The 72089-nt window shown below is 36.6% G+C and overlaps 1 protein-coding gene across 1 annotated transcript; it reads left to right on the top strand.

Moving 5' to 3' along the window:
- Nucleotides 1–45447: 45447 nt before the first annotated feature.
- DMRTA1 (DMRT like family A1) lies at nucleotides 45448–50240 on the top strand (the record flags this gene model as incomplete). Its single annotated transcript, XM_082625804.1, has 2 exons — nucleotides 45448–46104; nucleotides 49393–50240. Exons 1-2 carry the CDS (start codon nucleotides 45453–45455, stop codon nucleotides 50238–50240), a joined length of 1500 nt encoding a protein of 499 aa, XP_082481930.1. The 5' UTR covers nucleotides 45448–45452.
- Between the last annotated feature and the right edge of the window lie 21849 nt (nucleotides 50241–72089).

Below are 72089 nucleotides of genomic sequence, written 5' to 3'. Positions count from 1 at the left end.
ACCAATTAGCCAGGCGAGTGTCCAGTAAAGTGGTGTAGGGGGAGACATAAAGGTTTTAGTTCTAGCTTGATGACCTTGGTAAGTGATTTAACATCTCCAGGCCTCAGTTTCCTCACCAGTAAAAGTAAATGTTCCACTTGTAACTTTCTGTGATTCTTTCTTGACCATGGCTCCAAAGGCTGCAGATGCAATTTGTATGCCATGGCTTCCATCAGAGGTACAGTCTCTTATTCAATTTGGTAGCAGTAATAATATGTATATATAGCACTTTGTATTCATGAGAACAGTATGCAGACAACATTTTACTTGTTCCTTTCAACAGAGCAACTTGGGCCAGGTCACCTAGGTAGTCAGTGGCAGAGCCAGGACCTGAATATGGTCCTCTCAATTCTGAATCTTGCATTCGTTGCTCTGTGCCTCAGCAGGGTAAGGTAAACTGGCTGGGGCATGAGGAAAGAAAGATCAAAAGGTTTTTTGTATGTTGCCTTTACATAAAATGTGCTGGGGTAGTGAATGGATAGTAGAAAATTAAAGGGTAGAAATGGTGGTATGAATTTTTCAAAAAGAAAAATCTTCCAGATTATTGTTTCAGGCTTTGTAGTTTTTTCTAAACATCTGTAGGACAACATTTGAAAAAAGGGAGTATAACAGAAAATATAACTTCAATTTAAAAATCCTAAACCCAACACTAAAGAATGATGAACAAGTTACTCTAGTGACTTAGGGGATTTTTCTTTTTTCCTGGATATTTTCCCCAAAATGGAAAATAGTTTGGTTTTTTTTTTAATTCCTTCTATGGTTAGCTCAAAGATTAGTTTATACAGTCCCTTGAATTACAAGCTAGGGATTTATACCTTTTTTTTTAACGTCAAGATCAACAACTTCTTCTCTGGTTGACCCTGTCCTGACTTGGTAAGAAGGATCGAATTTAAATCTGTCTATTGTATACTCAGTGGCCTCTTTTGGCCATAAAAGAGTTCATTCTCCATTAAAAAGCCAGTGATATATTCCAGATTCTTTGTGAAAGAATCAAGCATATCTCTCTTTGTTCAGGAGGTGATTGTTAGTAGGGGGAGTAAAAGGGGAACAGGGAAATGGTGGTGGCTTCATCATATGTCACAGAAATCTAATTTGATGCATTAGCCCAACCTTTTATCATTTAAGATTTAAACCAATATTTATTTTTGAAAGGAAATTCAACCTATATGTATCTGTCTCAATAGCCTTGTTGGCTTTTATTGATAGGAAATAGGAAGTTACTTTTTTGCCAACATTACAAAAGGCCTAAAGTTCAAGTGAATCTTGATCTTGGCAAATGTGGCTTCTATCCTGAAAGGTGGAACATAGGTTCCAGGTAATAAGAAAAGAAAGATAAACATTATCTTTAACTGCCTTCCAAGATAGGCGCAGAGGAGACTGATGCAGGTTCGAAGAATTACTGATTGTTTAATTTTGTCCCAAAGCCAATATAATTTGTTCTTGAATGCAGATTCTCACATGCCTAAGTGATGGTTCCATTTATTCAAGCAATTCCAGTTGTAGATGCTGAAGGCTTAGCATAAAAAGAAAAAAATTACTGTAATAACATCTTTGAGTTTGATTATTTGTACCCTTCAAAAAGAAATTATGAATGCATGGAGACTTACTTTTTTGATCTATATTTTATTATAAAATAGAGACATTTTTCAGCATAGGAGATATTTTCCCATCATCCTGGAAAAAAAGTCTGTCTTTATTACCTTATATTATTTTCTAAATTAATTAATTCAAGAAAAAAATTGTTTCACAGGACATATTCACTACTTTTTCTCATCCACTGTAAAGATTAGACACTGTGAATTGTTCTGATTTTCTGTGTTTAGCTAACTCAGCCTAAGATTTACTCATGGAGAAGTGCTCTCTTTAGAGTGACTGTCCTTGGCTTAAATAATGTTTCCCAGGGGTGGTGGAGAGCATTGGAAACCAAGTTCTACAGCCCCAGGGCCAGATTTATAACCTAGCCCAGAGAGACAGGCACAGAATTTGGTAACTCTCAGGAGGTGACTTGCAGTACTTAGTTGAATGAAGCAGGAGGCTTGGATTAGATGAAGTCAGGAGGCAAGGTGCTTAGTATCACAAGAACTCGAGCACAGAATAAATTTTATTTCTGCTTAGAACTTATCCAGGATCTGAAAGTCCACTTTCCCCATGAGGTCCTGATTTGGTAAGGAGTCCCCAGGATTGTTCCTTCCTCCAAGCAAAAGTTACATTTTAACAAGACTTTCTTTGGCCACAGGCATTCCTCTAAGCAGCGTTTCTCAAAGTGTGGTTCCCTAGACCAGGAGCATCAGCATGACCTTGTTATGCTTGTTGTTAGAAATGCAAATTCTCAGGCCTTGCCCAAGTATTACTCAATCATAACCTCTGAGATTGGGGCTCAACAATCCATGATTTAACAAGCCATCTGGGTGATTCCAGTGCTTGCTAAATTTTGACAAACCCTGCTCTATAGTAGAGAATACCTTTAGGCTTTTGTGTAAAACTCTGTAATGTAACCATATTACAGCAATTTGAACTTCTCACAATTCTATGAATTTAAGTGTCAGCTCTATGTGAACAATTAGCTATTAGCCACATGTTTTAAATGAGTGTATGGATTATTTTTCCCTGGTGGCCTCAACTCTGACCTGGTCAGCACAGTCAGCTCAACCTCTAAGTAATGGTTACCATCTATGTGTAATTAGGCTGCTCGAATCCTGCCTATCTTACCACACCCTGAAAGAATTAGGCTAGATTCAGGTGGCTCAGTATGGAAAAAGTGCCTGTCAGTCTCTTTCTAGGATATTCTGAAGCAATAGGTCATACACTTGTGCTACTTCTCCTGCTGTACCTTCTTGGACCCCTGATGGAACTTCTGATTGTCCTTGGGCCAGATGAGAAAGGACCCAGATTTCTGAAAGCTCAAAATTCTTGGAATAAAGCTCAACCCCTTCCCTACTACCAGATTGTATAATATACTGCTTGAAGTGAATAAAAAACTAGCACCTTTAATTTCCCTTTCAGTGAAGGGTATTCCCCATCATTCCCCTTTGTTCTGAGGTAGTGGCAAGTAGCTTTCAACATTGTTTTTGTACATGTTCTGCGAGTCTTATATTTATAAAAAAGCCACTCATCCAAAGAGACACAAAACTATTCTTGCTCCTACTTTGCCACCAGAAATTCGGTCCTGACTTTGACCCCTGACTGATATATATTTTTCACAGGTTCCTCCAGGCAAAGGAATTATTTATGGCTAGTTTGATCTCATTTTCAAATCCCTGTAGGAGTTGGGGCTATGCCACCTGTGACCTCAGGGATTCCTTTGTCACTTCTAGCCTAAGCTTATCTCCTGTTTTCCAAGTTCCACCTTGCCTTCCAGTTTGACTCATAATAGGAGAGGCATCTTTCAAAAATGTAATCTGAGCTGCGGCACCCAGTGATGCTGGTATGAGGTAGGTAGAAGTTTTTGTAAACTTCCTTCTAGGAAAGTAACCAAATCCTACTAGTGGCCAGTTTGGAAATTTAGTCAGTGGGCATATTTGAGTGCAGATGGATATACTCAGAAAGAGGTAAGTCTTAAAAGTCATCCAAATACTTAATGGAACACTTTCTACCATAACATATGCTCAAAGAATTGAGTGCTAAATGTGTGTCAGGCATACATACATTACTTAAGGTATTTTATTTAATCCTTGCATCAGCCTAGTGAGGTAGGGATTATGAGGATCCCTAGCTTGCATGATGAATTAACCAAGGCTTACATAGTTTAGATGAATTGCTGTCAAAGAGCAAGTGAATCAGGAAATGCAATCCAACCTTAGATGATTCTTTTATAAATTCTGTGCTATTAACCACTATACCATTGGTTCTCAGTCTATCACACCCAATCGCCACCCCCATTCTCCTTTATAACAAATATTTGAAAGGTCCCCTTTACTATCATGAAATAAAATGTATAGATAATATAATCTGCCTACATGCAAAACTTGAAAATTTATAAAATGAAATACTGCTCAGCATTAAAAAGGAGCAAACTATGTATACACAGAACAACGCAACTGAATCTCAAAAACACCATGTTGAGTAAATTTGGGAACAAAAGATTACATTATTTGTGATTCCATTTGTATGATATTCAAGAGCAGGCAAAACTAATCAATGGGATTAGATGTCAGAACACTGGTTGCTTTTGGGAGTGGAAAAGGGAGGGGATTGAGAATGAAGAGACATGAGGTGAGTAGAGTGATGGAAATGTTCTATTATTTGATGGAGTATTAAATGTATGCATTTTATAGTTGTTAAACTCATGAAAATATACATTCAAGATCTGTGCATTTTACTTTTTGTAGTTATAACTCAACATAAGTTAAAGTCAATATAAAATTCTAATAGTAATATATAGGAGAAATAAAAGGAGTTTTAAATAATATATATTTCTATATATATATGCTAGGGATTATCTATTTGAAGATATAATGACATAGATGTTTGCATCAAATATTAGTAAATAAATTTGGATTTTCAATTTTGAATTGAATATTGTCAAAAGTGTTTTTTTTTTTTTTAGATGTTGGGGGTAGGAGTTTATTTATTTTATTTATTTTTGCTGTGTTGGGTCTTCGTTTCTGTGCAAGGGCTATCTCTGGTTGTGGCAAGCGGGGGCCACTCTTCATCGCGGTGCGCGGGCCTCTCACTATCGCGGCCTCTCTTGTTGCTGAGCACAGGCTCCAGACGCGCAAGCTCAGTAGTTGTGGCCCACGGGCCTAGCTGCTCCGTGGCATGCGGGATCCTCCCAGACCAGGGCGCGAACCCGTGTCCCCTGCATTAGCAGGCAGACTCTCAACCACTGCGCCACCAGGGAAGCCCCAAAAGTGTTTTTTTAACATCACATTTCAAAGATATTATACATACATACATATATACACAGAGATTCAATTATAGTGAAACAGTTGCTAATGCAGACAGACAGAGTGTCATATTGGGTTATCAGTGTCACAAGTAGTGCTGTTTTTGATGGAACGATGGACTATCCTTGGAAGAATTTCCAAAATACATTTTCCAATCTTTCCTCTATTTACACAGTCATGTTAATTCTGGAAAATTCAGTGAATAAATTATGCAAAAATTATTTTTGTTTTTATATATAAAACAGAGTTGAGTTTAAAGTTCAGATGATTAAAAGTTGGGTTTTTATCTATAAGAATGTCCAAATATTAAAAATATTAAAAAATATTAAAATTGACATTTTACATACCTGGCCCTCTTCCACAAAACATATGTAGGACTGGGCCCAAACGTTGTGACAACTGGAAACCCCACACAAATCTAAATCTCTTCAAGAGGAGTGACACTGGCTGAGTTGAGAGCTATGCTCCATACAAGACTACAAATTTTGAGATCTTTCTCAATTGCTACCTCTTCTGCTAAGCTTATCAACATGCCCTTCTGTCCTCAAGATGAATCCGAAGGATGTTTTCATTTGTCCTCAAGAGAATCCTAAGGATGTTTCTATCTTAGAAATCATATTTTTAGTTTTTATTTTTGGTAATTTTTAGTATACTTGTCTATGTCTCTCCTGAAATTATAAGGTCCTTGATGTTGGAAATGTTTTTATCTCTAACACCCAGTAAGTTCAGGTGCACGTTCCACATTTAGTGTATATTTGTTGAAAGCATACATGACTGGATTAATAAAATAATGAATGCAGACATTAAATATACTGAGTACACATGATCCAAGCAATAGGCTGAATTTATATTTCTTTGCTTTGGTTATTTATTACACGCACACACTATTATGTTTTATAGTTGGGATTTACTAGCATTAGAACAAAGGCAGATTGAGAAACAAATAATTTTTTTAATAAGATCTTTTTAAAAATCATGCTAGTGGCATTGAAAGATAAATAAATAGGTGTATTTTACATAAAGACCTTCTCATGTCTTTTTACTGAAGTTAAGATGTAATGATAAGTGCTGTATCAGTTTTTAACCTCAAACTCTCACTACTGTGTAACAAAAGAAAAAAAAAGAAATTAAGAAAAAGGGCAGATTACATAAGGAAATCTATATTTATTTGAAAAGACAAAATGTGATTCAGATACTGCTGTTACCAGTGGGAAAGAGTCCCATGCAGCCCATTATGCCCAGAAGGGCAGCTCTGTTACCACTGCACCTGAAGCCTTATCTGGGTTCTTACCTGTTGTTATCTGCAAAAGATCTCAACAGACCTACATTAATAGCTGCTAGGGGCATAGATATGCGACCTTCCTTGTTGTGAAGTGAGCTCCAAAATTGTGATTAGATAGACTTGTCCCATTTCCAATCCCTCCCAGCTGTTAAGAACAGCTTTTTCAGATCTCTCAGTTCTGTGGAAACAAAGAGGTACAGTGTAAGTATCCACCAAATCTCAGGCTAGCTATCATGGCTTTGCCCTGCAAATATGAGAGTTGTGTTTATTTTTCTCATAAACCAAAAAGGGCTAATAGCATTAAGATATCTGGAAAGACCCAAGCTTGGAGATATGTTTTGCTATAAATATAAACAAAAATAAAACACTAGAAAAACACTAGAAAAAAGGGCACAGTTACACCTCTAGAAAGTCCCTTTTGAAGATTTTTTTCCCCTTATATGTGAAAGCACAGAATTCAGACCTGGTTGGGGGGTAGTAAACAGCAAAGGTCAGATTTTTACAACTTGTTATATCATTTTTTTTTGCGTGGCAAGAAAGTTTTCCTGAATATAATCCTGATGAAGCCTCCCCTGGGTCATTTTGGGGACAGGTTTAGTGGACCCTTTGGGACTTGGATTTGAACTCAAAGCTAGGATATTCTAATTTTGTCACTGTATTTGGGACACTACTGAGAAAGAACCTACAGATGTCTCTTGCGAGAGTAGTTTTAAGGCCAGTTGGAAATACTTTAATCTGTATTGAAAAGGTCTCTTCTTCCAAAGAGTTCAAGGTAGTCTTTGTTCAGGCATTTCATTCCTCTGTGCGGTTTTCTTCATCCATAAAGCGTTTGTAAATATTTTTACAAGACAAATTGAATAGTGTCTGGAAAGTATATTAATTATTTCTGAATACTGTATTCATTCAGAAATAATATATGCGCTTTATACATATTCATAGAGCATCTCTCAGAAAAGAGGAAGTGACCACGTCTCCCATTGGAAGCCCGATCTCGCGAGATCTAGGGCGTTCCACAGCGTGGCTGCGGCGTCCTGGGATGAGAAACACCTGCATGCAGCGCGTGGCAGAGGCCCCGCTTTCCAGGCTTGTCCGTAAAGAGTTTGGCTTTTGCTGCCTGTCTAGCAAGCCGCAACGCCTCGCCTCAGGAGCCCTGCCAAGTGTGGGAACGGGCTCTGCCCCAAAGGCTTTGAGTGACTCCTCAAACCAGAGTCGGCGAGTGAACTGCGCGTTTGCGGCCGCAAATCCATAGCCTTCACGGAGGCCGAAGGGACAGCGCCGCGGACTTCTGGTGAGGAACCCCTGGGGCCCCAGCCGATGTCTGCCAGGTCCAAGGCAACAGCAACCCAAACTGTTATCCTTGGGGCCAGCTGTTTTTCCCGGTGGTTGTGAGGGGTCTAGAATTCTTCCCAGGAGACTGGCTGTCGGCCCCTGAGCAGCAGCCTCAGGACATGGCTCTCTCTTTCTGACTCAGCCCAAGGCCGGCAGCCTGTGATGGGAGAGCTGGCCCCTTCACCTAAGCCCTTGTCAGTAAATGTTCTCTTTTGAATACCCTGGGGGACGCCCGAGGGCTGGGGCCAAGCTGTGGCCAGGGCTGCTGCTGGGGCCAGGGCCTGGGCCGGGTGGATGGAGTGTTGAGTCTCCCAGGAAGGCAAATAGGACGCACGTGGAGCCTGCAGAGTGTGCTCTGTGGCTTGGCTGTAGTATCTTTATCACATACTTAATTATTAGTAATAAAATTTGTGCGAGAAATAAGGATGACCTTATAAAGTTAGATAAGATCAAGAGTTGTAGGATGGAAACAAGAAAACAGAAGATATTAAGAAGTAAGATTATAAAAGATGTTTCAGAACACTTCTCAGTCTCATGACAAACTAAGCTAATACATTTTAGCTCTGCCTCTACATTACATTACTCTAGTCAAGCTTAAAAGAAATAATGGGCAATTCATGGGAGCTAGAAATAAAAAACAAACTCAGAGCCAGAAAGTCCAGTGTGTTACTTGGTACTGTGACAGACCAAGATGGCACCTGTGGTCTACCTAAAGGGTAAAGTCCAGGGACTAGGGATTTAACATTAAAGAATGTGGTCCTGGCTAACAAGACTTGGGGAGTTGCAACTAAAACCCTAGTGTAAAGCCGGAACCATAAAGGGCTTTGCACTTTTAAAAGGTCCCTAAAGAAACCTCTCAGTGGAACAGAGAAATAAGGGTTTGGAGTTGAGGATGAGGAGAAAATAATTCTTCTGTAAATAATCGAAACCCCAAGCATTATCCACAAATAAAGCCCACGTTCACACTACTTGCATTGTATGGCAGTTTCAAGCTGAGAAATTAGCATTCTTTCCTTGACCAGTGAAACTCCAGAGATTAATAGCTGAATTAAATACAAAATGGAAATGTTTCTACAACTCAGAGTCGCAAGACTCATAGAAAAGGTAATATGGATTAAGATGAGTTCATAACAACAACAGCAAAATACAAGCCACACAAAGAAACTATTTACTGTAAAGTAGATTCAGTAGAAACACAAATAGGAAGATTATCACCTCAAAGAACTTAAGGAAATGTAAGAATTCGAAGAGATTTGGAAATAAAATCCAAGAGAGAAAGGATGGAAACTACAGTGAGGTAATAGGATCTATATATCTATATCTATATATTTATATCTATATAAAGAACTGGCAGATTTGATAAAGAACCGCATAGAACTTCTAGAAATAGTTTTTGAAATTTAAATTAAAATATACCCTAAAAAATAATTATATAGCAGATCAGACAAAACTAGGACAAGAATTAAGAGAACTGAAAATAAGTTTGAGGAGCTTACCAGCATGCACAGAAAGAGAAAAAAAGGATAGATTGAGATACAAAGGATACAAGAAAAGATTGAGAAGAATTCATGGCAGAAAGGAAATTTTTGAAAAACTGGCTGAGAATTTTCCAGTGTTAAAGAAAGTCATCAGATTGAGGAAGTACACTGAGTCTCAAGCAGGATTTTTAATATGTATATTAGATATATAATATGTATAAATTATATGTATATATAACATCCATCACCAAGAACAGTAAGCATCTTAAACTGAGCAGAGACAGGTTACCTACAAAAGAACAATTATACTCAGTTTGGAACACTCATAAGCAGCTAAAGAAGCCAAAAGAAAATGGAGTAATATCTCCAAATGTTTAAAATTCTGTGCACAGCTGAACTTATATAGGAATAGTGCAGCAATAGAGACGTTTTCAGATAAAGTCTAAGAGATTTGACCACTAACAGGCTGTCACTGAAATAACTGATAAAACATCTGATTCAGGAAAAATAGAGAAAAAGCAACAAGATACAAGAAGCGTGTGAGTCGATAGAAAGATGCATTGATAAAAATAACAATAGTGATGGGTAATTTTGTGAAGCTTTAGAAAGACATTGAAACCAAATATATATACTAGAAAAAAATGTAATAACATGTCTAGTGGTAAAGTTTTAAGTTTCTTATTCAGGAGAAAGGCAGAAAATAATGATTACAGTTAGATATTGTTAAAGGAAATATGCAGATTAAAATTTAAACCTAAATATTGTGAGGAAAGGACTAAAACCATTTTTAAATAAGTCGAGTAAAACAAATGACTACAGAAAATGTAATCACAGCAATTGAAGGTGGAAAGGAGACAAAAATCAAGCAAAGAAAAAGTTTGGTAAATTAAAAACAAAAAATGATAGTACAAACAAATGCAAAATAATAGTAATTACAATACAAAATAAATAGATTAAATTCTCTCATTACAAGACATTTTCACATAGACATCCTTTCTGAAATCTCAGGGCATAGACTGGACAAGAGCTCTACTTAGGCTTAGGCAAACTCATGTTTGTAGAATGAGTTTATATTACTCAATTTGAGGAACACCATTCTAGTCACTCCAGGCTAGGGGTTTCATCTTTTAGAAAGACCAGTGAAAATGGATTGATAATTAAGTTGATAATTACTCTTTTTAAACTATGTTAGTGGGTTTGGTTTTGTAAACCAAAATTTGTATCTTTTTAAAAAATAAGGCCACAAGTAATTGATTTCTTTATATGTTAAGGAAGAGATATTGGAAGTAGATAGTTACAACGTATATTTGCAGTAAAGATTTGGAGGCACAGATGAGATAAGTAGTGCCTGTTATATTATGAGGCTGAATTAAGGCCCCTGTGTGTGTGTGTGTGTGTGCGAACACACACACACACTCTAAACTACCTTGAATAAAAGCTTTTAAGAATATTCAGTAGAATGAACTTACATGTACTGTTCCCATCATACACATTTATTTTTCTTTTCTAAGATACTTGAATTTAAAACTTGAATTTAGAATTTTACAGGTTCAGTAATATCTCATGTATTTATTACTCAGGAAATTCCAAGCAGTTGGGGCTCATTTTCCTACTAAATAAATTTTCCCTCATTGAGTATCTAGGTCTGAGCTATGTTCTGTTATTAACAAAATTTGTCGTGAGCTTACTTTTCTTTTTTCTTCAAGTAATACAACCTTACACCAAGGTCAGATCATGCTAGATTGTTTAAAATATTATGCAAATGTAACTTTCTTCTTTTTCACTTGAAAAATTTTCTTTTCTCTCTCTGGTATCTGATGTGATATCCTTAGATGTAGATCCTAAAAAGCCCTGGAGAACTAGGGCTTTATCCATAGTCCTTTTCAGCTTTCCACTACAAATATTCTCTTACTGTGAGCTGAGATTATATGGACTTCAAAAGGGATTTTGCTTGAAGTTTATTTTAACCTCGAGAAACACAGTCTTATTTAGAATATTGTGCAAAATTTGCTCCTTTAATTCAGAGGTTGCAGTTGGATTAACAAAATGTATATTACACAATTTTCTCTTGCTACCACAAACATTTTCTTTGTGGTTATGCAAGTGTGACTTTATATTTTCTTAATGAGATGGAGGAAGGAACTAATGTTTACTGAACATTGGTTATTTTACCAGACTGTAACAGGCATATTACATAAACACTTTAATGTAACAGTTTCAATTCCATTAGTTAGTTTTAATTTTCCCCATAGTCTAGAGGAGGAAAACAAGTATTTGCTGAAGTCACAATGTTTTTGTCTTCCACATCCTAGTCTAAAAGGTATGACATTGATTTCATTTGTGGAATATTCTGGATAAAATTGTTTTTTCTTTTCTTGCCATAAGTGCCTTTACGGGTGCTTGACTTTAAAGGCAAAGAGTTTATTTTATAAGGCATCGGTAGTTTAGAATATTTTCATATTTCTATATCCTGTTCTACTTTCTATAAACATTTAGTTTTGTACATGACATTTTCTATTTTGAGATAGTTTGCCCTGTAATGACTTCTTGTAAGACCTTAAAATTGTATTCATTTATTTACTTTTTTATAAATTTATTTTATTTTTTGGTTGAATTGGGTCTTTGTTGTTGTGCAAGGGCTTTCTTGTGGTGAGCAGGGCCTACTCTTCTTGCGGTTCCCGTGCTTCTCATTGCAGAGCATGGGCTCTAGAGTGCAAGCTCAGTAGTTGCGCATGGGCTTAGTTGCTCTGCGGCATGTGGGATCTTGCCGGACCAGGGCTCGAACCCGGGTCCCCTGCATTGGCAGGCAGATTCTTAACTACTGTGCCACCAGGGAAGTCCCTAAAATAGTATTTTAAATAGTTACAACTATGTATTATTTTAGAGAACATAAATGTAAACTCCATAAATGTAGACTCCATTTGTTGGTGTGTGTGTGTATGTATAAAATTTGGGCAAAGTTGTCATACAAAAGACTGCAAGAATTTTTTTTTAATTAATTAATTTATTTATTTATGACTGCAGGAATTTCAAGTGTACAATTTGATAAGTTCTGGCATATGAACATATCTGTGAAACCATAGTCACAATCAAGTTAGAGAACATAGAACATATACATACCCCCGACCCCAGTTTTCTCCTATATCTCTGTAGTATCTTCCTTCAGTCCCCTCTCTTCTTTCCTCTGCAGGAAAAAACTGACCTGCTTTCTGTCATCACAGATTAGTTTCCATTTTCTAGAGTTTATGTGAATGGATTATACAGCATGTACTTATTTTGGGGTTGGAGGGATAGCTTCTAGATTCTTTCACAAAACAATTATTTTGAGATTAATTCATGCTGTAGTATGTATCAATAGTGTATTCCTTTTTACTGCTGAGTAATATTCCATTATATAAATATACTACAGTTTATCTACTTATCTGTTAATTGGCATTTGGTTTGTTTCCAGTTTTGGGCTATTACTAATGGAATTTCTATAGCTGTTCATGTACAAGACTTTGTATGGACATATGTTTTCTCTTGATCAAGTACCTAGGAGTGGAATGGCTGGATCATGTGGTATGTGTATCTTGAACTTTTTAAGAAACTGTCAGAGTGGTTTCCAAAGTAGTTGTGCCATTTTACATTCTCACCAGAAGTGTATGAAAATTCTAGTTTTTCAACATCATTGCTAAACTTGGTATGTTGAGTCTTTTTCATTTTACCCATTCTATTAGGCATGTAGTGATATCTAATTGTGGTTTTAGTTGGGATTCCCCTCATGGCATGTTGAGCATCTTTTCATGTGTTTATTACCATCTACACATCTTACTTAATGAACCATCTGTTCAAATCATTTGCCCATTTTTTATTGGGTTATTTGACTTCTTACTGATTTTTGATATTCTTTATTTATTCTGGATACAAGTCCTTTATCAAATGTATGCTTTGCATATTTTCTCCAAGCCAGTGGTTGGGTCTTTTCATTCTTTTAACAAAGTCATTTGAAGTGTAGGCCTTTTTAATTTTGATGAAGTATAATTTATCTTGAAATCAAGTAGATATTACCACAATTTTGTTCTTTTTACTCAAAGCTATCTTGGCTCCTCTAGTTCCTTTGCATTTTCATATGAACTTTTGAGTCAATTTGGTGATTTCTACAAGAAGGCATACTGGGATTGTGTTGAATATATAGATCACCTTGGGGAGAATTGACATTTTAATAACATTGAGTGTTTTGAGTGACAAACCTGGCTTATGAACCTTTATTTTTCAGACACTCTAATTTCTCACAACAAATGTTTCATAGTTTTCAAGTGTACACATCTTTCATATTTTTGTCAGATTTCCCTCTAAGTAGTTAATATTTTTGATCCTTTTAAAATTATTTTATTAAATTTCAATTTCTGATTATTTATTGCAAGTTTGTAGATACAATTGATTCTGTGTATTGATTCTGTATCCTATAACCTTGTTACACTTCCTTGTTAATTCTAGTAGCCTTTTTGTAGATTCCATTGGGTTTTCTCCACAGATGATCTTGTTCTCTGTGAATAGATAGTTTTGCTTCTTCCTTTCAGATCTGGAGGCCCTTTCTTTCTTCCTCCCCACTCTTTTTTTTGCTTGATCACACTGGCTAAAATTCCCAGTACATTGCTGAGTTGTAGTGTCTTGTTCCCGATCTTAGGAAGAAAATATTCAGTGTTTCACCATTATGTTGTTACCTCTAGATGTCCTTTATCACTTTGAGGAGGTTTCTTCTAATCCTAATTTCTTGAATAGTTTTTATTAGAAATGGATATTGACATTTGCCAAATATTTTTTTCTGCTTCTGTTGAGATAATCATGTTTTTTTCTTTTTTAGTTTGTTAATATATGATTTTGGTTGATTTTGGAATGTTAAACCACTACTGCATTTCTAGGATAAATCTCACTTAATATATTATCCTTTATATATATTCTTGGTTTTGATTTGCCAAACTTTTACTTAAAATTTTTGTATGTATATTCATGAGGTCTATTAGTCTATAGTTTCTTTTTTTATTGTGATGTTTTTGTCTGGTTTGGATATTAGGACAGTGCTGATTTCAAGGGATGAGTAAAAAAAATTATTCTTTAGTTTTCTGGAAGTGTTTGTATAGGATTATCTTTGTCTTAAATATTTGGTAGAATTAACCAGTTATGCCATCTGTTCCTGCTCAGATGTTCTCTTATTATCCTTTTAATATCTGTAGAATCTAGAGTGATACTGATCTTCTCAAAGAATCAGCATTTAATTTCAGTAATTTTCTGTGTTGTTTTTACTTTTCTATTTAATTGATTCCCTTTTTGATCTTTATTATTTCCTTTTTCCTGCTTATTTGAGTTTAATCTTGTCTTCCTTTTGTAGATTCTTAAGGTAGTATCTGAAGTCATTTATTTCTTGTTTTCTAATATTGGCACTTAGTGCTATAAATTTTCCTCCTAAGTACTGTGTTGATGACATCCTACAAATTATGATACGTTTTCATTTTCATTTGGGTTAAAATATTAAAAAATTTCTCTAAGTGTTCTTTGACCAATGAGTTATTTAGAAGTGTATTAATTCTTTTCCAAAATATTTGGAGATCTTCCAGGTATCTTTCTATTATTGATTTCTAATTAAATTCCATTGTAGGCAGCGATCATATGTTGTATGACATGAATACTTTTAAATTTTAAGACTTATTTTATGGTGCAGAATATGGTCTAACTGATAAAGCCCCATGTGCACTTGCAGAGAATGTGAATTCTGCTGTTATTAGGCAGAGTGTTCATGTTGGTTGATAGCATCATTTAAGTCCACTATATTATCACTGATTTTCTGTCTGCTTCTAATGATTTCGAAGGAAGGGGCATAGACATCTCTAATTCTATTTGTAGACTTGTTTGTTTCTCCTTGCTGTTCTATTAGATTTGGTTCATATACCTATATATTTAGGTATCAGGTATATAAATATTTAGTATCATGTCTTGATTAGTTGACCCTTTTATCATTATGAAATGATGTTTAGTTATATAATGATATTCTCTGCAGCAGTGTGGGTGAATCTTAACAGCAGTGATAGGTAAAAGAAACCAGACATAAAAGGCTACATACTCTGTGTGCTGATTTACGTCACATTCTGATATGGTAAAATTATAGGAATTTTAACCAGATAATTGGTTGCCAGATGTTAAGGATGAGGTTAGGGCATTGACTGCAAAGAAACATGAGGGAAATTTTTGAGGCAATCAAAATGCTCTATATTTGGATTCTGGTGGTGACCGTTACACAACACTATATACATTTATCAAAACTTATTGACTTGTATGCTAACAAATAGTACACTTTTCCTCATCTTTATCCTTGAGAAGCTCACAGCTTATTAATGTTCCAAAGAAAGAGTTCAGACACTTTGGTGTACTTTTTATACTTCAGTAAGCTTGACAAAATAAATATCAAGAAGATACAACCACTTTTTCTTCTCATTTGTTCCAATATAAACACAAATATTCACTTCAGTTTCCTAAGTAATTTCCTGATGAACAGTCAGTGGACTGTGTGACATATAGAGTCGTGTACTCTCATGTAGAGATGCAGCTTTGGGAGAAAGTTTGAGCATGTGAGACCAAGGTCAAGATGAAGTTCCAAAGTGCAGAAAGCACCAAAAATGCCACACCTTGAATATCTCATATCCGAAAGCCCCACTGAGGGCGTAGTGCCACAAAGACAAGCGCAGGACACAGTCCTCATTCTAACTGGAAGAAAGGCTGGACATCTAGCAGTGTCTTGGCTCTTTCTCTGACAAACCTCATTTCCTGGAGCAAGAAAGGCTCCGTGTCTCAGGGTTTTTCCTTGTTGGTTTCCAGAAGGGATATATTACACTCTTTCCACAAGTCATCTTGAGTTAGGAGAGTAGCTCTGCCTTACATATGCACTTCCAGTCATACTTATAAGTTCATATCCCTGTAGAATGCAATAAATAAGCAAGCAGTCGTGTTTGTGATTAGCCTGAATTGTTAAGAAATGTTTCCATATACTTTGTTGAATTTCCCACTTTGCAAATGTCCCCCAAAGTGGTACAGAATATATAATCTATTTTTTTTAGCTCTCTAAAGAAACTCAGTAGGTCCCAAGCAAGCCTTTATAATCTTACTCTCAAATATAATTAGCTCAATTCAATGATTATTTATTGAGCCTTTATGATGTTCCAGACAGTAGGAATGAAAGGGCAGGAGTTCAAAACTTGAAAGACTTGGCCCCTATCCTCAAGAAGCTCAGAGTTATTAATATGCATGAAAGGAAATTGTGAGACACTTTCATGTACTTTGTATGGATATGATTATACATGTGAGAGTTTCTTGTTTAGCCTCTATCCCTTTGCCTTCTTTTGTTTTTACAGATAAGGGAATAGAGACGTTTCTTACATTCCATCATTGATTCCTTTCCTTAGCTTTTCTAAATTTTGTTTACATTTTTCAATAAAATATCCATTAACTATTTCTGGAACAGCCAGTATTCATTAAAGGAGAGCCTTATTCCATGTCCTCACATTTCCATTGAGGGAAAGTAATTTCTGATCCAGTCCCCACAGGTGGAAGAACTGCAACGAATACTTTCAAATGATCTATCCACTCATTTAATCTTTTTCCCCCTTAGAAATATGAGTAACTGCTCTGGTTAAGTTGGCAAGACCTTGGTATCTTTTGGGTGATGTATTGTAATGGGTAGAATTAGTCCATTGAAAGGCAGGATAGGGTGGGGGCAGGTTCATCCCTTATCTCTGGCTTTATAAGGTCTAGTTGCACTCAGGTGAAGCAAGAACTTGTGCTTCAATAAAATATGTTGTAAGTCTTCTAGATCTGGGTCTTCTATATTGGAAGTGAACCATACTCCAGAATCTCTTCTAGAAACTGAAAAAGTATGTCAGATCATACTTGTTTTGTAGCCTGTTATCTTCAATTTAAGACATGAGAGTGCATTCATCAAAGGAGGTACATTCACCGATTTAGCTCTAGGAGGGGGCTTTGTGTTTTGGGAGTAATTGCCCCACCATTAATAAAATAAGTAAGTTTATCTTTATTTGATTTTTTGTTACTTTTATCTTTATTTGATTTATTTAGTAAACTTTTATTCAGCATCTACTATGTGCTAAGTGGTGAAAATACAGTGGTGAATGAGACAGGTTTTCTAAAATGGCTTAAAAAAGGAAAAAAGTGAAGAAAATGTAAAATATTGAAAATAAAAGGGAGCTATGTGATAGAGAGTGGCCGGGGAGCTCTTTAAATTGCATCGTTAGAAAAGTCCTCTTTGAAAAATGACATTAGCTGCTTACGATGCAGCTTAATGTAAGGAAACAACTACATATGGGGGAAACACATGAGGGAAGATCTAGAGGAAGAGTGTCACTGGTGGAGAAAACAGACTCTATGAAAACTCACGAGATTGGGGCTTCCCTGGTGGCGCAGTGGTTGAGAGTCCGCCTGCCGATGCAGGGGACACGGGTTTGTACCCCGGTCCGGGAGGATCCCACATGCCGCGGAGCGGCTGGGCCCGTGAGCCATGGCCTCTGAGCCTGCGCGTCCGGAGCCTGTGCTCCGCAATGGGAGAGGCCACAACAGTGAGAGGCCCGCGTACCGCAAAAAAACCCAAAAAAACCCCTCATGCACTTAATACAATGGAAGGATAGAAAAAACCAAGGATGACTAGAGAGCATTTAGCTGAGGGAAAAAGATAAATGACACCCCATAAAATAATTGGTAGTATCACCACTGACTCTCTTTTTTGTCCCATTCTTTACTTCATCCTTACTCATTTCCTGTCAATACTTCCAGCTACTCTTTCTTCTGAGTCTCAGTTTCTTCACGTAATGTGCTAGAATGCTCTGATACAACTTCTTTTTTTTTTTTCAGAATATAACAACTTCACATGAATTCGCAGTGAGTAATATTTTTCTTTTCTGAAAGATTCTAACTGGAGTACAAAAGTGTGTATTTTTTGAAGTCTCTTTTTGGAAGCCTTTACTTATATTCATCTGTATCACTGAATCCAAAATTATCTTTGATATTTGAACACAAAATATTCTCTGTTTTAAACTGTTTTTCACAAGGAACCTTTAAAATAGATACACGTTAAAAAAATCTATAGGCTAGTTTATGAAACTTTTGCTCTTTGTATTTTCTGTTTTATATACTTAGTGTTTTTGGCTTTTTTTCTTTTTTGTGTCTGTAGGTTTTTCTGGATTTTATTTGAGTTCTACCAATAGTTATTCTTCTCAGCATTCTATTATACAATTATAGTAAGCGACCCTTAACATACTCATAACATTTACAGAATAAATGGTTCTTTATGTGATGATTTCTCAGAAAAAACTAATCCTTGGGTGTGGAAGTAGGATTCCTCAGCTAAATGCATGTTTGACATAACCAGGTACCTGAATAGACAGTTGTTCCACTACTGAAAATTGTCTGAGTGGAATGCCTAAGCACTCATGGTGGTCTTAAAAGAAAGTAAGAGGCATCTGACAGGATCCTCCAAGCAGTTCAGCTATCTAATCGGACCATCTGAATTCCTTAGTGAAAGATAAGAAAAAACCCTGCCTACCCATTAGGGCAGTCACTCAATTGTAATAAAGCAGATGTTTAAACAAGGTAGACATAGCTATGTCTGTCAGTCTGTCATGTAGTGAAGAGGTGGAGGTGCACTGGAGGGGGGGGGTAGGAGGGACAGATGAGGGAGAGGAAGCAAAGAATCCTGCTAGACCTGAGTGTATGAGCAATAGAGGCAATAGCTTAAAATAACAAGGTGGCAGCCCAAGACACTGTTGCAAGTCTGAAACAGTAGCTGCCATTTACTGATTTTGAAAGATATCCAGAGAGAAAGACTGGGTCAGTGCTAGTGAACCATGACTGAGAGAGACAACATATTTTACACTCTGTGTCTTTCACATGCCTTATTTTTGTGAGCACTAGGAGCATTTGGCCAGGATATATAAGTTTTTGTGGTGCATATTGAGAGAATACTTTTCCTAAGGAGCTATTTTTGTTTGTTTGTTTGGCTGTGATGTAATAGAAAGTATGTGTTTTATGTTTGGTACTGGGCATATCATTCGGTCTCTCTGAGGTCTGATTTCCTCAGCTGTAAAATGATGATGGTAATACTTTGAAGAACTAGAAGAACTAGAAATTATGTATGTAAAATGCATGACAGATAGAGCCATCATTAGTTTTGATGGTGTTTTCTCTTGGTAGTTGCTGGGATTGTTGTTGGGATGACCTACTTTGTGGTTAGTGTGGGACTCCAAAGAGAGAACTCTTCATGACAATTTAATAGGAATACCTAAAAACCCGAAAATGGACTCAACCCAATGTCTTTGGAAGAAGAGATTGTAACTATGGAACAACTGGAGTGTCTACTAAGGGATATTTGCATTTAGGGATATCTAAGCAATGTGCTAGACTGCCTCACAGTCCATTTTACCAGAGGGATGCTCTGGGAGGAGTTAACGTACAGACTCACGTGGGTGCACACATGAATGTTTTGTGAGTTGATGGATATCCATGGGGAGGAGTGGCTAGATCTGGCTTTGTGCAGGCATCTGTTCCATGCAAACTACTTACCTGCTTATGGGAAAATATAAATCTTTAAGTAATAGGACAACTTTCAGGTATATTGTTATATTCAAAATCAAGACTTCAAAATCTGCTTACAGTACAGCCCTAGAGAATCCATAGATGGGCTTGAGGGGGTCCTTGGAACCCATGAACACTGAAATTTTTTGTGTGCATTTTCCTGGGCTGAATTTTCATAGTTTCTATTTTCAGAAAGTTTTCTGATCATAAGAAAGCTGAGAATTTCTGTTCTATGGTATCAAATAAGATAAGATAAAGAAAACTGACTGATCTTAAAAGATTTTGGATATCTGATATTTAGTGGACAGGTGGTCTCTTTCAATTGGATCTATTTATCCTTTGAATTACCATCACCAGCAAGTGAATAGCAGTAAAACAGGTTGTAAAATATCAACTTGAAATATTCCCTACTGTTCCCATCTAGCATTTTTTTTTTCAAGCTCTCTTCCTGTTTGGTTCCTCTTTGGTTTCTAAATTTTCTAAATTGAATTATAATCAGTTTTCAGGTACTGAGAGAAACTGATAAAGATAAATTATATCAGAGAAAATAGAATAAAAAGATAGCTAGCTGGCTGAAAAGGACTATAGAGAGTTTTGTGGGAGTTGACAAAGAAATCTGTAACATCAGGCATAAAATAGTTTGAGGACTGATGAAATAAAGGCTGACTCACAGAAGTTCCTGCAAGACAAATTGTGTGCCAGTTCATTACTTTGAAGAATCAAAAGCAGTAATTCCTACATTATGCTTTTGGGGGAAAAAGCTCTTTAAGAATTCAGCACTGAGTGTGGAAACTTGAAAATTAAAAAAAAAATTTGCGTTGACATAGAATTAGAGAACATATATTACATTTAAACCTGTTTTACATATATTATTTAATCTTCACAAACACCCAATGATAAAAATACTCTTTCATCTCAACTTTAATGATGAGGAAATTGATAATTAGGTAGATTAGGCTACTTGACAGAAGTATGACCATAAATCATAAAGCCAGGAATCAAACTCAACTGATTCATTATGCTATTGACAAAGAAGGGACTGTAAAATCTCAAACTACATAAGTAGCTAGGGGATATAGTATAGCTCTGTTGATGATTAATATTGATAATGCCATTACTAAATATTATACTAGCTAATGAATAAAGTATTATTGCTGCAATAATAATACTGACTAGCACTAAGATGTCCAAAACAAGAATCATTCATGATTCTTTGCCTTTCTCCCTGTGTTTACAAATCATTCTCACCTCCCACAGTGGATACTGTATTATTTTTAATTCCCTTCATGGGTTTCAACATAGTATTGTTTAATTTTAAGCAGTTCTAACATTGTTTTTGTAAGATGCATTTGAAGACTTGTACTGGTAAGCTTCAGTAAATTTGGGAGGTCATTGTAACCTTTCATTTTGGTCTGGGAGATATGTACTCTGAAGTCTGAGGGAGAGACTGGCATCACAAAGCCAGAGTCACATACATAATGAAATAAAAAGGTAATGAAGTGTCATATTGCTCCATTAGAGAAAAAAGGAGAAACTATTACCTTTCATGATTGGTATATTACAAGGGAAATGGGCATTTTTCTGATGTATTTTTTATGAAACCTAACTGCTGATTCAGAAAAATGTTTTGAAGTATAGTTAAATATGAGGAAAATAATATGTCTGCAAAACTCCAAGCAATAAAACATTGTTGAATACTGTAGTGAATATTTTTAATATTACTGACGTCTACTTAATTTATTCTTTTACTCACATATTTACTCAGCAGACATTCAGTGACCACATACTATGTATTAGGACCTGTGTTTGACACCACAAATAATTTAAAAATGAAATAGAACACTACCAAATGTAAAATAGATAGCTAGTGGGAAGCAGCCGCATAGCACAGGGAAGTCAGCTCGGTGCTTTGTGTCCACCTAGAGGGGTCGGATAGGGAGGGTGGGAGGGAGACACAAGAGGGAGGACATATGGGGATGTATGTATATGTAGAGCTGATTTACTTTGTTATCCAGCAGAAACACACCATTGTAAAGCAATTATACTGCAATAAAGATATTTAGAAAAAATGAAATAGAGAAGAACTTTGAAAGAGCTTAAAGTTTCTCCCAATCACAGGAAAATAGGCTGTAAATGAGAACATATTTTTCTGTGTAACATTGTGGAATTATGTGACTGCAGAATCAGAGTTGTTTAGCTGCTTCTGGGTTTCTGATAGAAACTGGGTGCATTCAAGAAGATGTTATATCACCACAATGCTGAGATCCTAATCTATCGATATCTTAGTGTGATAACTTCCGCAACCTTCGAACAAATGATTATTTCTCTCTTCCTTTTCTTCAACCTAATGATAGTAGCATTTATGGTCAGGGTAAAACTAGGAGTGAAAAGTAGATAATGGTATTTTGCTTAATTCATCCCTGATTTTTCAAAAATGCCTCCCCTCCTTTTTTTTTTTTTTTTTTTTTTTTTGCTAAAATCAGTGAAGACATCTTAGTCAATTCACTTAACTTCTTTGAATTTTGAGACTTTTGACTCTGTCCTCCTTTTTCAAATAGTTTTTTCCTAGACTCTAATAAACATTTCATTCTCCTAATTATTTTATTACCTTCTGGATCCTCTTCCTATTGTCCATTGTCTGAAAACTAATGTTTCATTTATCTTTGCTTTATGTCAAGAGGTAGGGTAAATCTGGTCCTTGTTATTCCAGCAAGGAGGGAAGCAGAAGTTTGAGTAGTCTTTTAAAGTACTAAAAACAATTATATTGGCATTGAAGAAACGTTCAGCATGAATGTACGGTTGGCCCTCCGTATTCATGGGTTTCACATCTGTGGGTTTGACATCCAGGGATTCAGCCAACCAGAGATGGGTCTGGAGTTGGTTGATTCCCCAGATGGAAGACAGGTAGTTATGGAGGGCGAACTGTATTCATTATATCAGTACTACACCCTTTCATATAAGGGACTTGTGCATCTGTGGATTTTGATACCTGCAAGGGATCCTGGAAGTAATCCCTTGCAGATACCAAGGGATGATTATACTTATTTCTGTAGCTACTCCAGCTTTCTTTTATTGGTGTTAGCATAGTGTATCTTTCTCCATCCTTTTACTTTTTATTTATATGTCTTTATATTTAAAGTGGATTTCTTATAGAGAACATATAATTGGCTCTCATTTTTTGATCCAGTATGATAATGTGTCTTTTTTTTTTGGAGTATTTAGATCATTGACATTTAAAGTTATTTATTGACATAGTTGGATTAATATCTGCCATATTTGTTACTGTTTTCTATGTATTACCCTTGTTCTTGGTTCCTGTTTTGTCTTAAACTAGTTTCTGCCGTTTTGGTTTTAATTAAACATTTTATGATTCCATTTTCTCTCCATTCTGAGCATATTCATTTAACTTTTTAAAAAACTTTTAAAGATGGTTGCCATAGAGTTTGCAGTATACATTTATAATTAATCCAAGTCACTTCCAAGTAACAGTATACCACTTCAGGGTATTTCAGGTACCTTCTAATAATACAGTATTCCTAATTCCTCCTTCTCATCCCTTGAATCATTGCTGTCATTCATTTCACTTATACATAAGCTATAATAGATGCATTGCTGCTATTGAACAAGTTATTACCTGTTAGATCAACTAAGTATAAAAAAATAAAAGTTTAAAAAAAATTTAACTTATTCCCCCTCTAATGCTCTTCCTTTCTTTATGTAGATTTGATTTTCTGATCTATATCATTTTTCTTTTCTTTGAAAAACTTCTTTTAACATTTCTGTGAAGGCAGGTCTACTGGAAACTAATTCCCTTAGTATTTGTTTGAGGAAACCTTTAGTTCTCTTTCTCTTTTGAGGGAGAATTTTGCAGGATACAGAATTCTGGGTTTTTTATTTTAATTTCAACACAAATATTTCACTCCACTTTCTTTTTGCTTGCATGCATGCTTTCTGAGAATTTGTATATAATCCTTACTTATCTTTGCTCTTCTATATATGTAAGGTGTCTTTTTCCTCTGGCTTCTTTCAAGGTGTTTTCTTTATCTTTGACGTTCTTCAGTTTGAATATGATATGTAAGTGTATGGTTGTTTTTGCTTTTTCTTTTCTTTTGCATTAATCCTGTTTGGTGTTTTCTAAGCCTTTGGGATCTGTGGTTTAGTCTCTGACGTTAATTTAGGGAAATTCTCAGTCATTATTGTTTCAAATATTTCTTCTTTCTCTCTTCTCTTTCTGATATTCCCATTACACATATGTTACATCCTTTGTTGTTATTCCACAGTTTTGGATATTCTGTTCCTTTTTTTTCTCTTTGCTTTTCAGTTTCTATTGACATGTCTTCAAGCTGAGAGATTCTTTCCTCAGTCATGTCTAGTCTACTAATGAGCCTATCAAAGGCATTCTTCATTTGTGTTACAGTGGTTTTGACCTCTAGCATTTCTTTTTTATTCTTTCTCAGAATTTCCATCTCTCTGCTTATGCTTCCTATCTGTTCTTGCATGTTGTCTACTTTTTTCAGAGTCCTTAGCATATTAATTATAGTTGACTTAAATTCCTGGTGTGATAATCCCAATATCCCCGCCATTACATGCATCTAGTTCTGATGCTTACTCTGTTTCTTCAGACTGTGTCTTTTGCCTTTTAGTATCTTTGCAATTTTTTTTTTGAAAGCCAGACAATGCATTAGATGAAAGGAACTGTGGTAAATAGGCCTTTGGTAATGTGGTGATAAGGTGTGGGAAGAGGGGGAAAGTTTTATAGTCCTATAATTAGGTCTCAGTCTTTTAGTAAGCAGTACCTCTGTGTTGTGATCTTCACAAGTGCTTTTCATCCCTGCCCACCCTTAGGTGGGACAGGATGGCTGAAGGAGGCTGGAGTTGCATATTGCCCTTCTCCTAGGTTGCTTATGCTCTGATATTACCCCAGTAGTTTAGGTTCTGCTAAAATAGTTTCTCTTGAGGTCAGGCCTTGTTAAGAATAGAATGCTCTGATGTATTTCAAAATGGTTACTTTCCCCCTCCCCCTGCTGGAAGCAGGAGGGAATTTTTCTCTGACATTCACTGAGAACTTGGTAGAGCTCCTGGCGGTAGAACTCACAAAAGTGTTAGGCCCTTCTGGAGTTTTTAACTCTCAGACTTGTCCATGTTGAGACAACAACTGGCAGTTTGTCAGTTACAGTTCAGGTTTTTCTACTCTGTACTGCTTCCCAGGGAAGTTTCTATTCATGGGTTTCTGCTCTAGTAAGTTGTGATTTTCTGTTTCTACCTGTCTGTCTCTCCAATTTTGGGGGAAGCAGTTTGCCCTATGTTCTCATTTCTCTAATGGATCTAAGAAGAGTTGCTGATTTTTCAGTTTGTTCAGATTTTTATTTGTTAGGGTGGAATAATGACTTCCAACCTCTTTACCTGACAGAATGAAAACTAAAAGTCTCCAAAAGTGTATATAATTAAACGTAGATTATTCACATCTAATGCTCTTTTGTGGTGCTGATATTTCTAGTTTTACCAGACTTTAGCATTTTAGAGAATATGGCAAAGAATTCCCTGTGTTCCATGCAGAGGGAATAGCATGACTAGCACTGTCTGCATAATTAAGCCAACTCATATTTTCTGAATGCCTATATGTATCAGGCATGACTCTAGGTATTTTGACATATATTATCTCATTTAATTTCTATGTAACTCTCCATTTTTACATGAGAAGGACATCAGTTGAGGGAAGTTATGCTAATGTTTTCTATTAAGTTATGCTATTGGTGGATGACAGAGTCAGGTATGAACTTGGTCTTTTTGACTTACGTTATTCCCAATTGATAATCATTCTACTCATCTGAGTATTTTCTTTTCTTTAAATTTTTTAAATTTAATTTTATTTATTTTTTTATACAGCAGGTTCTTATTAGTTATCCATTTTATACATCAGTGTATACATGTCAATCCCAATCTCCAAATTCATCACACCACCACCCCAACCCGCTACCGTTTTCCCCTCTTGGTGTCCATATGTTTTTTCTCTACTTCTGTGTCTCAATTTCTGCTCTGCAAACCGGTTAATCTGTACCATTTTGTAGGTTCCACATATATACGTTAATATACGATATTTGTTTTTCTCTTTCTGACTTACTTCACTCTGTATGACAGTCTCTAGATGCATCCACGTCTCTACAAATGACCCAGTTTCTTTCCTTTTTATGGCTGAGTAATATTCCATTGTATATATGTACCACAACTTCTTTATCCATTCGTCTCTCGATGGGCATTTAGGTTGCTTCCATGACCTGGATATTGTAAATGGTGCTGCAGTGAACATTGGGGTGCATGTGTCTTTTTGAATTATGGTTTTCTCTAGGTATATGCCCAGTAGTGGGATTGCTGGGTCATATGGTAATTCTGTTTTTAGTTTTTTAAGGAACCTCCATACTGTTCTCCATAGTGGCTGTATCAATTTACATTCCCACCAACAGTGCAAGAGGGTTCCTTTTTCTCCACACCCTCTCCAGCGTTTGTTGTTTGTAGATTTTCTGATGATGCCCATTCTCACTTGTGTGAGGTGATACCTCATTGTAGTTTTGATTTGCATTTCTCTAATAATTAGTGATGTTAAGCAGCTTTTCTTGTGCTTTTTGGCCATCTGTATGTCTTCTTTGGAGAAATGTCTATTTAGGTCTTCTGCCCATTTTTTGATTGGGTTGTTTGTTTTTTTAATATTGAGCTGCATGACCTGTTTATATATATTGGAGATTAATCCTTTGATGATTTGTTTGCAAATATTTTCTCCCATTCTGAGGGTTGTCTTTTCTTCTTGTTTATGGTTTCCTTTGCTGTGCAAAAGCTTTTAAGTTTCATTAGGTACCATTAGTTTATTTTTGTTTTATTTCCATTACTGTAGGAGGTGGATCAAAAAAGATCTTGCTGTGATTTATGTCAGAGTGTTCTTCCTATGTTTTCCTCTAAGAGTTTTATAGTGCCCGGTCTCACATTTAGGTCTTTAATCCATTTTGAGTTTATTTTTGTGTATGGTGTTAGGGAGTGTTCTAATTTCATTCTTTTACATGTAGCTGTACAGTTTTCCCAGCACCATTTATTGAAGAGACTGTCTTTTCTCCATTGTATATCCTTGCCTCCTTTGTAATAGACTAGTTGACCATAGGTGCATGGGTTTATCTCGGGGCTTTCTACCTTGTTCCATTGATCTGTTTCTGTTTTTGTGCCAGTACCATATTATCTTGATTACTGTAGCTTTGTAGTGTAGTCTGAAGTCAGGGAGTCTGATTCCTCTAGCTCCCATTTTTTTCCCTCAAGACTGCTTTGGCTATTCGGGGTCTTCTGTATCTCCATACAAATTTTAAGATTTTTTGTTCTAGTTCCGTAAAAAATGCCATTGGTAATTTGATAGGGATTGCATTGAATCTGTAGATTGCTTTGGCTAGTATAGTCATTTTCACAATATTGATTCTTCCAATCCAAGAACATGGATATCTCTCCATCCGTTGGTATCATCTTTAATTTCTTTCATCAGTGTCTTACAGTTTTCTGCCTACAGGTCTTTTGTCTCCCTAGGTAGGTTTATTCCTAGGTATTTTTTCTTTTTGTCGCAATGGTAAATGGGAGTGTTTCCTTAATTTCTCTTTCAGATTTTTCATCATTAGTGTATAGGAATGCAAGAGATTTGTGTGCATTAATTTTGTAGCCTGCAACTTTACCAAATTCATTGATTAGCTCTAGTAGTTTTCTGGTGGCATGTTTAGGATTCTCTATATATAGTATGATGTCGTCTGCAAAGAGTGACAGTTTTATTTCTTCTTTTCCAATTTGGATTCCTTTTATTTCTTTTTCTTCTCTTATTGCCGTGGCTTGGACTTCCAAAACTATGTGGAATAATAGTGGTGAGAGTGGACATCCTTGTCTTGTTCCTGATCTTAGAGGAAGTGCTTTCAGTTTTTCACCATTGAGAATGATGTTTGCTGTGGGTTTGTTGTATATGACCTTTATTATGTTGAAGTAGGTTCCCTCTATGCCCACTTTCTGGAGAGTTTTTATCATAAATCGGTGTTTAATTTTGTCTAAAGCTTTTTCTGCATCTATTGACATGATCATATGGTTTTTATTCTTCAATTTGTTAATATGGTGTATCACATTGATTGATTTGCGTATACTGAAGAATCCTTACATCCCTGGGATAAATCCCACTTGATCATGGTGTATGATCCTTTTAATGTGTTGTTGGATTCTGTTTGCTAGTATTTTGTTGAGGATTTTTGCATCTATATTCATCAGTGATATTGGTCTGTAATTTTCTTTCTTTGTTGTATCTTTGTCTGGTTTTGGTATCAGGGTGATGGTGGCCTCATAGAATGAATTTTGGAGTTTTCCTTCCTCTGCAATTTTTTGGAAGAGTTTGAGAAGGATGGGTGTTAGCTCTTTAAATGTTTGATAGAATTCACCTGTGAAGCCATCCGGTCCTGGACTTCTGTTTGTTGGAAGATTTTTAATCACAGGTTCAATTTCATTACTTGTGATTGGTCTGTTTATATTTTCCATTTCTTCCCAGTTCAGGCTTGGAAGGTTATAACTTTCTAAGAGTTTGTCTGTTTCTTCCAGGTTGTCCATTTTATTGGCATAGAGTTGCTTATAGTAGTCCGTTAGGATGCTTTGTATTTCTGTGGTGTCTGTTGTAACTTCTCCTTTTTCAGTTCTAATTTTATTGATTTGAGTCCTCTCCCTCTTTGTCTTGATGGGTCTGGCTAATGGTTTATCAATTCTGTTTATCTTCTCAAAGAACCAGCTTTTAGTTTTATTGATCTTTTTTATTGTTTTCTTTGTTTCTATTTCATTTATTTCTGCTCTGATCTTTATGATTTCTTTCCACCTGCTAACTTTGGGTTTTGTTTGTTCTTCTTTCTCTAGTTCCTTTAAGTGTAAGTTTAGATTGTTTATTTGAGATTTTTCTTGTTTCTTGAGGTAGGCTTGTATAGCTATAAACTTCCCTCTTAGAGCTGCTTTTGCTGCATCCCATAGGTTTTGGATCGTCGTGTTTTCATTGTCTCTAGGTATTTTTTTATTTCCTCTTTGATTTCTTCAGTGATCGCTTGGTTATTTAGTAATGTATTGTTTAGCCTCCATGTGTTTGTGTTTTTTACATTTTTTTCCCTGTAATAGACTTCTAATCTCATAGCGTTGTGGTTAGAAAAGATGCTTGATATGATTTCAATTTTCTTAAGTTTACTGAGGCTTGATTTGTGACCCAAGATGTGATCTATCCTGGAGAATGTTCTGTGCGCACTTGAGAAGAAAGTGTAATCTGCTGTTTTTGGATGGAATGTCCTAAAAATATCAATTAAATCTATCTGGTCTATTGTGTCATTTAAAGCTTGTGTTTCCTTATTAATTTTCTGTTTGGATGATCTGTCCATTGGTGTAAGTGAGGTGTTAAAGTCCCCCACTCTTATTGTGTTACTGTCGATTTCCTCTTTTAGAGCTGTTAGCAGTTGCCTTATGTATTGAGGTGCTCCTATGTTGGGTGCATATATATTTATAATTGTTATACCTTCTTCTTGAATTGATCCTTTGATTATTATGTAGTGTCCCTCCTTGTCTCTTGTAGCATTCTTTATTTTAAAGTCTGTTTTATCTGCTATGAGTATTGCTACTCCAGCTTTCTTTTGATTTCCATTTGCATGGAATATCTTTTTCCATCCCCTCACTTTCAGTCTGTATGTGTCCCTAGGTCTGAAGTCGGTCTCTTATAGACAGCATATATATGGGTCTTGTTTTTGTATCCATTCAGCAAGCCTGTGTCTTTTGGTGGGAGCATTTAATCCATTCACATTTAAGGTAATTATTGATATGTATGTTCGTATGACCATTTTCTTAATTGTTTTGGGTTTGTTTTTGCAGGTCCTTTTCTTCTCTTGTGTTTCCCACTTAGAGAAGTTCCTTTAGCATTTGTTGTAGAGCTGGTTTGGTGGTGCTGAACTCTCTTAGCTTTTGCTTGTCTATAAAGCTTTTAATTTCTCCATCGAATCCAAAGGAGATCGTTGCTGGGTAGAGTAATCTTGGCTGTAGGTTCTTCCCTTTCATCACTTTAAGTATATCATGCCACTCCCTTCTGGCTTGTAGAGTTTCTGCTGATAAATCAGCTGTCAACCTTATGGGAGTTCCTTTGTATGTTATTTGCCATTTTTCCCTTGCTGCTTTCAATAATTTTTTTTGTCTTTAATTTTTGCCAATTTGATTACTGTGTGTCTCGGCGTGTTTCTCCTTTGCTTTATCCTGTATGAGACTCTCTGTGCTTCCTGGCCTTCGGTGGCTATTTCCTTTCCCATGTTAGGGAATTTTATGACTATAATATCTTCAAATATTTTCTCAGGTCCTCACTGTCTCTTTTCTCCTTCTAGGACCCCTATAATGCGAATGTTGTTGTGTTTAATGTTGTCGCAGAGGTCTCTTATGCTGTCTTCATCTTCATTTCTTTTCATTCTTTTTTCTTTATTCTGTTCTGCAGCTGTGAATTCCACCATTCTGTCTTCCAGGTCACTTATGTGTTCTTCTGCCTCAGTTATTCTGCTACTGATTCCTTGTAGTATATTTTTCATTTCAGTTACTGTATGGTTCATCTCTGTTTGTTTGTTCTTTAATTTTTCTAGATCTTTGTTAAACATTTCTTGCATCTTCTCGATCTTTGCCTCCATTGTTTTTCCGAGGTCCTGGATCATCTTCACTATGATTATTCTGAATTCTTTTTCTGGAAGATTGCCTATCTCCATTTCATTTGGTTGTTTTTCTGGCGTTTTATCTTGTTCCTTCATCTGGTACATAGCCCTCTGCCTTTTCATCTTGTCTGTCTTTCTGCAAATGTGGTTTTTGTTCCACAGGCTGCAGGATTGTACTTCTTCTTGCTTCTGCTCTCTGCCCTCTCATGGATGAGGGTATCTGACAGGCTTGTGGAAGTTTCCCTATGGGAGGGACTGGTGGTGGGTAGAGCTGGCTGTTGCTCTGGTGGGTAGAGCTCAGTAAAACTTTAATTCACTTGTCTGCTTTGGGTTTGGCTGAGTTCCCTACCTGTTGGTTGTTTGGCCTGAGGTGATCCAACACTGGAGCCTACCTGGGCTCTTTGGTGGGGCTAATGACAGAGTCTGGGAGGGCGCACGCCAAGGAGTACTTCCCAGAACTTCTTCTGCCAGTGTCCTTGTCCTCACCGTGAGGTACAGCCACCTCCCGCCTCTGCAGGAGACTCTCCAACACTGGCAGGTAGGTCTGGTTCAGCCTCCTATGGTGTCACTGCCCCTTCCTCTGGGTCCCAGTGTGCACACTACTTGGTGTTTGCCCTCTAAGAGTGGAGTCTCTGTTTCCCCTGGTCCTTTCGAAGTCCTGCAGTCAAATCCCACTAGCCTTCCCAGTCTGATTCTCTAGGAATTGCTCCTCCCATTGCCGGACCCTCAGGTTCAGAAGCCTGATGAGACAGGACTGGGGCTCAGAACCTTCATTCCAGTGCGTGGACTTCTGTGGTTTAAGTGTTCTCCAGTTTGTGAGTCACCCACCCAACAGTTATGGGATTTGATTTTATTGTGATTGCCCCCTTCCTACCATCTCATTGCGGCTTCTCCTTTGTCTTTGCATGTGGGGTATCTTTTTTGGTGAGTTCCAGTGTCTTTTTGTCAATGACTGTTCAGCAGTTAGTTGTGATCTTGTGTTCTGGAAAGAGGGAGTGAGAGCATGCCCTTCTACTCTGCCACCTTGAACCAAACTCTCTCTTTCTTTTTCATTTGCTAAAATAGTCACAGTTGTCTTTGGCTTTCCAGAGGTTAAAGGATTATCCTGACAAGCTTAAGTATAATGAGAAGAAAAAGAAGATTATCACAGAATTCCAACATCTTGTCATGATTATTAGAATAAGGAATTATAAGGCTACTAAAAATAAGTAGTAAATATTATTTCTCTAAAATTATGATATTAATGGCCCATGCACCTTGAGACACAACTATCAATATTATTCTACACTCACTGATCCCTAATTAATCTACCTCCCCTGCCCCTATTTATTTTCTTTAATTACTGAAGGATAAATTACCATATTTTTATTGTTGATTGATATTCCTTCTGTATATCTCATGTGGATGCTCAGAAATTATAACTTAAAGATAGTTTTAGTCTGAGGAGGTTACAAGAGCTCAGATGAAAAGTGGGAAAGAGAATATAATCTTCAGTCAACGTATTTTTATGGCCTTGTAGATGTTATAGTCCTTCCAAAATTGTCGCAAGGTTGTTCCTGAGTTGTCACTTGCCTTTACTGCCTGATGAAAAGTGTGATGTAGATAATATTTATTGAAAGTCACCATAACTCCCTGGTCCATAGGTTGGATGAACAATGTAGTATCTGGTGGCAGACGCACTACTTTGCTGTTGTTGAAAGTCGTCCATGAATGACGGGTGGCCCGGAGCATTGTCTCGCAGCAAAAAAATGTTAAATGGGACGTCCTTCTCCAAGCAATATTTCTCGACCTCCAGGATAAAGTGGCAAAAAGAGTCCTGGAAAATGGCCTGTGTAACCCAGGCTTTGGGATTACTCTTCTACACAGCAGGAAGAGAGCCCTTGGCTATGTTTTTAAGGGCTCTTGGGTTCTATGAATGATAAACTAAGAGAGCTTCAGCTTCGTATTGCTATAAGCATTGCCACCAAGCAACAGAGTTAACCTATCCTTTGTTGCTTTATAGCCTGGCATCAACTTTTCCTCCTTACTGATGTAACTTCAGTCTGGCAACCTCGTCCAGTACAGTCCTGTCTCATCCACATTAAAAACCTGCTTGGGTAAATATGCACCTTCATCAATAATTTCTCAAAGCATTTCAGGAAATTCTTGGGTAGCTACCGTACCTGCACTTGCTGCCTCGCCACTTACTTTTATGTTGTGAAGGTTGGCTCTAGCCTTGAACTGATGAAACCAGCCATGGCTGGCATTAAAAGATGTGCCCACTGATTCTTCCCTGTGTTTCTTCTTCAAGTTGTCTTAAAGGCTTTTAGATATCTTTTGAATCAACATTAAACTGAGTGGAGCTTGACGCTGATGCTGATCCTGCATCCACACACTGAGAAGTTTCTCCATCTCCTCCATCACTTTTCCACGCTTCTTTGATATTATTGTCGACATCATTGGCACAGCAGACTTCACATGTTCTATGATCTTGTCCTTGTTCTTTAGAATCTTGCTGATGGTTGAATGATTCATGTTATAAGGACGAGTGGCGTGTATTAGGTGAGCTGATGCGGGTTGTGAAAGAACTCACCCATAACCCTTAAGTTGCCTTCCTTCCTTGCCAATAGCCTTAAATAAGTAAGGCGGTATAGTAGAAAGAGCATGAACTTTCATATAAGGCAAATCTGGATTTATATATCAACTTTGTACATCTGTTATTTCAAAATAGCAGGCATGGTAACTATCTCACAGGAATGTTATCGGGATTAAATAAGATGCGATAAGTAAACTACCTAGCATGGTTATTGGCATAAAATAGATATTTGATGAATGTTTGTTCATTAAATAAATTAATGAAAATTTATATAAAAATTAAGGCAGCCATCTTAAGCAGGGTGAAGAGTTAAAGAGCAATGTAAAAGATACCTGCATCGTGGTCTCTGTAGTGAAATGAACTGTTCTTCATAGTCCCCTAAAATGATCCCATATGCCCGGGAGACCTGTCATACCATGATCCCTTCCAGGCCTTTTCCATTTCTCTAATACATGTTTATTGATTATCTATTCAGTGATCAAGACACTGAGAACAACAGTGGGAAACAAAACTGCCCTATTTCCCATCCTTATGGGAGGAGATAGGCATTAAATAATTATAATCCCACAGATGAACTATAACAGGCTTGTATATGAAAAAGGAAGAGCAGAGGAATGAGCAACTAAGATTGAGAAGAAGTAGAGAAGTAGGAGAAAAAATAGGAAATTATGGTGTTATGGAAGTCAAGAGAAGAGAATTTTTAGTACATGTAACTGTGTTGAATATTGCTGAGAGGTCAAGCAGGTGAATAATGGAAAGAGTCCTTGACCTGGCAGCCTAGGAGTCATTAGTGACCTTACTAAATGTTGTTGGTGGACAGAGGGAATAAAGACCTGTTTCATGTGACTAGGGACTTAATACTAGATGAGGAAGTGAAGACAAATGTCAGAATGTTTCTGAGATTTGGCTGTGAAAGAGAGAGTAAGAAGGAATGGTGTATTAAGAGGGTTGAAAAAGGACTTTGCAAGATAGCAGATACGTGAGTATATTGGTGGCTTATGGCATGAGATCAGTCAGGAGTAAGAGACTAAAGAGATAGCGTGAAGAGAGGGGATACCTGCTTTTCCCCAATCAGAATCTCTCCTCTTGCTTTCCATCCCAAATCAAATTTCTAATATCCATATCTCAGTTGAGAATCTGACAGTCTCAAACTGCTGACACAGAGACATGTCTCTTCATCTGAACAGTGTGTGAAGCTTGATAAACTTCATTTCACTGAAAAGGAGAGCAGATACTTGAATAGGGCAGAAACTTCCCTCAGCTAAAATAAAGTTGGACATGTATTTTAAAATACACAAGCTTAAATAATTTTGGGGTAGGTAGTATCTAAAACTCATTCCACTCAATTGAGTTTTAAAAAATTTTTACAGATACAGGAAATATTGAGAGAACCCCTGAGAAGCTTGGAATTTTGAAGACTATAGAACCTTACTTCACCTGTTTTAGGATTTCAAATGATAGAAGCCCTTACTGATAATAATATGGATTTTGCCTTTAGACTTGATAAGCCTTGTACTTCTGAATTCATTATTGATTCATGAAGACTTGAATGGTCTCTGAGGTGTTTAACACTCGCAGTGTGGTGACTACCAAGTAGGGAAAACATATTTGTTTTGTCCCCTTAGTTATTAAACATTTCTCAATTCAGTGAGAATTCTGAAGATTCTATAAGAAGAAAATGAATTGAAGAATATGAATTATTATTATTGAACCAAAATGGAGGTGTTACTTTTTTTGCCTTATTTTCTCATCCTGTTTCAGAACATTGTTTTTGTTAAAACATGAATATAGACATTATGAATTGTAATCTATCAATAGAGAAAACTAATCAACACCAAGGTCACAAACTCTAAAGATTCTATAGTTCTGCGTTCAGCGTTCATTTCCTCCCGTAGTAGACTTTAGACACTTTAGAGGCTTGGTCTTAGTTTTGCAGATTTGTTTTATGAATCAGGAGGTTTTATATTGATATTAGCATAGAACCATATAATTTTAAACTAGTGAGAGGCTAGTAATCCTTTATGGCGCTCAGTCTAACCGGGGGGTTGAAATGCTATGTAAAATTGTGTTCACATGTGCATATATTTCAGATCTCATAGACTTTATCCAATTCTTAAAGTAACTGACAGGGGAAAAAAAAGCATCTAAAACTACATTTTATAGAGGATAAAACCAGTGCCTTGGGAACCAAGGCCTTTTCCCAAATCACACAAAATTTTAGTGGGAGCAGTTTGTATTATTATGGCATTCATTTCATTCTGAAGTCCATAAAATCAAACTAGAGATATTAAGACTTTTTTTTTTTTTACTGTTAAAGTCATTTATCAGACTCATTGTGTCTGCTGCATCGCTTTACTGTACTATTTGGGTGCTTTGGCAGAGCTTTAAATTTTTTTTAATGATAAAAATTCAGAAAGTAGGGGGTGATAAATACCTTTGCCTTACTGGGAAAAATAAAGAAACAGCTATTAAAATGAAGTTTATCAAATTAGATGCTGAGAGGAAAGGTACGTTAGCATTTTGCATTGCACTAACCTCAAGCTAACATGATCAGTTCAAACCTGAGAAGTGGAATGTGTCCACTCTTTTTCTGTTTTTCTGTTTCAGAAGTGAATAGACATCTCGATAGAGCCCAGCTGCTATTTCCATTGACTTAATGAGCTTCTTAGTGCACCCCATTGTGCCTCAGTATTAGAGAAACATATGGCACATTTAACTCTTAACTATGGATTTATCTGACTTTTTATTGTGTATTTTCCACCTGTGACTCTATAGATTCTTTAAGAAATCACATATATATGTATATATATATATGATAATATGATTGTATAATACATGCCAGTTGTGCTATTCAAATGGATATATGAACAAAGTAGCTTTTTCTTCTTAAATGTTGCCAATAACTGTATGTTCTAGAAGAAGAAAACTAAAAACAACATAAAACCCCTCATTTTAAAGCAACTGTGACTGTTTTAAGACTTTTTTTTTTTTACATCTTTATTGGGGTGTAATTGCTTTACAATGGTGTGTTAGTTTCTGATTTATAACAAAGTGAATCAGCTATACATATATATATATCCTCATATCTCCTCCCTCTTGCATCTCCCTCCCACCCTCCCTATCCCACCCCTCTAGGTGGTCACAAAGCACCAAGCTGATCTCCCTGTGCTATGCAGCTGCTTCCTACTAGCTATCTATTTTACTTTTGGTAGTATATATAAGTCCATGCCACTCTCTCACTTCGTCCCAGCTTAGGCTTCCCCCTGCCTGTGTCCTCAAGTCCATTCTCTACGTCTGCGTCTTTATTCCTGTCAGACGTTTTTTTAAAGTAATAAAAATATAGAAAAAGGCACAACAGAAAGGTTTAAAATCAGTAACTTGATCAACTAGGCAGGATATCATGAAATAATTGCATAAATGGCCTAAAAAATTAAACATGGGCATTCTTACAAAGGTATTGGGTCAATAAAAGATGTCGTAAGAGCAGAAATGCAATCAGTCAGGGATTCAGGAAAAATGGGAGGAGAACATGAATAAATAGGTAGGTTTCTTTATTTTTATTCTGATAATGATTTTTCTGAACCTCATTTGACAGTGAATCTCAAGTTACAAGTCTTCGTGTAAATCTTAATACACCATTATAGATGACTAATTAAAGTAAAGCTCCACATGAGAATTAAGTCATTCCCTGGGGCCACCTGAAAGAGCCCAATGTTAACTGCATATGGCACTGGGTTTTGATGTGCAGCTATTATTTTCCAAGCTTTGACTTTGAAGACATTGATCAAAAACTGCCACCTCCTACCATGCACAATAACTCTGTCAGAGGCCTGACAACACCTCATAACAACCACCTTATGCTCGCAAAGACATGAATTTCAAAACCAAAAGATGTGAATGGCTAGGAGCCAGGGAGGAACTGATTTACTGAATTTACCTCTTATTTAGAATCCTTGTTGTGAATGGAAGCCATTTTCTCACTCACACTGCTTTTTAATTGGAACACTTCTAATGAAAGCTCCAGAAGACAGACTGGCACAGGAAAAGATAGAAGAGAAAAAAGCAGACATGTATAACATCTTTCAGAGTTAATTTCATCATATTTTATAACAATAATGAACAAAAAACTATTTTCTAGATCCTGCGGCAATTCCTCATGAATCAATAGGGATTTGAGGTTATTTGAGGAATTGACTTACGTATCTTGTTTGTGTTCAGTCATCGGAATACAGTAGGAACTAACTCATTAAAATGTATCTTTTTTTGTTAACTATTTTGCTTTCCAAAAAGGGCACCTATGAACTTCTCTTTTGTCAATTTTTATTTTATGAAACCTTTAATTATTTTTTTTCTAATGCTGAATGGCAAGGTCTCACAATAGTTACCTTGAGAGGAAAAGATCACCTTTGAATAGAATGTCAGGTTTTGACAGGAGTAGAAGTTAGTATCTAATCTAACTTTAGTGGTGCTTGAAAATAAAAGGAAAACATGTTTCAAATTTCTAATGGTATAAATAAATAATAGCAAAAATTTTTGTCTTGATTTCTGTCTTATTATTTACATGGTAGGATGTGAGAAAGAAAGGGGAAAACAATAAAAATTCTATCATTAAACTTTACTAAAAGAAGATATGAAAACTATGGAATTTTGAATTTCTCTTTTTAATGTCATACCTTTTTTTAAAAAATGGAACTGTTGTTAACTGAAAGAATAGTTACATTTTCAAGATTGCTTATGACTTAGCCAGTAAGCAACTCTTCTGAGTAACTGTATTACGAACAACTCTACCTAACAGGTTGCTTTGTGAGTCTCTATTACAGTGGAAGCTAGCCTAACTTCTGGGGAGAAGCATGAGTATAAAGGAGTCTGAATATTAGAGTATTTTGAGGACTTATTCTTTTTAAAACTATAATTTTCTCATTTGTAAAACCAGGATAATATAATTGGCCTCAATAAGCTGATTATGAGAAATAAATGACATAATATATATAGGGCCTGAGCATAGTGCATAACACACAATAACCAGCTCTTAAAGGGTAGCTATAATAATGAGAAAGAGAGATGTTCTTCATATAATAAGATCCTTTAAGGTGGTAGAATTTTATGAAGACTTATTGATTAATGATTTGTTTTAATTAACAAGGATGCAATTTTTAATTCAACTTCTTACTAAAATGCTTTACCATTTAATATGTGCTATTCTTTTATGATCTTTAACAGCCACGTAAAGGGCTCTCACATACTTTCTGAGGGAAACTGTATTGCTGTCTGTTTAAAGACTGAATTCTGAGGAAATCTTTCCACATACATTAATTTATGAAGGTGGATTCTATTCAGTGTAAGACAAGTCACAAAGCTTATCTCAGTGCCTGAGCATGAATTTCCTTTAAATGTCCCATGAGTTAAAAAACAAGAGTTTCATAAGTTCTGAGCCCTATTTACACAGTAGACTTAGATCTATTAGAGTAAACTAAATAAAGATCATAGCTTTTGAACATGTGCTTATTCAGTTAACCACAATGGCACCAGCGTTTCTTGTTACAGTCTTTTTAAGTCAGTAGCACTCCTTTATGAAGAATTGTTTAAATCAGCAAGTTCACAAAAGGCCATGTAATTTACTCAAAGAACCATCAGGGTATGTTACAATGATTGGAACTTTTGCCATGTTTTGCTTCAGTTCCCCCCAATCATACTCAACCAGAGATTTGCAAAATGGTAATTATCTTTCTATGAACTGAAACCTTGTAGAATTATTTTCCTAATGGAACTCTGGGTTATCACTGTTATTTCAGGAGAAAGCGGCATCAATTTCCTAGTTAAGAAAACCACTACCATTAAAAGAAAAAAAATACATGGGATAATGATGAAATGAACTGCATATTAGAATTCAAATTCATATGACCTCTTCAGGAAAAAAGTTAGTTAGCGTAAGTCAAAAGTTTAAAAAATATCCATAACTTTTAATTATGTACTTTTATTTATAGAAATTTATTCTAAAGAGATAATTAGTAATTTAGAAAACATTTTCAAGCTCACATATTCATCCCTTTCTTACTTAAAACAGGGAGAAAATGACACATTATAAATATCCTTTATTAGAAGAATTAAGTAATTATTGTATGACTAAATAATGGAAAATTATATGGCTATTAGAGATGATGTTTGCAAAAGCTATTTAAAATGGAAAATGTTTGTATCACAATATTAAATTAAAAGTGTTATGTATACAATATTATCATAACCTTTTTGTATGAAGAAAGAAGATTACAAGCAAATGCACTGACACGTTAATTCATCACATTCATAAGCAATTATGTGTTCTTAGATCTAAACATTTTGAAAAACATTGGAATACATTTACAGTGGCATGAAAGTATAACTGTAGAGTTTCATAAGACTTTTTCTTTAAGAAAAAAAATCAAAATACCTTATTTAATATTAAGCAAAAGTACAGAAAACAAAGGAAACAATAAACCATACTTAAAAAGAAATTACACTCCAGCTTATATAAACACCATGGAGCTAAAACTGGAAAAGTTTACTTCTTAGTGCACTGGAAATAGTTTTCAAAAATTTCAGAATACAAAGGAAAAATAATGTGATACTAGTGCCTTTTCAGCCAACCGACAAATAAGTCTTGTGGCACCCATTCTTTATTTATTTTCAAAGATATATTGAGTGTTTACTATGCTGGGCATATAGAAATGGATATAGGAAAAAAAAAGGTACTTCTCTGTTCCCTGTCTTTGTTAGTTTCTTGCGTTCTTCGTTACAGGTAAGCATCCTCAACTGGTATGAAAAGGGTCATAAAGCAATAAAAGAAAACAGTTCTACTCACTTTTATAGTCCTTGTCCCCTTGATAGTGGGGGAACAACGTGTATGATCTCCAACTGGCTTCTTGCTATCTTAGACCAAGGGATTAGAGATCATGTCCTCCAAGGAAGTCCTGTTTCCTAAGATGTACAGTGCTGTGGGGAGTTACAGCTCTGGGGCAATGAATTATATCTCTCCCCAGCTGTAGGGTATTCTCAGAAGGGAGCATTTACTGGTAGATATTGGTTTTGGGGGGAGTGACATTTCTTGGCCAATTACTTATATCACCAAATACGTTCATTGTTTCTCCAACAATACTCCAGGAAAGACTGTGTCCCAGAGGAGGCTTATTTTTTCCCAGATCCGGGATGCCTAGCCATTTGATGGGCCATAGTCCAAGGGCTGAAATTTGTCACTCTGCAGGCTGTGGTCTCTCAATCATGATAACACTCAATTGCCTTTTGAAGAGCCCTGGAGAAAGAGAAGTTCAGTTCGAACTTCCCCTCAAAACCGACAAAAAATATTAGCATACCAGCATGGTTCTGGGAAGCCTTGGAGCAGATGGGCTATATAAGGTGTGCTCACATATATTCTGAAGCCGTGAAGTGAACTGCATATGTTTATGTACAAAAGAATAAGCAATTTAGAGCCTTTCCTTCCAAATCCCCAGTCTTCTTGCCAGGACAAGCTAAGCATGTCCTCCTTAACTTTCCTTTACCAAACGTTAGCACAAGATATTCTACCAGGAGGAGAGATGCTTTGACTGAGGCCTTAGTGGGGGTAGTAATGATGTTCTTTAGAGATCAAGAACATTAATAAAAAATAACTTCAGACTAGACTTGGAAAATGAAATGACTCACAGACTTGGAAATATCCTTGTATATGACTTAATGTTTTCAGTTGCCAGTGGGAAAAGTGAAGCTGAGAGAATAAGTGTCTTGCCTAAGATCTTTATAGCTTAGTATAAAGCTAAGAGCCAGGCCTGTTTTTCAGTTGCTGATTCGCACTTCCACATCTCTGTGCTGAGTGGTTGGTGTGGTGAACCAGCGAAAAATGGCAGTTGACTATAAGAGTTTAAAATGAACAAGGAATTGGAATAAAAGTGAATAATAATTTAAAAAGGAGATGCATACATGTTTTTGAGCTTGGGAGAAATTCTGTTCGCTTCCCTTCCTTCCTTCTGATATGCTCTACGTTTCCCATTTATCAGACTAGTCTTTTTTTCTTTTACTTTCTTTAGAATAAATTTGTAAATGACATGTTTGTGATACTTGTATACAGTTTCATTAAAAATGATGTATCTCCTTTCTCATCACTTTTTCACTTGATGAAACTGTTGCCATTGCTAAATTACAGCTGTTAACATCTTAGTGATTTATAAGAATAGTCACAGTACTAAGTTGCTGTTAGATGGGGTAAAAAGGGGGAAAAAAGTATACATAATTTAAGAAAAAGAGCACAAAGTACTATTCTGAGAGGAGAAGAGGTCAGGCTTTCCAGTGTGTTTGAGAAGAAATACAAGTTTTTAAAATCATTGCTTCAGCTTTGGGTGATAAGATTAGGATTATCTTTGCTCAGAATGCTATTCTATGCCATTCTTCTTCCAAAGGTAACAAGGAGCTTTATTTTTTATAACAGCTTTATCAGAGTATAATTGAGGCACAATAAACTGCACATATTTAATATACACAATTGGTAAATTTTGATGTATGTATACACAAGTAAAGCCGCTACCGTGATGAAAATAATTAACATATTTGTCGTCTCCACAAGTTTTCTTTTGGTCCTTTGTAATGCCTCCTGCCCATCTTTCACTGCCCCTCCACAGCCTGTTCACAGGAGCTGCTGATGTGCTGTCACTCTAGATCTCAAAGATTTTATATAAATTACATAGTATATACTCATTTTGTCTTTTTTTCTCTCAGAATAATTATTTTTAGATTCATTCGTGTCATAGCATATATCAATGTACTTTTGTTTGTTCCGTTACATGGTTATACCAACTGTTGATGGACATTTGGGCTTTTCCAGTTTCCTGCTATATGAATAAAGCTAATATGAAATTTTGTGGTTTTTTTATGGACATTTGCTTAATTTCTCTTGGGTTGATACCTAGGAGTGGAATGGAATGACTGGATCATATGATATGAACATGTTTTAACTTTTTAAGCAATTGTCAGCTGGTTTGCAAAGTGATTGTACTATTTTACATTCCCACCAGCAGTGTTTGAAAGTCCTAGCTCCTCCACATTCCCGTCAATACCTGATATGGTCGATCTTTCAAGTTTTAGCCATTCTAATAGATGTGTAGTGGTACTTCATCGTAAGTTTAATTTGTATTTTCTTAGTGACTAGTGGTGTTCAGAATCTTTTGTTGTGCTTATTTGCCATCCATATATCTTCCCTGGTGACATGTTTGTTCAAATCATTAAAAATATTTGTTTTTTTCTTATGGAGTTTTGAAATTTCTTTATATGTTGTGTATACATGTCCTTTATCAGATATATGTATTACGACTATTTTCTCTCAGTCTAATAGTGTCTTTTGAAGAAGAAAAGTATTTAGTTTTGATAAAGTACAATTAATCAATTTGTTCTTTTCATGAATCATATTTTTGGTGGTGTATCTAAGAAATCTTTGCATAACCAGGGTCACAGAGGTGTTCTCCTGTGTTATATGGTTTTATGACTTATATTTAGGTCTGTGATCCATTTTGAGTCAATATTTATAAGTCACATGAGGTACGGATCAAAGTTAAATTTCTTTTTGCATACAGATGTTCAATTCTAGCAAAATTTGCTGAGAAAAAACTGTCCTTTCTCCACTGAATTGTCTTTGCACCTTTGTCTAAAATTAGTTGTCTATTTATGGGTGAGTCTATTTCTAAACTGTCTATTCTGTCACATTGGTTGATTTTTCTATCTTTTCACCAGTAATGCACTGTTTTGATTATCATAATTTCATAATAATTCTTTTTTTTTTTTTTTTTTTTGCGGTACGGGGGCCTCTCACTATTGTGTCCTCTCCCGTTGCGGAGCACAGGGTCCGGACGCACAGGCTCAGTGGCCATGGCTCACGGGCCTAGCCGCTCTGTGGCATGTGGGATCCTCCCAGACTGGGGCACGAACCCATGTCCCCTGCATCGGCAGGCGGACTCTCAACCACTGCACCACCAGGGAAGCCCCATAATAATTCTTGAAATAAGATATTGTTAGCCTTGCAACTTTATTTATCCTTTTTTTTTTTTTGCAAAGATGTTTTGGCTATGCCACGTCTTTCCTTTGCATTTCCAAATGAGTTTTAGAGGGGGTTTGACAATTTCTACTAAAGTCTGCTGGAATTTTGATTGAGGTTGAATTGATCTATAGATCAGTTTAGGTAGAACTGTCTTATTAAGAATGTTGAGTCTTCTGACCCATGGAAATGGTCTATTTCTCAATTTATTTCGATTTCCTTTATTTTTATCAGAAAAGTTTGTTTTCAGTCTCTCACACATTTTGTCATTTTCCCTGTCAGTAGACACCCGTTTTATTTAAATAGATTTACTTTAAGAATTATTTTCACTTTTTTGAATAAAAACCAATATCACTTGCCATAATTGGAAGATAACTTTGAAAATCAAATAAAAATAGAAAAATAGTGTTAAATTCCAGGTAAACAATGTTACTTGCCTAGGTTCTTTTAATTTTTTTTTGTTAAAAAGCATAATTGGGGCTTCCCTCGTGGCGCAGTGGTTGAGAGTCCGCCTGCTGATGCGGGGGACGCGGGTTCGTGCCCCGGTCTGGGAGGATCCCGCGTGCCGCGGAGCGGCTGGGCCCGTGAGCCATGGCCGCTGAGCCTGCGCGTCCGGAGCCTGTGCTCCACAACGGGAGAGACCACAACAGTGAGAGGCCCGAGTACCACACACACACACACACAAAAAGCATAATTGATAAAGCTTAACAAATTATAATGTCATATTTACACCAAGCCGAGCATTTTCCTTTATGTAACCACATCTTTAAAAATAATAGAAAAAAGGAATTGTTTTCTTGCTAAGTAATTCTCTGTACTTTAATGATCCAAATAGCACTGAAAACTCATTACTCATACATTGGATGTGAGTTCCACAGTAAGGGAATAACTGGATTTTACGTAAGTGTGGCTTGAACAAAGATACAGAGGTGTGAGAAACTTTGGGTATTACAGAATCTGCAGAGGTTAGGAATTCCTAGAGTGGCAGTTCTAAACCTTGGTTGTATGTAATCTTCAGTTTGAGAGTTTAAAAGACTCACAGCCAAAAGAATCAGTTTACTTGGTTTTAAGTATTTATATCTTTTAAAAGTTCCCTAGGTAGTTCCAATGCTTAGGAAGGGTGGGAAGCTTCTATGATAGAATGTCAGGATGCCCATATGGGAGGATGGTGATGGTGGTGTTGGTGTGAAGTGGGCAGGTAGGAGAAAGCCCAGATTGATTAACAGTGTCTGCCCTGGACGTCAAATAGGTGGAATGGTAAAAATGTCATTATTACTTGCCATCTTAGTGCTAGAATATCAATTGCCTGTCAAGGCAGTTGAATATTATCTTGAAAAACTGATAGAGCCCTGACTCTTCTTTCCATTAAGGAACAGACACTCATGAATTTTCAGCCTCAAATGGTCTTTTGGTTTAAAAGCAGTATGATCTTTTCTTACAATTAAAGGCATTAAATGCATATTTCAAGAGTGCATTTAATGATAGCATGTTTAAAGAATGGTCTACATGACCTTCCCCAATACTGTACAACAGAAACGTGAAGTATTTTTGAAATAGTTTTAACAGTTGCTATGTATAAATCTAGATAAGAAATTCATAAAGACTTCTTTGGGCAATAACATTTCAAAATATAACGATATATAGAATCCAAATTTGCATCTCTAAATAAACATAATACATGAGAAGATTCTGAATGTGAATCAGGTCCCTTAAATACTTATCCACTGTTTAGACGCAGCCCTAAGACCCGTTTAAAATAAGGCACCTTTCAGGTGTGGGTAATATTTGCAGCTTGTTAAGCTGTGCTTTCTCATTAATATTGGCCATGCTACCATCCTAAAGACTTCATCTGGGAAAAGGAAAGAAAAGGAGAACTCCATGTCCAAATCTTCAAACTTTTGTAAGAGGAGCGAGGAACTGGGGAAAGAACTTCAAATCTTGCTTAATTTAAGAAGGGTAGTAAGAGGCATGGGGGCAGGGAGTGAAGGTATCTTACAAAAAATATACATTGAGGAATTCATGGGGAAGCAGGTGGGAGAAAGGTGTGTGTGTGTGTGCGCGCGTGTGCGTGCGCGCGCGAAGGGACAGTTTCTTTTGTCTCCCACCGCCCCTCCTCCCAGACGGTCAGGTCCCCACTCTCCGCCCCTGGCCCTCCCTCCCCGGGTTTTCAGCCCTTGGCCAGTAGACCCGGTGGGCGGGGTAGCCTCTGCAGTCTTGCTTTCTTCTGCTCCAAAGGCGAAGGCGCGCGGAGCACCGGGCATTAATTTAGCGCCCCAGGACTCTAAGAGGCTCAGTGGCATCTGCGCCTCTTAGAGCTTCCAGCTGTGGGGATCGGTTGTCCCCAGTTCTTCACGGGAATTGTGCCAGACTGTCGGTGTGTGGGTGGGAAGCAGCGGGACCAAGGCTGGTCCTCTTGGCCCTCGCATCCCAGCAGGGTTGGCTGTGGACAGCGCACTCTTCTGTGTCGAGCCCTCACCAGGCACTTCTCGGAAATGGAGCAGTCACAGTGTGGCAGTAGAGACCAAAGCGGCAGCGGCCCACCCCACCTGGCCCCGGGGCTGGTGGCAGCGGCCCCTCTGCCCCAGTCTCCAGCGTTACCGGTACCCCCGGGGATACCTGTTCCTCCAACTTTCCTGCGCCCGTCCAGCCTCTTTCTGCGGGCAGCCGCAGCCGCCACCGCGGGAAGCGGAGGCTGCCCGCCGCCTGCCGGAGTGGAAAGGGGGGTGGGCGCCGTGGCCTGCGGCTACCCACGAACACCCAAGTGCGCCCGTTGTCGCAACCACGGAGTCGTGTCAGCCCTCAAGGGCCACAAGCGCTTCTGCCGCTGGCGGGACTGCGCGTGTGCCAAGTGCACCCTGATCGCTGAGCGCCAGCGCGTCATGGCCGCACAGGTGGCGCTGCGCAGGCAGCAGGCCCAGGAGGAGAGCGAAGCCCGGGCGCTGCAGAGGCTTCTATACCCTGGACCCTCAGGGCCCGGGGGTCGATCATCCGGAGGAGGCAGCAGCAGAATGGAGAATCCCCAGACCACAGCAAGCGGCCCTGCGACGGTGAGTGCACTGGGACTGAGTGCCTCGAGACAGGCTAGTGGTCTGGCGACTCCTGCTTTCGAGATTTTCCAGCCAGATTATACAGAGGAAAAACAAGGTGAGTAGATCTTACATTTGTTCTTTGCAAAAGAAAAATGGTTGTTTTGAAGAAAAAAATCTTTGAAATAAGCTGCCGTGGCATGGAGGAGGGCAAGAAAAGTTGTTTAAAAGAAGCATTTAAGTTCTGGGAAACTGCTCTGCAATATGAATGTTAGTAAGGGTGTTAGAGACCTGACACATTCACTTCAGAAGGGCTTTCTGTTCCCTTAGGACCTAAAGCTTAGGTGATAGGATAAAGAAATGAAAAAGTGAAGTGCAAGTGATCAGTTGAGGAACTCATTTTAGGAATGGAGTTTGTGTCCAAGTTGCTATCACTTTCTCTGTGAGAGTAGAGAGCAGGCATGGAGTGAAAAGCTTAATGAGAGGAGCTACGTTTTGAGCTTGCTCTGTACTAGTTTCATTTGTAAAGCTAGAGTTCATCTGATCTTGCATGGAAAACTCACTTATGGTTGGGAGTACAGTTCTTTACCTTTGGGACAAGCCAACTAGAAGTGGGGAAGAGACTGAAATCTACCAAAGCATTTTTACTCCCTTCCCTTAAAAATTTTAAGCATTCTATCCCTTTTCTTCAACTGCTTTTCAGCCTTCAAAAGTGTAGAAGACTCTAACATTTGCAGTTTCACCTCTTCTCATAGGAAAGAAATTTAGGTTTTCTAAAATCAGGTTTGTAAAAACATTGGTATGAATTTCAAAGTCCAAGAATTTCTTTTCCTTGGGGATCTTATCCTTAGTGATTTCTTATCCAAGAAGTTTTTTTTTCTCTTATTTATTGACTGAAAATTGTCTTCACCCACTGTGTTAGGTAGAAAAGATTTTCTTTTTGACTAGGGTTATCCCAACTTAACTTTTCATGCTAATGTAAATCTCACTGTATTTTAGTGAATTTCATAGTCCTACAAGTAGGTCACTGAAAATGTCATTTTGGTATTTTTGTATAAATCTGAGACTAGTTGTATCATATGAAATTATAAGATAATGATATAGTAAGTTATTAATTAGAACGCTTCCTTGAATTGTGAAAATTGCAGCTCTTAACAGATCACAGCATGTACTTTTGTGCTTTTGAAAAGAGTGTCTCTCTACTTAAATAAGGCATATATGATTTTGTTTTCACCTGTGTCACCTTTTTGTCCATGTTCTAGTTTATGTCAGTGGACAAAATGGACTTTAAACATTTTTCATGAAAAATGAAAGAGGGCTGGAGAATGAAGCTGTTAAGCAAAACTGCTATAATAAGAAGTAAAAATTAAAATTCTGCAAACTAAATTGACAGTGAGATTCGACTGACAGCTCTCTGCTAGGCATTGATTTATTTATGTGATTTTTGGGGGGTGGGTGCTGTTTTATGGGGTCAATTATTTTATTTTATTGTTTGCCTCAGTTGACCTTCTTTTTTGAAAAGCTGCTTCTAAACTAACTGCCTCCTCTTATACAATGTCCATGAACTGTAGTAGTCTATTTATTCACTAGACCAAGACTAACAGTGATGCAGAGGCGAATAAGATTTTCCTACACAAAAGAACATTATATTCGAAAGAAGGAAAACTATGTGTGTCCCAAAACTACCATACAAGACATAGCATACAATGATAAAAGTAAAGTAAAACCAGCTGTAGGAGTTGAGGGAACAGAGGTGATGTAAATGATATCACAGTATTTTAAGGACAGCTTATTATCCAGATAGTCTTATGCAATCAGTATTTCATTACATTATATTGTATTCCATAAATACAATGTAATACCAAAAATTATTTTATGCATAAATTACTGTAGAGGTGAAATTTTGATACCTTACATGTTCAGGGGGTCATATGTGGTGAATCATATATAAATAAAATGGAATGGCACACCAAGGCTAATCTATCTTTACTTTATTAGATAGGTTTTATTGTTTTATTTAAGGTGAAAATACTAGAGTCTTTGTGATTTTGCAGGAGCAGCACCTTTTGTCATATGTTTGATGTAATGACAGCACTTTAACCCTCAAAGTGTTAAATTGTACACACTTTAATTTTAAAATAAACTGTAGATATTTGTTTAGAATGTAGGACAGCTCCTTGAGAAAACATAGTATTGCAAATCATGTTTGCAAATCACTGCTTTAGGCAATGTATGTTTTGTTACATTCATAAACATTGTACCAAAAGAAAGTTTGACAGTAAAACCCTTGAGTACTCCATTGACATTTTACTCTTTCTAACAGAAATAGAGATAAAATATATCTACAGGAAATGTAAACCAAAATAAAAGTTATTTGTTATTATTTTCCTGGCATTAGCCTTGCAAAAGGTTTTTAAAGATAATATTGTTTCATTAATATTCATATACTCAACATGTTGAGGTAGAAAATCAGGTTTTGTGTAAAAGCATTTTTGAAAAATTGCCCTTAATATTGGAAGTGAGTTGCAATTTAAAGCATATGACCAAAATGGTTTTTTACAAGACACTTTGAAAATATACACAGATTACAATAGTGAAAATAGTGCAGTTAATAGTTTTATTTTAGAAACAATTTGTAAACTTTTATTGATATTTCCTAGAGATTTAAAAAGAAAGTCCATATTTCATAGAGGATTATGAAAAAATACCAACTTCGTATTGTCTCTCACATAAAATGAAACATGCAAGCTCTGGTATGATTTGAGATTGGTACAGCAGTTGGCATTATTGGTTTAGATTTGAAATGAAATCAACAATTTAGTTATTTTCTCACATTATTCAGGTAACTTAATTGGAACCTGAAATGTGAGCATTAAAAAAATAGTTGTTGAAATTTATCATTAGTGACTAAATAGAATATTTGTTTTCATACTAAGATTGTTCCTTCTTCTGATTTCTTATCTAAACAATTGTTCTGTTTAGTTCTTTTTGCATTGTGTCATTGTGGAAAAAAACCCTCCCGCGGATAATGACAAAACTTGGGTAACATTTAGGAAAATCTTGAATCACCAAATGGGCAAATAGTGTGAAATATTGGTGTTAACAGTTTGGAGGTAACAATAGACTTTCATCTTCTGATTCCTAAATAACTACAGCGTTTGTATATTATATAATTTTGTGATCCTGAAATGACATAATAAATAGCATTTTCCCACTGTTCCAACACCTGCATTTCCAAATGATCTTTTATAATTCTTGTTCATTAAAATCTCTTACAGTGATTAATAAGTAGTATTGATATACTATGAGTAAACAAGTTATTTTATCCAGCATTAATTTTGAGTGGGCAGTACTGTGTTCTTGGAAGTTTTCCCTTTATTTCATTCCTTTTTTTCCTCTTCCCCAGGACGAAAAGAGAGTAAATGTGACTCATGCCAGAGTGGACAAGAAGAACTGGTGTCTAAATCCCATCAGTTTACCCTGAGATCATCTCCTAAGTCTAATGATGTCACTGGAAAACAAAACATCAGGTCATCTATTTCAGAAAACCCAAACAAGGATGATAGCATTCAGTCTCCTCATCCTGGGGAGCAGTCAGGAGGTGAAGAGAGTCCCAGGTCCCTGTCATCCTCTGATTTGGAATCAGGAAATGAAAGTGAGTGGGCCAAAGACTTCACTGATACCACAGTCAGCCTTCCCACTGTGTCCTCTAGACCAAGAGACCCTCTTGATATCCTCACCAAGATTTTCCCAAGTTACAGACGCAGCCGTCTAGAAGGCATTCTACAGTTCTGCAAAGGGGATGTGGTCCAAGCCATTGAACAGGTCCTAAATGGGAAAGAATACAAACCAGACACCAGGGACCTAGCAAGCTCAGGAGCATTGGAAAATACAGCTTTTCAGAGAGCTTCGAATTTAAGTTTAGCTGGAATTGGTTTTGGAACTCTAGGAAATAAATCAGCTTTCTCTCCCCTTCACAGTACTTCTGCTTCCTATGGAGGTGATTCAAGTATCTACAGCTTAAATCCTAGACTAGGTATCAGTCCATTACGGCTGGCATATTCCTCTCCAGGAAGAGGGCTGTCTGGTTTCATGTCTCCCTACCTAACTCCTGGGTTGGCACCAGCATTGCCTTTTCGGCCAGCTTTGGATTATGCCTTTTCAGGGATGATTAGGGATTCTTCTTACCTTCCCATCAAAGATTCAGCAACTGGTGGCAGACTGTATTCAAGGCCAAATCAGAACAACATGTAATGCATCTGCCTACCTCCCGTTTTGGAATATCTCTAGAAGCATGCAATATAACCCTCACACCCACACATACCCACATCTGTTAATGTGTTCACTATGTATGGGAGTGGATTACTGGGCTTTAAAAATGCTATTTTTTTTTTATGAGCAGTATAATCGATTTGAGATCTAAAGACTCTTCTTTAGCGTTTATTAAGGGAAAGAAACATTTAAACATTCTTTGTGCCTTGAATAAAGCCATTTCAGGGAATATGTTTACTGTAATGAATTTTTTCCCTAAGATATCAGTTATAAAATTCTTATTTTAAAACTATACTTGTTTTTATTTCATTGAAAAAATGGAGTTTATAATTAAAACATACATTATAAAGCAGTCCAGCGTTATATAAAATGAAGCAGAAGGAATAATTGAAAAACTGAGATAATTCTAAATAATTATTATTTTAAACTTTTTTTTCTCCTTCTGTTTCTTGTACACAGGAGGGAAAAAGCTTATTCAAAGTATTTTATTCACATATAAGTGATTAGTTGTAAGTTAAATTTTTGAGAAATTTAATACCTTGTTTTTTTTTGAGTGTCTTATTTTTCATTCATATCTGCCATTTGTGATAAGTGCCGTTAATAAAACATTTCTCTTTAAAGTAAACTGTGAGATACACAAAGGCCTATGAAGTAAATCTTAGGAAATGAGAATGCTCCATCTCCTGGCCACTATCACTAATTGCAACTAAGTTCTGGTAGAGTATAGGAATTAGAAACAAATGGTTTCATAATAGTATAAGGTAACCATTTTTTGAAATGGTCATCTTGGATCACGCTATATTGAATTTTCATATTACAAAGAGAACATCTACTGTGGATGAGGATTTATATCTTTAAGTATGGTTATGCTTGTATCTGGGGAAATATCCCTTTCCAAATGTTTGTGGCAGGAATATGGCACCCATTCTCAAAGGTAAAAATAATTTTATTCTGAAAACTTAAATAGCTGCACATATAAATATTGATTGACTCTAGATAGATAATGCTTGCTGCATTGAGGAGAGAGAAAATATTTCCAAAGGGGGAAAATTGTCATTAAATTTTAGAGGTTTTCTTGAGATTTTAAAATTACTTTTGTTCTCCATCTAGAGAATTTGAAAGCTGTTTATTTCAATCAGTAGAAAGTCCCTGAGAACAAAACAGTTTTATGAAGTTTTCTTTATATGTTATCATTTATTTTTTAAAGGACAGTAGTTCTATTCTATTGTCAGGAGTAAATGGAAACCCAGCTGTGGTATAAAATAATTGATGAATTAGAGGTGGTTTAAACAATTTGAACAGCATGATTTACTATGGATTTCTTAAATTATGTGTATGTGTGTGTGTGTTTATATACCTCTCTGTGTGTCTATCTGTTATACACATAAGCCCTATTGGTTCTGTCATCATGAAGGCTTTTCCATGGAGCCAGATAAAAAAATACATCAGTATTTCTAAAGTACATTTTACCAGCAATTATCATATTAAATAACTGCATAGTATCTGATGCTGATTTAAGATGTAAATGTGTTTAATAGAATATGCATTATTATTATTAATTTTTTAAGAAAATGTTGGGGGTAGGAGTTTATTAATTAATTTATTTTTACTGTGTTGTGTCTTCGTTTCTGTGCGAGGGCTTTCTCTAGTTGTGGCAAGTGGGGGCCACTCTTCATCGCGGTGCGGAGGCCTCTCTCTATCGCGGCGCGCAGGCCTCTCACTATCGCGGCCTCTCTTGTTGCGGAGCACGGGCTCCAGACGCGCAGGCTCAGTAGTTGTGGCTCATGGGCCTAGTTGCTCCGCGGCATGTGGGATCCTCTCAGACCAGGGCTTGAACCTGTGTCCCCTGCATTAGCAGGCAGATTCTCAACCACTGTGCCACCAGAGAAGCCCAGAATATGCATTATTTTTAATGGTGTGAGTGTGAGAAAGCAGATCTTATAAAGATTTGATACAATCAATATTCATTATTTATAAAAAAAAAAGTTTTAGATTCTAAGCCTAAACCATGGTACAATGCTTGTCAAGTAGTTGGTACTCAATTAATATATACTTAGTGAAGGAATCATTTTGGATGGTAGATCTCTTTGAGACTCTGATAAAACCAAAGAACTCTGCAGAATGGCCTACAGACACAGTTTTGAATACAATTTCATGGGATTCTTGAATCTCCTAAATGCCATTGGCCAATCAGGTTGGAATCCTTGGTGATTCTTAAGGTGTTTCCATTGCATTAATTCATTAATCGAATCCTATTTTTTAAAAAGTGCTAGATGCTATTAGAGGATACTGAAGTAAAATGTTCCCTCAAAGAAGTTACATTATACAGTAGAGATCTGATATAACAATACAACAGTGCTAGAGTTGCTGGATTCTTTACGTGGTTTATATAATGATATGCATGTATCCATTTGCTTTTTGAATTGGGGAGAACATCCATTTGGGGCAGTATTCAAATTTTTAAAAATATTTTATAATTTTAAAACTTAATTTACATAATGCTTTATACATTTCATACCCTTTACAATATGTTTAAAACTTAAATTATCTTACAGATTATTTTGTCCAACCACTAAATTGAATGTGAGGAAATTGAGGTTTGGTAGTAGTGTTGTCTGACATCCCTAAGGTTAAAATAATGGTGTCAGTCGTCAGGAGTGGAAGTTACTTCACCAGTTTCAATTAGACTGTAAGGCCTGAGGAAGGATTCATGCCTGTTTGTCCACTCACAGCTTTGTCTGGTATCTGGTGCATAAATAGGTGCTCAAGTAATAGTTTTCCACTGATTCAATTAATGAAAGATAAAAATATTAGCTTAGAAATTCATTTATTCAGCTATTTATTAAGCACCTACTTTGTGCCAGGTATTGCACTAGACCAGGGGATAAAGAGGTGAATAAGATATAAGACCTGCCCTCAAGCTGCTCACAGTCTGTTGCCCATGTGTACAAAAATAACCAACCAACCAGTGATGGTACTATTTGACAATGTTGGTACTTCAGTGAGTTCTTTGTAATCTCGCACATTTTGCTCATCCATGCTGCTTGAGGTCTGAACTCCTAAGCCACTAATTAGGGGTGGGAAGGAGGAGGGAGAACATCTGTTTCCATGTTGTATGTTTAGGCAAGTCCATTCGTTTGTCTGAGAGGTAAGCAACTTCCAGGTCTATGGTGAAAGAAGTGGGCAAAGAGGAAGTTTTGTTTGCTTGAATGGAGTCTTGTGTGGAAATCACCCTAGTTTCCTCATGGCCTCTAGATCAGAGTTATTGTCTAGTCTTCCTAGGGTTGGTCTTTTGGAATTCCTCTGATTCAGTGCATAGATCTCATGGTGTAAGCTCTCACCTAGTTATTCTGTGAAAATGGGTTATTGTTGGGGGGACAGTTGAGGAACATGTGAGTCAAATATACTATTTTTCTCTTCAACTTATGCTGAAACAAAAAGATTCTGGGGATTTTAAGACCTTCCCCTCTAGACATTCCTAGCTGTGAACGTGGAACTAAGAAAACTACTTATGAAGTGGCCTATGCATTCAACTCTTTTTTAAAATGCATTTTCCTTAGACATTTGTTTGTCTTTGAAAGTGAAAAGCCTGCAGAATACAAGAGAAGCTTGGAATAAAGCACCTTGTAGTATACCACTGTAAAGAGAATCATTCTCCCAAGCACAAGATGAGATGAAGTGCATCATCAGCTTCATAAAGGCAAAGCTTTCCTCAGGGCAGCCTGATTCTTAAGCATAGATGCTCATCCTTTAGGTCAAGGCTAGTGGGAAAAGTTCTTGCTCAGATCCATTCCTCCCACCCCCATGTATCTCCACATAATCTCGTTATTAATGCCTGCGTTGCAAAGCTAGACCCTTAATTATTTGGCACCATCTCCTCTAAAATTGAAGTTATTTTGATGTAGCACTTCAGAGCAGCTGTGCCAAACATTAAAATACCTTTTTTTGGTTTTTGCTTTCGTTTTTTGTTTTTTGTTTTTGCTTCTCTCATTTTCAAATGAGAGAAATTCATTGGCATTTCTCCTTTCTGAACTCCACGCTAATGATGGGGGTTCAGGGAAAAACAAGATGACAAATGTGAGAACTATGAAGATGTCTGTTTCTCAGTTTTGTCTAACTGGTAATTTTTAAAAATGACATTTTAATTTTTTTAAGACTGTGTCACAGTATCCTCAAGTCAAAATGACCACATTATGTAGTCCTGTGAGGATGTACATAATTTTAAAATAGGTACACAAATGTGGCCTTATCAAAACATCTATGTCAGAAAGGTTCTTTAAAATATCAAATGTTTATTAAAATCCATCCTAGAGACAAGTTCAATAAAAAAAAGTGGACTAGATGTTGATACAGTTAGGAGGAAATATATAGAAAGTTGAGCAAGTGTGCTAAAGAATGTTGACTAGAAAAATCCAAGTCAAGCAGCAGGTGTTTTAGATTCCTGTCCTTGACCTTTTATAAAACTTTTGTCCATCAATTATATGAAGGAATAAAGATATACAATCCATTGTTACTTTATTCATGGGCAGCACACATCTGTGAATGGCAGCTAATCTGTTGGTTGACAGAATCAAGTTTTAAATGATTGATTCTTACCCTCTAACTTCCATTCCAGTGAGCTGATATAACATTCAAGATATTAGGGTTAAAAAAAAAATCAACTGCACACCTAGATAAGAAGGAAGAGAGACCTGGATTTATAACAACTTTTTGAGAAAAAAAATAATATTATTTATTGGTAAATCCACTATGAGATTACCATGAAACATGGCTGTTCTAAAAGTCAATTGAAATTTAGGTTACATTAATAGGAACAAATATGTAAAAGGAGGGAGGTGATAGTACCATGTACTCTGAAATATCAGTTCATCAGATATTAGCTAAAGTAGTGTGATCAGTTCTGAGTGCCACATACTAGGAGTGACTCTAAAACTTGGGATATAAGCAAAGAGGCATCAGATGCTAAGTGATTGTGGTGGTGGTGTTGGTAGGGTTCTAGGAGAAAGATTTTTAAAAGTAGGAGAAATGAAAACGTTTGAAGAGCTAACATATGACAGAAATGACTGTAAGGGGCATAGGAGGCAAAAGTTACATAGATAATTTAGAGGAACATAAAGAAGGGCACTGTAATTGCATTTAATACACGGACTTGGAACCCCAAAGGCAGACATCACCAGAGAAACATACAGTCTTAGATCCAGTTTGTTTGTTGCTGTTTGGTTTTTCGTTTCATAGGTGAGCCATTCTTTCATAATTTATTGCACTTTTTTTTTGGATTCTTTTGAGGGATATGTGGAGTACATGAGCAGCTTTGTGTTCATGCTACATTTATCAGTCAAGATTCAGCCAGGAAAACAGAGTCCCTTTAAGTATATATGGAAATGAGGGACTTATTTTAGGAATTCGACTGAACACAAACACAGAAGGAGCTGGGAAGACAAAGTTTGGAAGAGGGAGAAAGGCAGATCAAGGAGTCACTGACTAATCTGCCTAAAGCATTGGTATGTGTAGACAAGTGGGGAAAAGTAGAAACTTGCAGGAAATCTGTGAGGTCCAGCATGTCAGGTCTCAAATGGTCCCAAGGGCAGGTGTTGTGAAGGGGTATAAAGGAAGTTAGTGCCTCTGCATAGCTTCTAACACTGTGGGTCTGCAAGTAGGTACCAGGTGGTGGGCCTGCTGCCACTGTTGATCAGCAAGGTCAGCAGTCCAGTGCACCCCTTGTCAACATGGCATTCATACTCACTCATAGCAGCCATATTTACTTCCAAATAAAGGCAAAAACAAATTCATTATTTCACCTAAAATTGATTCTTTGTACAATAACATGCTAGTCCTCTCCCTAAAAGAAGATACAAAGTGACTTACCCATGTTTGAGGGATGCTCATTCCTCTTCTGGCTGAGTCAGATCCCCCATTGAATATCCTATAATTTTAATCCCAAGGTACTATTATAACCACTATTAGTAAATCTTACATTACAGTAAGGAAATGGGAGAGAGGGAAAATTGGCACACACACACACACACACACACACACACACACACACACACACACCACACACACACACCCTAGAAGCAAGGAAGACATAAGTGCTCCTATCAGTGCCCTCATGTTTGCAACTGGTCATGGAATCTAAGATGGTATTTATAACTTTTCCCACTCTCCATTTCATATTCCCTGTACTCTTTGCAAGGGTATTAAGTCAACTGTGGTTCCTTACTTGGTGGATGACCCAAATCTTTCTTGAAGAGTCTGTGTTATTACAGTCCTGCCTTTATTGGGTTGTTCTACCTTTCCATTAACTTTTACCACAAAATATGGGAAGACTAAGTGACACTCTGGAGGATCTCCTGCATGCTGGAAATATTTTCCTCACCGTTTCTTCTTGTTTCAGAGGTATGAGGTGCTCAAAGTAGCTAATGGTAGTCTCAGGTTCCAATACAATGTTGTATTCTTTGGTGGAATCATTTCTCCTTTGGGAAGTAAGACTTCTAAACCCAAAAAAGCTGCAGGGAAAGGAAACAAAACTGTTGCTATTGCATCATTATCGTTAATATGAGAGGAGCTGTTTCCATATCTGTCCTGTGATTCCTAAACTCCTGAATTCTGGGTATAGGAAAAACATCACTACATATTTATAGCTTACTCAAAGCATATCTTACATCCAGGATGACATTATTTCAGCCCCATAAAGTGCTGTCACCAGCTGGTGCCATAACAGTCTTTCAAAGGCCATTCCATAATTTTATTAGGCCAGCTGTTTCAGGATGAGGGGAACAGAATGATACCAGAGAAGTCCATGAGCATGAGACCAATGTTGTACTTCATTTGCTATAAAATGGTTTTTTTTTTGTCAGAAGCAATGTTGTATGGAATACTGTGAAGGTGAATATGGCATTCTGTAAGCCCACAGATGGTGGTTTTAGCAGAAACATTGAGGGTAGGAAAGGCAAAACCATATCCAGCATATATACGTCTTTTCCAGTGAGAACAAAAAGCTGCTCCTTCAGTGATGGAAGTGATTCAGTATAATCAACTGCTACCAGGTGGCTGGCTAGTTCCCTCAGGGAATGGTGCCACTTTAGGGGCTCGGTGTTGATATTTGCTCTTGGCAGGTTGGGTACTCAGCAATGGCTCTAGCCAAATTGGCCTTGATGAGTGGAAGTCCATGTTGCTAAGCCCATACATAAGATCCATATCTCCTTACATGGTCATTGTCTTCATGAGCCAATTGGGAATAAAATAATGGGAAAAGAATGGGTTACTTTATGCATATATTTATTAAAATCTCCTCCTCTAAGGTTTCTGTTTGGTGAACATTTGTATGGGGCAAAAGTATTCTCATATTTGTACCCATTTGGAGAAGTCTTTCCACATATATCTTCTCTAGATCATACTTCTTCATGTTTCTTCCAATCCTGTTTCTTCCAAGTTGCTGGCCATGCAGCCAAACTGTTAGCCACTGCTCATGACTCATTCTAATATGTACTTGTATCCATCTCTACTTCCAGGCAAAATGAAAGCTTGAAGTTCTTTCCATTGAAAAGATTTTTTTCACTATGATCTTTCAGGGCCATACCTGTAGTGCTGCAGCTCTCCACTTCAGCTAGTGCCAGTATAGTGTGGGGAATTGTCGGTGAACAAAGACCAAATTGTTCTTTCTCATTCTGCTGTCATAGACAACTTCACATTAGAGAAAAAGAGAGGTGGCAGTGCGACAGGAGTACTCAAGCCATGGAAGTTTGAGCCACTTTTCGTGCATCTTATTTGTGACTTCAAAACCTGTGGAGAAAAACCTATCACTTCCACTTGACTGAACAGTAAGGAATTTTGGGGCAGACGACACCCTGTTCATAGGCGTATTTCAGGAAACGTCATTATTTAATGACCAGTAGTAAGTGTTAGCACTCAGGTAGGACCCAGTAAGGAGGCAGACGCTGTTTCTCAGTTGAGAATAATTATTTGCAGAGAAAGTATAACTTTTCTCCAAAATCTGAAAGAGGTATACTGTGATTTATCTGTAAGGTTCTGCCTAAGGTTCCTTCAGTATCCCCAACTGCTATAGACACTTCAAGCACTATTGGATATGCTGAGTCCTGTGAACCAAGTGGCAAGACTGGTTGAATGGAAGCCTGGTTCTGTTGCAGAACCTTCTTTTGATCTGGACTCCAAACTGACAGCTTTTTGGGTAGTTTGGTAAATAGGTTGAAGTCAGATGCCCAAATCATTTATCTTTTGCAACCAAAATTTAGAGGTCTGCCTCTAAGAGGTAGCAGGTATCAGATGCAGAAACACAGTCACCATTTGATAAGAGAAATTTTGACATGCACCACTGATGGTGAGAACCTTAGGCAGAATCTTAGACCATTGATGCCTAGAAATTTCACATATATGACATATCTCTGATTTTCTATGGTGTTTATTCTCCCATTCTCTGGCATGCATATATCTTAACAAGATATTTAGTGTATATACTACTTTTTGCTCACCAGGTCCAATCAGCATGATATCATTTATGTTGTGGGCTTGCTTGATGTCCTGTAGAGTAGAGAAACAAACAAGTTCCCAGTGGGCTAAACTACAGAAGATAGCTGGAGAGTTGGTAGAGCCCTAAGGAGGGATACTAAAGTTCATTACTGTTTCTGATGGCTTTACTAACAAGTACAGAGTAAAAGTATGTTTGAGATCAGTAGCTCAAACTGGAGAAAAGGGGCAGTGTCTGTTTTCTCCAACAAAGCAAACACATCTGGAAATACAGCTGCAGTTGTAGTTACTACCTAATTTGATAATAGTGGACTCTCAGTCCTGAAGATCTATATGCCTTATCCACAGGCCAAATAGGTGAATTGAATGGGGATGTGCTAGGAATCTTCAGGCTTCTAATGGGGACAGAAACCTTGGCAGTCTCTCCATGATGTGCTATTACATTTGTTTCACTACTTCAGTAGGGAGTGTAAGTTCTAAAGATCTCCATTTGACATTTTCTATTTAATCATTCTCAATACATAGGAAACCTAATTGTCACAGGTCAGGGATCCAATTTGGGGATTCTCCCAGTTGCTGAGTATGTCTTGACCAACTGTGCTTTCCAGAGTTGAGGAAATAAACATTGGGTAATTAGGGGTACATATTGGACTATGAGACTGACTGACTTGAGCCAAAATGTCATTAGTGATTAGACCTCATTCCTCTTTTTAAACCTTATCCAGCCTGGTGGCTCATAGTGGCAGTTTGGATTCCAAGGGAATAGCCATTATCCAGTAAACACTGAAAAATATTATTTCTCTTTTCCCAATGTACAGTCACCTGGTAAATTGGCTCAGGTCTTTTTGGAGAAAGCTAGGAGAAAGATTTACAGTTTAAGTTATTAGAAGTACAGCAGGGTCACTACTCAAGGGGATCCATCCTCAGTTTCTATAACAGGGTCAAGACTAGAAATTTGTTGAGGAGCCATGACTCTCTATTATTGATTCAAGAAAAGACTTAGTTTCACAGACTTAGGACTTTCCCACTTACAAATAAAGTATGACTTTATCAGACTTCCCATCTCAGTCCTAGAAACACAACGATTGAGTAGTCAATGCCAAGTTCTCTGCAGGTCAAATAATTCTAGGTATTGCTTCAGCTCAGTGTTTTTGTTTTTAAAATAATATTCATTCCAATCCATGGATGCCTGAAAAAATGTGTATTCTTTGTTGTTTAGTGGAGTGTTCTATATATGTCAATTAGATATTGTTGGTTCGTTGTGTTGTCTAGTTCTTTATCCCTTCCTGATTTTTTGTCTGGTAGTTATATGAATTACTGAGAGTGGGGTATTAAAATTGCCAACTAATTGTGGCTTTTTCTCACTGTTTTAGCAAAACATGCACACACACACCATGCATATAACTTGACCTCCATGTAGAAAATATTACTATTAGTACATTAAATAATCAGGAATAGTATAATTTGGTGACTGATGAAATTCTGAGTTTTTGTCATTCACTTTCAGGTTTTCAAAACTAAAGCAGATACTTTGGTTCATATTTCATATTCCAAAATTTATAAATTATTGATTCTTTGATTTGAAAATTTCATTTTCTAACATACTCAATACTTTCTAAAAATATAAAGATAAATTAAGTCTTATAATTTTTAGTCCTTTTAGTCTTTATAGACAAATGTGGAAAGCTATGATTATTTCCATGGGTGGAACACACTGGGGGTCTTATTGCATTAAGATTACTTTGATTTAAAAATGGTGTGTCTTAAGATCTTATCAAAAAGCAGCTATGAATTCACAGCTTAAACCATTTTACCCTTCTTGTTGAATACACATAACAATGATAGATTTAAAATACATTTATTTAAAAATTAAAAAGGCATAGATAGCCTTGCCCCAAAACAAGATAAATATCTCCATAGATAAGAAATAGAATAGGATCCGACAGTAGTAAACAGAGGGCTAAAGGTACATGTATCTTGGTCTTCAGGAACCCAAATTGTCAAAAGCAATGGGAATTCTAATGCTTTGGACTAATATCAACCAGCATTGCCTTCTGTTCATGGGTAGTGGGAGAAAAAAATTGATGAATGAAACTTGGGAAATGTGACATATTCCTTGCCAAGGAAAGCAGGCTGAAAAAGGCTGCCACGATTGCCTAGAGTTGTACCTTGGTTGGGATGATAGAAAAGTGAAAACAGTCATGTAACGAAGATCTGGATCATGCTCTGTTATGGCCTTTGATATCACTCCAATATGAATGTGAAATAGGATCCTTGAGGTGCCAGTGTAATGCATGGTTCTGGTCTGCAGACCTTGAGGGTGCAATGTAGGCAAGCACAAGACTGCTAGACAGGGAAGAATTAACACTGAGAATAAGAAAGGAAGAAAAATGAACCACCCCTAAAGATAGGCATGCAAATTAAAATTCTAAGGCACATGAGGAAATCTACTTCTAAGACAGCCATTTCAAGGAACAATTGAGATAAAAGTATATGTCTATGAAATTCAAATAATAGAATGATTTGTAGATGACTTTAAAATAGATATATTTAAGAACCTCAAAGATATAAAAGTAGGAAAATTAGTTAAAAGGAAATTAATTTATGAAACAAATTTAGACTGATATATATTTCTACAAAACAGATGTGGTAAAAACCAATTAAAAATCTTGGGAATAAAAAGTACAGAGAAGAGAGTTAGTTGGAAAATTATACTAAAAATTCATCTGTAACCTAGCACCAAGAGATAAAGAGATGAAAAAGATAAATGGGTATTTAAGATGCTGATGGGAAGTAGATTGAGAGGCTCCAACATATGTCCTATGTGAGTTCTAGGAGTAGAGATTTAAGGAAATTGTATAGAAGCAATAATAGCTAAAATATTTTCAGCTGTGCAGTTGTCAGAAGAAAGAGAAAATAATTTAAAAAGTTAAAATATGTCAGTAAATATTATTGGTTACTGTATGTCTACTTTTTTAAAAATTAAAAATCATTGTGGGAGTATAGGTCTAGGCAACAACAAAGTGGAAATTATTAGTGGAGGAATAGGTATTTGTAGGTAGTTAAAACCTACTGTTAAGATTCTTGTCTTTTTGAGAGAAAAACAGATGTTGAATGATTTTAGGGCTTATTAGAAAAAAATGTTTTCTTATACATGCATACTGAAAAACCTAAAAATTATCACCAAAGAATAATAATAAGATTGTTAACTTCCAAACCATGAGATGAGATACACACTTTGAGTCATTTTTCTTCAGATGTTCCACTCATTGCATAGAGTCATGACCTTACTCTCCTCCTTCCCTCTGATCTCCTTCTGGGACTCCTCACAGAGTAAACCCAGTTGGAAGCCAGAGGCAAAGGAGGCTAGTTGTTGTGTTCATACACGTCACCCTCACACACATCAACAGCTTGGGTCACAGAATAGAATGGAGAAACAGATCTGATCTGGAAGTATAAAGGGACATATCTAGTACAGCCTCATTGCAAAAATAAATTCCAGATAGAATAAAGGCCCATATGTGAAGAACAAAAATTTGGAATTATTAGAGGATAATATGAAACTATCTTTATATCTAAGGGGTATGGAAATATTTCTTTGCCAACATGCCCAAAGACAGATAAATGGAACTGTTGTAAAATTAAAATTTTTGAATAATCACAAAATAACCAAAGATAAATTATATTTATTTATCACACAAAGGATAAGTATCCAGGCTATATAAATATTATGAATCAATAAAATTGGCCAAATAATAATAGAAGACCTGAACTATTACACAGTAGTTGAAGTGAACTAGTTGAATCTTTATGTATCAATGCAGATAAATCTCAGGACAAAGTACTGAGTTAAAGAACTCATGAAATAATTATGTATACAATTTATGATAATTCCATTTATGAAAATTAAATTAATTCTATTTATGAAAATTAAATAAAAATACAGAACATGCTACAAATTGTTTATGGGTAGATATGTAATAAAAGTACAAGCATATGGATGGGCTATAGTAAAGAAATCATGTTCCTCCATTCCTTCTAAGTAAGAATGGAGGGAAATGGGAGTTGGGAGTGTAACATAGGTGCTTGAACATAATCTCTAATGTTTTGTGTCTTAAAAGCACCTTTAATCCAATTCAAGGAGTGTAAATACATTTCATTATCCTATTTTATTTTCTGGGCTTTAAAACATTTTTAAAATAACAAAGAAGAAAACACATTCATCCAATACAAAAATATTCTTTCAGATATATGAGAGTGATTAAGATCATCATTAGATTATGCTAATTTAATTTCTGTAGACCAAGTTAATGGCTGAAGTTAAGGAATTACTCTGGTGTTTATTCCAGTTCCACTCTTTCTCTGGTAATGGATCTGAACAAGCAAGAAATGTTTCTCTCCAGTTTTTCTCTCCCATAGCAAGCAAAAGCCTTCAATATTAAAACTATTCCCAGGAGTTTTGGAACTGAGCAGCCAGAAAGGGGTTCTTAATTTATGCAAAGGTGTTAATTGAATTTTTAATTCAGTAAGCAACATGTGCAAAACAATATTCTGGGCTATATGGATAAATACAGAAATGACCTTAAAGGAAAAAAAGTTAGGTGGCAGGAAATTAATATTTACTAAACAGCTCTTGTGTGCCAGACCATAAACAGGAATATGGGGGCACAGTCAGTCTATTAACATGGAGTTCCTTAAATCTGATGTTTAAAAAATGTATACTTAATATTTATTTAATTTGGCAGTTAGAAACTTGTTTCCTATTAATGAAAATAGAATATTTATGTTCCAAATAAGGGATTTATTTCATGAAACCAATTACCACAGCATTTAACTTGTTTGGAATTGTATTTTGTTGCATTCATTTTGTCATTTAAACTCTAAGGAAAGAGGCACCTCACGTGGACAAAGGCATGGGAGCTTCAAATTTTGTTTAGATTATATTTGAACTTTCTTTTTTCTGTCTTTTCTGTTAGCAAAATGTTTCCTATTCTTTGGGGACTTTTGTTCTTTCTTTAGTTTCCTTTTCTGATTTGCTGAACTGCAAAATTTATTGGGTGACATCAAAGCTAAGAGCAAGGTCCTGATGTTAACTCTCGATTTTACTCCTTCCTGTTTGACCTATCTTGGGCAACGTAGCTGACTGTAAAATGTCCCAAACTCCTCATGTGGCAATTGGGACGGTAATAATGATACCTAGCTCAGAGGATTGTTGGGTGGGGAGGGAGGTAGATTAAAAAATAGGAGAGAACACAACTACATCACTTCAACAATGAGTAGCATTAAACTTCTACAAATGAAACCTATGAATTTTTAAAAGATTTACAATTTAGATGATACAACAACTCATTTGTTCTTGGAAAATAGCACTATACCATACAACCCTGTGCTTCAAACTTGCAGATATGATGTCCTTAGGTGAGGTCATCTATTTACTCTCCAGCCTGTGGTGTTCTCATATCAGTACTTGCACTGTGCCGTTTACACCTTTCTCAGAATGGGTCAACTCTGTAAGGAGTGATTTTTAAAGCTTCCATTCGAGGGCGCTGCCTACTTCTGTGGGAATTGAAATACCACAAATGTCCAGTTACACAAGGAACCTTTTCCCAGAACTTGACTTAAATTGTACCATGTTTCCAATGTATTCCAGTGACGTGGCAGCTCTCCTTATTGATTGGTATCCCAGGCAGATGCCATCTTGACCTATGCTGAGCACTTAATATTAGACATTTCATTATGTTGCATTAATCTTCTCAAATATCTTGAGAAGAATACTTAACACCAATTTTATAAATGAGCAAACAACCTGAAAAAGCTTAAGTAATACTCCCAAGTTGTCTTAACTGGTGTGTGGTATAAAACTCAAACTTCAGCCTAGATTAGTGTAACTACAAAAGTAGTTTACATTCTTCCATGTTGTCTGTCTTTCTAAAGTATATATATGTTACATTTTATATATATATGTGTGTATGTATCAATAAGTATATGTGTATATGTACAGAATATAAACGTAATTTTACAATTAATGGGCAAATATATATGTTATATTTGGACTATTTAAAAATTACATTTATATTATATTTTAAAACAGGTCCAAATTAAATATGTTGATGAAGAAAATACACAGATACAACTGTTTGCCTGCAGAGGAAGTTCTGTTTTCTTGCTGAATAATGCAATAAATGTGCTAAAGCAGAGCCAGCATGCCCAACTGTTTTATCAGGTTGGCAAGCCAGAATAAAACACCAAATTACTGTCTAGAAACAAAACACATTTTTAACTAGAGCTGTTTTAACTAAGTGGAAGCACCCTGGCCCATTTAATATGTGAGGTTTTTTCCCCATTTCTTTTTTTTTTTTTTTTTTGCGGTATGCGGGCCTCTCACTGTTGTGGCCTCTCCCGTTGCGGAGCACAGGCTCCGGACGCGCAGGCTCAGCGGCCACGGCTCACGGGCCCAGCCGCTCGGCGGCATATGGGATCCTCCCAGACCAGGGCACGAACCCGTATCCCCTGCATCGGCAGGCGGACTCTCAACCACTGCGCCACCAGGGAGGCCCGCCCCATTTCTTATATAAGATTGAATTAGGTAAAGACTATATTTGTATTTGTATTTATAAGGAATCAATCCCCTGAGCAGACTAAGCTACTAATTTACATAAAGTTACTCTTTCAAAATATAAGTAAAAGCAAAAGGGATAGTATGCATTATTATTTCATTTCTATGCAAATATATAAAAATTCTTCCAGGTAACCCAGTTGATGTTTGCCATCTCTCCTTTTTTTTTTTAATGCTATCCAGATTGAATGCTCTTTCTTCAAAATTTTCAAACTTGAGCAATCTCATTAACAGAATGGTGACTGAAAAAAAAAAAAGCATTGAAATAATTATCACTGAAGCTTTGTACAAGTGAGCACTATCTTCATAATCAATAGGAAGCATTTATTGCATGCCTCTTGTGTCTGGGGTATTGTGCTGAGCAGGAGTAAAGCATGTTTCCCACCCTTTTTGAAAGTAGGGCTTCATGGGGGAAGGACAGAAGGTCTTCCTAGTCTGAGAGGGAGGGATGTGGTAATGACGGAGGTGGACAGCACAGAAAGACTAGGCCCTGATCTAGATGTCCATATTTCTCAAAACTTTGCCTACACAGTGCTTTGTTACATAAAATATAGCTAATATGCTCCATGCATTTCAAGGAGAGAAAATGGTCCTGGATAGCCATGGAAACACATTTCTTCCCATCTTTTGGTAGTTCATCAAGAAGCTGGTTCAGCAGGTCTGAGTAGTTCTAGAGAACAACAGGATGATACTAGAGGCTGAACCCCTTCCCCATTCCAATCATTTCTAACAGGGCCACGTCCCTTACCAGGAAGCCATGTTGGTTTTTGGGAGCCTATGCATTCCTTGTAGTACTGTTTTATTTCCTTCTTCTCTATATAGAGGGTTGTGGAGTCAGATTCCTTCTCTGGAGCTTTTCCATGTTGTGTACAATATAGCTGTGCCTGGCCTAAGCACAGCTACCTCTGTGATACAAGCAAGAGTTTGAGAGTTTGTGTGTGCTCTGCTACTCCTTTGGTTTAAGTTAAAAAAAAAATAAAACAACATCTTACTGAACCATGCTAATGCTATGTGAGATTGTGCTCCCTTCACATGACACATTTATTTGTAAAATGCCATGTGTGAGCAAGTAGGGCAAAGAGCGCCAAATCAGTGAGAGAGTCATAGCAAAAGTAATCTTTTCTTCAAAGTCTGGCATGTCACCTGTGCTCAGAACCAAAGGACCAACTAATTCACAACCTGTGGATGTCTTGCTTGCTATGAAGGGATACATTTAAGAACCCAGATCATGAAATAAACTTTGACTCAGGCACATCAAAGTGGAAGTTTTTTGAGAATACATCAGCAGAAGTGTTAATGTTAGGTAACAATATGTTATACATTTTAACACTGACCTTTAACATTCCAAGAGCAGAAATTGCCTGAGGCTTGCTCCTGTCTTTGCCTCAAGTTCTAGCTGAACAAGCTTTCATTTGGCTCTCCAGGCGCACTACTGATGAAGTCACTTTGAGAAATGTCAGATATGGATAAAACATTTTCACACACATTACGCCTGACAGGAAAACCTGGTGGGCTGATGTCAAAAACATGAAACCACATCCTGGAGTTTTTTGAAATGCTTTGCCTGTCCCTTCTACAAATATAGAGCCATTTAAGATTACCTTCCTGGCTGAGACCTGGATGTACTTCAAAGGACATGTAGGGTTGATAGCATTGATCACTGCTGGGGCTCTGAGATAGAAATGTTGCTTTTCAAAATCTGGAGACCAAAAGGAAAAATTATGACGTTTACTTCCCACAGGGTTGTATAGTTCTATGAAAATTGCAAGCAGAGGGTAAAACAAAAGATAAATATGTAAAAAAAAATTGCTTGGAGTGTAAAGGCTCTTTGGCAGTGACAGCCATTTTAGCTCAGTGAAGTTTATAACTAGCCAGTTGAGCGCTTTCCCCATATTAAAATGTACTTGTTTTAAAAAGTCAAACAATATAAAAAGACATACAATAAAACAGAACAGAACTGCTTCCTTTTCTTAGTCCCCTTTATTAGTTTCCTTGGTATACTTACACAGTTTCTATATGCAGATATAGGAAATAGGCATGAAATTTTATTCTTATCCCCACACTTCTTTTATATGATTCAAAAGATAGCTCCTCGCTTCTTTCATATAACAGTGTATACTGGAGTTTTTTTTGTGTGTATGGTGTTAGGGAGTGTTCTAATTTCATTCTTTTACATGTAGCTGTCCAGTTTTCCCAGCACCACTTATTGAGGAGGCTGTCTTTTCTCCATTGCATATTCTTGCCTCCTTTATGAAAGATAAGGTGACCATATGTGCGTGGGTTTATCTCTGGGCTTTCTGTCCTGTTCCATTGATCTATATTTCTGTTTTTGTGCCAATACCATACTGTCTTGATTACTGTAGCTTTGTAGTGTAGTCTGAAGTCAAGGAGGCTGATTCCTCCAGCTCCGTTTTTCCTTTTTTTTTTTTTTTTTTTGCGGTACATGGGCCTCTCACTGTTGTGTCCTCTCCCATTGCGGAGCACAGGCTCCGGATGCCCAGGCTCAGCGGCCATGCCTCACGGGCCCAGCCGTTCCATGGCATGTGGGATCTTCCCGGACTGGGGCATGAACCCGTGTCCCCTGCATTGGCAGGCGGACTCTCAACCACTGCGCCACCAGGGGAGCCCCCAGCTCCGTTTTTCTTTCTCAAGATTGCTTTGGCTATTCGGGGTCTTTTGTGTTTCCATACAAATTGTGAAATTTTTTGTTTTAGTTCTGTGAAAAATGCCAGTGGTAGTTTGATAACGATTGCACTGAATCTGTAGATTGCTTTGGGTAGTATAGTCATTTTCACAATGTCGATTCTTCCAATCCAAGAACGTGGTATATCTCTATCTGTATCATCTTTAATTTCTTTCATCAGGGTCTTATAGTTTTCTGCATACAGGTCTTTTGTCTCCTTAGGTAGGTTTATTCCTAGGTATTTTATTCTTTTTGTTGCAATGGTAAATGGGAGTGTTTTCTTAATCTCACTTTCAAATTTTTCGTCATTAGTGTATAGAAATGCAAGAGATTTCGGTGCATTAATTTTGTATCCTGCTACTTTACCAAATTCATTGATTAGCTCTAGTAGTTTACTGGTAGCATCTTTTGGATTCTGTATGTATAGTATTGTGTCACCTGTAAACAGTGACAGCTTTACTTCTTCTTTTCTGATTTGGATTCCTTTTATTTCTTTTTCTTCTCTGATTGCTGTGGCTAAAACTTCCAAAACAGTGTTGAATAATAGTGGTGAGAGTGGGCAACCTTGTCTTGTTCCTGATCTTAGTGGAAATAGTTTCAGTTTTTCACCATTGAGGACGATGTTGGCTATGAGTTTGTCATATATGGCCTTTATTATGTTGAGGTAAGTTCCCTCTGTGCATACTTTCTGGAGGATTTTTATCATAAATGGGTGTTGAATTTTGTCAGAAGCTTCTTCTGCATCTATTAAGATGATCATATGGTTTTTATTCTTCAATTTGTTAATATAGTATATCACATAGATTGATTTGCATGTATTGAGGAATCCTTGCATTCCTGGGATAAACCCCACTTGTTCACGTTGTATGATCCTTTTAATGTACTGGTGGATTCTGTTTGCTAGTATTTTGTTGAGGATTTTTGCATCTATGTTCATCAGTGATATTGGCCCATAGTTTTCTTTCTTCATGACATCTTTGTCTGGTTTTGGTATCAGGGTGATGGTGGCCTCGTAGAATGAGTTTGGGAGTGTTCCTCCCTCTGCTATATTTTGGAAGTGTTTGAGAAGGATAGATGTTAGCTCTTCTCTAAATGTTTGATAGAATTCACCTGTGAAGCCATCTGGTCCTGGGCTTTTGTTTGTTGGAAGATTTTTAATCACAGCAAAGGAAACCATAAACAAGACAAAAAAACAACCCTCAGAATGGGAGAAAATAGTTGCAAATGAAGCAACTGACAAAGGATTAATCTCCAAAATTTACAAGCAGCTCATGTGGCTCAATATCAAAAACACAAACAACCTAGTCCAAAAATGGGCAGAAGACCTAAACAGACATTTCTCCAAAGAAGATAATACAGATTGCTAACAAACACATGAAAGAATGCTCAACATCATTAATCATTAGAGAAATGCAAATCAAAACTACAATGAGATATCATCTCACATCGGTCAGAATGGCCATCATCAAAAAATCTACAAACAATAAATGCTGGAGAGGGTGTGGAGAAAAGGGAACCCTCTTGCACTGTTGGTGGGAATGTAAATTGATGCAGCCACTGTGGAGAACAGTATGGAGGTTCCTTAAAAAACTAAAAATAGAACTACCATACGACCCAGCAATCCCACTACTGGGCATATACCCTGAGAAAACCATAATTCAAAAAGAGTCATGTACCGCAATGTCCACTGCAGCTCTATTTACAGTAGCCAGGACACGGAAGCAACCTAAGTGTCCATTATCAGATGAATGGATAAAGAAGATGTGGCACATACATACAATGGAATATTACTCAGCCATAAAAAGAAACAAAATTGGGTTCTTTGTCGTAAGGTGGATGGACCTAGAGTCTGTCATACAGAGTGAAGTAACTCAGAAAGAGAAAAACAAATACCGTATGCTAACACACATATATGGAATCTAAAAAAATACAATAAACAAAAAAGGGTCATGAAGAACCTAGAGGCAAGATGGGAATAAAGACGCAGACCTACTAGAGAATGGACTTGAGGACATGGGGGGGCGGGAAGGGTAAGCTGGGACAAAGTGAGAGAGTGGCATGGTCATATATACACTACGAAATGTAAAATAGGTAGTGGGAAGCAGCCACGTAGCACAAGGAGATAAGCTCGGTGCTTTGAGATCACCTAGAGGGGTGGGATAGGGAGAGTGGGAGGGAGGGAGGTGCAAGAGGGCAGAGATATGGGGATATATGTATATTTATAGCTGATTCACTTTGTTATAAAGCAGAAGCTAAGACACCATTGTAAAGCAATTATACTCCAATAAAGACGTTAAGAAAAAAATGTATACTGGAGATATTTCCATCTCAAACTCAAAAGAGATTGCTTTTTTCCCCTGCAACTTTAAAAAAAAATAACTGCATAGTATTCCAGTCTATGGATGGGTAACAAGTTAAGTGGACTCCTATTGAAGGCCATCTGTGTGATTGATAATTTTCTGTGTTTGCAAACAGTGTTGCATTGGATGACTGAGTATTTGTTGTTTTGCTTGTGTACAATGGTATCTATAGGATAAATTACATAAACTTGAATCTAGATTAATTTATAATTTTGAAAGGTTTTGCCATATTGCTCTCATAGGTTAAGCTATTTTGTGGTTTTAGCAGCAATTTATGAATATCAGTAATACAATGTGTCGAAAATATTTTGGACTTTAATAGATGAAAAACGTTTGGGTTTTTTAGATAAAAATCATATCGATATAGTTTTAATCTGAATTTTTTTTATGATAAAGTTAAACATCTCTTCAGATGCTTAGGGGACATTCATATTTTCTTATTTCTTTTTCTGTGAACTATGAACTGTCCGTACTTTTGTATTCATTTTTCTATTGGATTGCTATTCTTTTTCTTATAAACTTTCTTAGAAACTCTTTCTATTTTAGGGAGGTTAGAATATTATTTTGGGGATATATGTTTTTCTTCTTACTTTTGACTTAGGGTGATTTTTTTTGTATTGCAGAGTGTTTATTTTTCATTATAATCTTTACATAATAAAATACATTAATCTTTTCTTCTATGGCTTCTGAACTTTGAGTACAAGTTAGAGGGGCCTTGCCTACAATGACTGCTTTTTAAACAATAAAGTAATTGTCCCAAGTTTTATTTTAGTGGTTTGTTATATATTTTAATTATAATTATTAATAAGTAAAATTATTAATAGTATTAAAATAAATATGTAAACAATGTAAAATGAAATAAAATAATAATACAAATGAATTAAAAATTAATATGTAATCCTTAATATGCAGATATTAATAAACATCAAATATATATATTTACACCTTTGACACAAGATTTGCAAATTTTATTTTTTAAATTTCCAAGTGAACAGGTCTTTTTGTTTCTGGTTTTAAAGTTATTTTCTATTTTTTGATCAGAGAATATTGTCTGTATTCTTTCTACTTTTTAATATTTATTGTGTTTTTTGTGTGTGGCCTAATAATGTCCTACTACTAATATATTTCAATTTTTGCTTATATTTTCTATATTATTTTATCCTTTAAAAAGTTGTCATGTGAGATGTGTAGATATTAACGATTCATTGTGATTTGTATCCTTTAGACTGATAAAGTGCCCTTTTTGGCTTTTTTTTTAACTTTTCTAATACATTGGCTTGAATTCTACCTCATTTGATTTATCTCATAGTAATATCACAATACCTGTCTTTTTTTTGGTATTATATCTGTGTATGCCTTTCGCTATTCTATTATTTTCAAACTTTCTGAATCACTTTGTTTTAGCAGTATCTGTGCATACAACACAGAATTAGGTTTGTATTTATAGTTCCATTTGAAAATTGTTTTCTGTTTTTCAGTGTCTTGTAGTCTTTTATGTTTGTTAAAATGAGAGATATATTTGGTTTCTTTGTAGCTAATGTTAATCGGATCTCTTTTGATTTAGCAATGGCTATTTAAATGAATTAGCTGCAGTCTGACTTATGGTGAGTCATGTGCTGGCTTGTAAACCCTTCTGCTTGGATGCAGTAGGCATCACTTTGACTCACATTTCATTGGCATAAACAAAT

The sequence above is a fragment of the Mesoplodon mirus genome, assembly GCF_964341445.2.
Source record: "Mesoplodon mirus genome assembly, chromosome: 1".
NCBI lineage: Eukaryota > Metazoa > Chordata > Mammalia > Artiodactyla > Ziphiidae > Mesoplodon > Mesoplodon mirus.
The sequence above is the reverse complement of the archived record's forward strand: the minus strand, read 5'-3'. Positions and strand labels throughout refer to the sequence as shown.